Below are 72,089 nucleotides of genomic sequence, written 5' to 3' on the forward strand. Positions count from 1 at the left end.
AACTAGAAAAAAATCCTGAGTGAGGTAGCCCAGACCAGAAAGATAAACATGGCATGTACTCACTTACAAGTGGATATTAACCATTAAATAATTGATAAATAAACTACAATCCATAGACCCAGAAAGGCTAGATACAGACAAAAGTACTAGGAGGGGAATATAAATCTCCCTGAGAGGGGAAAATAGAATAGAGTTCATGGGTAGTCTAGGGGCATCAGAAGGGACAGGAATGGAGAGATCAGGTAGGAGGAGAGATGGGCTTGAGGGATAGAGTGTGGGGAGAGACAGCTAGAATTGAGGGGTTTTGAGTGTTAGTATGGAAACCTAGTGCAGTAGAAACTTCCTAAACTAAAGAAAGGCAATTCGAACGAGGTCTCCAAATAATGAGGGAGACTTGGTCCCAACTGGCCATCTCTTCTCACTAAATGAAGCTTCTAGTTCCAAGACTGGGCTACATTCAATTGAGTTTCTGGCCAAAGGGGTCCCATGGAAGACCCCAAACAACCCAAGGCTGTTACCAAGACAGTACGTTGAATCCACAAACTGACAGCAAGGCCTCATTGCTGAAGACAATTCCCACATAACTCATTGAACTGGAGACATGTAGCTGGTGTCTATATAGAACCTTCACCCCCGTGTTCTAGCATCTTTGGTATAGGAAGTATTCTACAGGCTACCAAATGAGAAATGTATACACCAATCCAGCCACAAAACCTCTGATGAACCATGTTATCCTGCCTGCATGAAATACTAGTGCTCAACAGCGGCACAATGCAGTGCATTGTGGGAGTAATTATCCAATGTATGGTTTGAATATGCGGCATTGCTTGAGTGACCAAGAACCAGGGACTAGATAGCCCAGAGACATAGGATAAAAAATGCTATTGCTCAAAAGGAAAAAAATAACAAAAAACTCTTAAAGATATTTTGCTACACTCATAAATCAATGCCTTCCTTATTCAGCCACCACCAGAGAAGCTTCCCTTTGCAACAGATGGAAACAAATTTACAGAGACACAGCCAGAGGTTTCAAAGAGAGAGAAACCTTGGAACACAGAGATCTAAATGGAATGTCTTTGTCAAAACCCTCTCCTCAGAGCTCAGAGCACCCAGAGGAAGAGGAGGCAGAAAGAGGGTAAGAGTCGGAGGGGATGCAGGACACCAAGAGAACGAGGCTCTGAACCAATTGAGCAAAGCTCATGTGAACTCAGACTGAGGCAGCAGGCACAGGGCCTGCTCGGGTCTGCACCAGGTCCTCTGTGCACATCTTAAAGCTTTCAGTTTAGTGTTCCCATGGATTCCTGAGTGTGCGGATGAGTGGGTCTCTGGTTCTAGTGCCTTCTTTTGGGCTCTACTTTTTCTGTTGACTTGCACTGTATAACATTGAAGTGATGGTTTTTGTTTTATCTTCTATTTAATTCCATCATGTTTGGTTGTTATCACTTAGAAGCCTGTTCTTTTCTAATAAGAGACAGAAAGGCATGTATACTGAGGGGAGGAAAGATGGAGAGGGACTGGGAGGAGGAGAGGTAAGGGGAAACTGTAATCAGAATATATTGTATGAGGAAAGAATCTATTTTTAATAAAAGGGGAAAATAAATAAACAAATGTCTAATAGGAAAAGACAGAACTGATGGATTTGATGCAACTGGAAAACAGCAGATGGATTATTTTGCTCATGGCACTTTCTAAAGTGGAGGAACTGTCTTCTGCTCCTTTGGGACTTTACGTGGACATTGTTGCACTGACTTTAAAGACATCCTGAACATCCTGTCCTGGGAATATCTGTGCTCCTTTTCCTGCTGTGGGAACTCCTTCAGCCAATAGCCTTTAAGATACTGGCGTACTCTGGGCCTGGCCACATGCACTATATAAACAGATGTAGCAATGTGCTCAGCCCTCTTGGCTGCTGGATTTGGTTCTTTTCTCTGCTCATGCAGAACACTGATCTGTGAGTCTACCCCTCAATAGAAACCCTTTATACTCCATTCTGAGCCAGTGTGGGACTATTTTATTGTAATTGTCTACACATCCTCTCTGTTAATCAATCTGTTGTTTACTGCTGGGAGCAGCGGGAGGAACCTGGTTGTGCACTTAGTCCCTTGTGTTCTCTGTGGACATCCTTTGTTCTTCTTTGTCAGGCATTTAATCACGATTTTCACTTGTTAAAAAGGTTTTCCTCTAATAATAAAATAAGAAAGAAAATGGATTTGCTCAGGTTTAGAGCCTTTTAAATGACTCTCCAAAATCCTCCTGAGTAGAATGCTTCTTATGTTCAAGAGTCCCCTCCTGGGACTGTAGCCAGGGTGAAAGGGATGATTCAGGCTAAGCAGCTGGGAATAGACCTAAACCTAGACCTAGTCCTGACTGTGTCCTGAAGGGCGAGCCTGCCCTCTAGTGTCCTGGAAAGGAAGCACAGGTCTCTCTCACCTATAGAGAAGGGCATCCAGGAAGTGGTCAGGATTGAAGGCATCTGGTTGTTCAAAGTACCGTGGGTCATGAAGAGCTGAACTCAGGATGGGGTACACTCAGTGTTCTAGGAGACATTGTGAGAGACAAAGATATTAGCATATGCTGATTCCCATATGCAGATAGTCAGTCCTTAGGGAACCCCAGAATGCTGGGAAACCACAAACAGGCTGAGGGTGATGATTGGGAGAATGTGGCACCAAGGGAAAATAAGATCAAGGTCCACCTTGGTCAGCACTGCCCAAACTGACATGATCCCATTGGTCTTCTGAGTCTCCATCCCTCCCTTCCTTTATTCCTCCCTTGTTCCTCTTTGACACCAGCCACATGTTGTGCCTGACTCTGTTCCCCTTCAGGTCCTTTCTGTAGCACCTGCCTCCCTTGGTGCCACATTCTATGTCTCTCGGAGTCTTTGCTCACTCACAAGGAGAGCAAGACATTGTGGCGCACCCCTCACTGTTTGCTGAAACACCATGCTGCTTTTCCCCCCACTGCTCCTGTCCATCTGCTGTGTCTGTCTGTCACTGGCAGGGTAATGTTCTATTAGTGTGGTGAACTTATCCACCTCTGAGATGTCACAACTAGAATGCTCTCCAGGACAAAGGGGCCAAATAAATTATCAATGAGTTCGTGAATAAGTGAATGTGTGGACCAAGTGAGGTGTCATTTAATAAACACAGATTGACACACACGTATTCATTCCTTCTCTTATCACTAGTCAAAACAAAACACATTGGGTGACTAAATGGACCAAGAAAGACCTGGAACAAGTCCATGAATTCTTAAAATTATTTTGTGTGTGTCAAGTTTTTTTTTTTTTTGACAGATGTTTGTGCCCCAGGCTGGTCTCAAGTTCTCTCCATAGTAAAAGGATGACTTTGAATTCTTGATCCTTTAGCCTCACCTCCCAAATGCTAGGATCATAAGACCTGGAAAATGCCAAAAGTTTATGTCAATTTCTGTATGCACATTTACAAAAGAGGTGGCCTGAACTTTTAGCCCAATTCTGAAAAGTTTGAGCAATAGCTACATCATCAATGGTTTTATTCCAGGAACATTTCACAGACTTGGGACCTGCTGACCTGTATGCTCCAGATCTCGGCCGCTCCTCTCACTGTCTATTCCTGTGCCTGTGAACCTTCTCTGAGCTAACCGTCATCTTTGGTCTCAGTTTATTTTCCAAATGCCTAAGATGGGACACAGATTATTAATTTTTTGAGAATGGATATTTTGAGTGTGAAATGCATCTGGAAGGAAGAAATTTCTTTCCATGTCATCCATGCTAAAAGAAAGGGCAGCGATCCAAATAGAAGGCCTCCCTCAAATGTAAAAGAAACACTTCTAAAGCTTAAATCACCATTAAACCCCACACACTAATAGTGCGAGACTTCAACACTCCACTCTCACCACTGGACAGGTCAGTCTGACAAAAGAATGAACAGAGAAATAAGAGAACTAACAGATGTTATGACTCAAATGGACTTAACAGATATCTATAGAATATTCCATCCAAACAGAAAGGAATATACCTTCTTCTCAGCACCTCATGGAATCTTCTCAAAAATTGACCACATACTCATTAACAAAACAAACATCAACAAATACAAAAAATTGTAATAATCCAATGTACCTTATCAAATCACCATGGTTAAAACTAGAATTCAATAGCAATACTAATTCCAAAAAAAACCCACAAATGTATGGAAATTAAACAATGCTCACCTGAATCATCAATGGGTCAAGGAAGAAATAAAGGGAGACATTAAAGACTCCCTAAAATTCAATGAAAATGACCACACAACATACCCAAACTTATGGAACACAATGAAAGCAGTGTTAAGAGGAAAGTGCATAGAACTAAACAACTACATAAAGAAGCTGGAAAAATCCCACACTAGTGAATTAACAGAACATTTGAAAACTTTAGAACAAAAAGAAGCAAAGTCACCTAAGAGAAATAGATGGCAGGAAATAATTAAATTGAGAGCTGAAATCAACAAAATAGAAACAAAGAAAATAATACAAAGAATCAATGAGACAAAGAGCTGGTTCTTTGGGAAAATCAACAAAATAGACAAACCTTTATCCAAACTAACCAAAAAGCAAGAGAGAATATCCAAATTAACAAAATCAGAAATGAAAAGGGGGACAGAACAACAGACATGGAGGAAGTACAGAGAATCATGAGGTCATATTTCGAAACTTGTATTCCAGAAAATTGGAAATCTTAAAGGAAATGGACAACTTTCTGGATAAATATCACTTACCAAAATTAAATCAAGACCAGATGAGCAAATCAAACAGACCTATAACTGCTGAAGAAATATAAACAGTCATCAAAAGTCTCCCAACCAAAAGAAGTCCAGTCAGATGGTTTCAGGTCAGAATTCCACAAGATTTACTTGTTTTTTTTTTCAAGACAAGGTTTCTCTGTAGCTTTTGGAGCCTGTCCTGGAACTAGCTCTTGTAGATCAGGCTGGTCACAAACTCACAGAGATCTGCCTGCCTCTGCCTCCTGACTGCTGGGATTAAAGGTGTGCGCCACCAGCACCCAGCTTCCTCAAGATTTACAAAGAACACAAGATTTACAAAGAAGAACTAATACCAATACTCCTCAAATTATTCCACACAATAGAAACAGAAGGAAAATTGCCAAACACTTTTTATGAGGCTTCAATTACCTTGATACCCAAACTACAGAAAGACATTACAAAGAAAGAGAATTAAAGACCAATCTCACTCATAAACAATGATGCAAAAATACTAAATAAAATACTGGCAAATTGATCCCAAAAATACATCAGAACCATCATTCACCATGATCAAGTTGGCTTCATCTCAGAGATCCAGGGATGGTTCCACATACGAATATCTATCAACGTAATCCACTATATAAATAAACTGGAAATAAAAACCACTTGAACATCTCATTAGATGTCAAAAAATCTTTTTGACAAAATACCACATCCCTTCATGATAAAGGTCTTGGAGAGAGCAGGTATACAAGATATATACCTAAACATAATTAAGGCAATATACAGCAAGTCAACAGCCAACATCAAACTAAATGGAGAGAAATTCCCAGCAATTCCACTCAAATCAGGAACAAGAAAAGGTTGTCCACTTTCTCCATATCTATTCAATATAGTTATTGAGGTCCTAGCTAGAGCTAAAAGACACCAAAAGGAAATCAAGGGGATACAAATTGGAAAAGAAGTCAAACTCTCACTGTTTGCTGATGATATGACAGTTTACATAAGCCATCCCAAAAGTTCTACTAAGGAATTTCTACAACTCATAAACCCTTTCAGTAATTTAGCAGATACAAGATTAACTCCAAAAAATTCAGTACCCTCTTGTACACAGATGATTAAAAGGCTGGGGAAGAAATGAGGGAATAAACACCCTTTACAGTATCCACAAATAGCATCAAATATCTCAGAGTAACTCTAACCAAACAAGTGGAAGACTTGTATGACAAAAACTTTAAATCTTCGAAGAAAGAAATTGAAGAAGACATCAGAAAGTGGAAAGATCTCCCATGCTCTTGGGTAGGCAGAATTAACATAGTAAAAATGGCTATCTTACCAAAAGCAATCTACAAATTCAATGCAATGCCCATCAAAATCCCAGAAAAATTCTTCACAGTCCTCAAAAGAACAGCATTCAACTTCACATGGAATAGCAAAAAACCAGGGTAGCCAAAACAATCCTGTACAATAAAAGAATTTCTGGAGGCATCACAATCCCTGACTTCAAACTCTATCACAGAGCTACAATACTGAAAACAACCTGGTATTGGCATAAGAACAGACAGGAGGACCAATGGAACTGAATAGAAGACCCGGATATCAGCTGGGCGGTGGTGGCACATGCCTTTAATCCCAGCACTTGGGAAGCAGAGGCAGGCGGATCTCTGTGAGTTCGAGACCAGCCTGGTCTACAAGAGCTAGTTCCAGGACGGGCTCCAAAACCACAGAGAAACCCTGTCTCGAAAAACAAACAAACAAACAAACAAAAAAAAAGAAGACCCGGATATCAATCCACAAATCTTCTAACTCCTGATTTTTGACAAAGAAGCAAAAAATATCAATTGAAAAAAAGAAAGCATATTTAACAAATGGTGCTGGCATAACTGGATATCAACATGTAGAAGAATGAAAATAGACTCATATCTATCACTGTGCACAAAACTCAAATCTAAATGGATCAAAGACCTCAACATAAAGCCAGCCACACTGAACCTTATAGAAGAGAAAGTGGGAAGTACATTTGAACACATTGGCACAGGAGACCACTTCCTAAATATAATCCCAGCAGAAACAATTAATAATTGGGACCTCCTGAAACTGAAAAGCTTCTGTAAAGCAAAGGACATGGTCAACAAGACAAAATGGTAGCCTACAGAATGGGAAAAGATCTTCACTAACCCTACATAAGACAGAGGCCTGATCTCCAAAATATACAAAGAACTCAAGAAATTGGTCCTCAAAAGAACACATAATCCAATAAAAAAAATGGAGTACAGACCTAAACAGAGAACTTTCAACAGAGAAGTTTAAAATGGCAGAAAGAAACTTAAGGAAATATTCAACATCCCTAGTCATCAGAGAAATGCAAATCAAAACAACTCTGAGATTCCATCTTACACATGTAAGAATGGCCAAGATCAAAAACACTGATGACAATTTATGCTGGAGAGGTTGTGGGGAAAAGGGAACACTTCTGCATTGCTGGTGGGAATGCAAGCTGGTACAAACTCCTTTGGATGTCTGTGTGGCGATTTATCAGAAATTAGGAAACAACTTTCCTCAAGACCCAGTAATATCACTTTTGGGTATATATCCAAAGGATGCTCAATTGTGCCACAAGGACATGTGCTCAACTCTGTTCATAGCAGGTTTGTTTGTCATAGCCAGAACCTGGAAATAACCTAAATGCCCCTTAACCAGAGAATAGATAAGGAATATGTGGTACATTTGCACAATGGAGTACTACACAGCAGAAAAAAGTGAAGACATCTTGAATTTTACAGGAAAATGGATAGAGCTAGAAAACATTATTTTGAGTGAGGTAACCCAGACAAAAAAGGACAATTATCACATGTACTCACTAATAGGTGGTTTTTAAACATAAGGCAAAGAAAGCCAGCCTACAAACCACAATCCCAGAGAATTTAGACAACAATGAGGACACTAAGAGAGACTTACATAAATCTAATCTACATGGGAATTAGAAAAAGACAAGATCTCCTGAGTAAATTTGGAGCATTGGGACCTTGGGGGAAGATTGAAGGGGGAAGAGGAGAGGTAGGGAGGGGAGCAGAGAAAATGTAGAGCTCAATAAAAATCAATAAATAAAACTGTTAAAAAATAAAAAAAAGGGCAGCAAAGCAGGAATCTGAGAAAGATGGGGCTGAACTCACTTTGATAGTGAACCCACTCCTGTGACAGATACATTGATTCATCCCTGAGGCAGATCTCAGAAGAATGGAGGAGGCAATAGTAATGGACAAGATGATGATGATTAAAAAAAGACAGGAGAATAAAAGAGGTGGGGGAGGAACATTTAAGGTCTCTTTGCTAGGGACTGAGGATGTGTTTGGTTGGCAGAATGCTTGCCTGGCATGTGTGATGCCCTGAGTTTATTCTTAGCACCCGATTAACAGGATGTGATGTGGTACCACAACCAGCTAAAACACCTGTTTTTAAGATGATGCTGAAATAATACTCCCCATTATAATAGCATCATAACATCGAGTGCTTGTGACCATGTCAGAGGACCATCAGGTGACAACTGAAGTTCAAAATGTTAATCCACCAGGAAGAAACTCTCATGGGTCAATCTTGGACAGGCAAGACCCTGAGACCACAGACCCTGGAACGTCTTTGGTTTCTGCTGTGCCTTTACATGTTTGCTGCTTCTGTCTTTGTCTGGTGTCTGGCATTGTGTGAATGGCTATGGGGAGATCCCACTGCCTACAATGTAGTGTGTTTATCTCATGAAAATATTTCATTTTACTGGGCAGAGTACCAGTACTACACTGTAGATCAAGATTTCAAATTCCCTTTGATTGTTTTCTAAAGATACTTTTAGTTGTGCAAAAACATCTGTCACAGTCATTTTGGCATAATTATGCTGCTGTTTATACAATGTATGTATCTAAAACTTATGTTTACACAAACTCAAAAAATTCTTGTGAGTTCCAGCAAGCTGAATTGAAGGATTCACCTTAAACAGGTCAGAAACACCCCTCTCTCAGTTCCATGGTCCTGACACTTTCCTCCTCATTTACCAAGATCAAAAGAAAAATTTTCTCTTCCTAAGCTTAACCCTGTCCTCTACTCTGCCGGCCCCTCACCAGATCAAAGAGACACCAGACAGTTCCACACCAAAAATCCTGGACAGGACCAAATCAGTCAGATACTCCAGGGTATGACCAGCACCCCAGCTTTCTCAGGTTCCCCAAGACTCTGATGTCCACAAATCAGCAGGAAGCGGTCTCCCGAATTCGTCATCATCATCCCCTTTAACTGCGATGCCTAACTCCTCACCTTTTTATTATAATAAAAAGACAGGAATGTTATAATTATAATTGTGCTGGCCTACTCTATCACCTGGGTGTCCTGTCTCTTGAAGAGACAAGCTCCGCCCATTCCCAATCTCCGATTCCTGCTGAGGAAAGCTGATCTCCTGCAGCCATTCTTCCTCCTTCTCTTTCTCTCTGTTCTTCTGAAGAGACAGCCTCTGCCTTCTCTTCCCCTATACTCTTTCCTGTTTTTCTTTGTCCCTATCTTTCTCTCTTTCTCTTCCATAACCCCCTACTGTTTTACCTCCCAATACCCACAAGATAAACTCTATACCCAAACTGTCTCTGCATGGCATGCCTGTCTGTTTTTTTGCATGCCACAGACTATCTTACCCACAGTGGGACCTGCCAGGGTCACTTGCCCCACAATAAATCATAGCACACCCGTCATGGTTAACCTCTTCTGCATGTCACAGGTTGTCCCATCCTCCACCTTAATGTGACTCACCAGAGAGTGGAAGAATTAACTGCTTGATCTTAGACTGTCCAATCCCACAATTACGAGCTGGATAAGCTTTAATTTATAAAGAACGTAGCCTCTGGACTTTTGTGGCAGCAACAGAAAACAAAGACACGAGGAGACTTTCTCTTGCCTGCTTGGTTGAATCACTTCAGTTCTTACCATCTTTGGCTCACACAAAGCCAGTTCATCCCCATGACCTAAAGATTAAATGCCTGCCTCTCCCCTGTCACACTGTGACCTCATCCACCTGGCTCCACTCTTTCCCTAGCACCAGCTGCTGCTCAGGAATGGCTTCTTTTCCATACCTGTCATCATCCTAGAAAGTCTTCGTGATTTGTTCAAGTCCTGTCTCTTATGTAAGTCTGTTTGAACACTCAACCAATCTTAAAATTCTTATTGCTTTGCTTGTGTCCAATATCACTCAGGTCAAGTAACTTGCCTAATTAATTTTTATGAGTTTATCTACAAACAGACTCTCATCTCCTGAGGGTAGAAGAGAAAGCCACTACCAAACCATGCTTAACTGTTGTTGGAGAAGGGAGTTTGTTGGTTCCTGGCCACCCAGAACCTAAATAACCACACAGAAACTATATTATTTAAATCACTGCTTGGCCCATTAGCTATAACTTCTTATTGGCTAACTCTTATATCTTAATTTAACCCATCTCCATTAATCTGTGTATTGCCACATGGCTGTGGCTTACCAGGTAAAGTTCCCAGTGTCTGTCTCTGGTGGCTCCATGGTTTCTCTCTAACTCTGTCCTTCTTTCCCCCAGCATACAGCCTAGCTTTCCCTGCCTAGTTCTGTTCTTTCCCGCCATAGGCTCAAAGCAGTTTTTTGTTCAGTAACCAATAAAAGCAACACATAGACCTCCTACACCACCTGAGACCCAAGGAAGGCAGCTCAGCTCCCTGACATTGCCACATACATTTGATTGTGAATTTGAACAATTCTTTAAAGAGTCCCTTAGAGGGTAGGAATTCTCTGCCCAGTGCACATGGCCAACCCCTGGGTACCTTGTTTGCAGATGACATGATGACTGTCCTTACAGGGAAAAGATGCAGCATGTTGTACTATGATGACATGATGTCACCAACCCTCACTGTGAGTCTCTGGGCAGTTAAGACTGTTGAGGGAGGTGCCATTTTCTTCAGTGATGTAGCTGTTTATAAGGTACTCACATTACAGTAAATAGCCCCAACATCTATACTAACTCAAGCAACCAAATTATCTCCAAGTAGAAAGGGCCTTCAGACACAGTTAAGTGGAGAAAAAAAATAAGAAAGGAAGGAATTAGATTTTAAAGGAGTAAAAATTAATCTCAGCACTCAGAAAGAAAAGGCAGTTGGATCTCTATGAGTTTGAGGCCATCTACAGAGTGAGTTCCAGAACAGCCAGGACTGAGCTGGCCTCTAACATTTTGGAACAAAGAAGCACCAAATAGGAAAATTGTAAGCCCTTGGCCCACACCTTGATACCCAGATATTTTTTGCACTCTAAGCTCAGTGCCCCACATGATTCCAACACAGCGAGGACACACCTGTTGATCTGAGCACCATTCATCACCAATCAGCACCTCACCTTTCACTCAGCAACCTTCCCACCTGAACCTAAGACCTGGAAGGAGTCCCTTGCTTGTCCTACTGAGTGATCTCCAGGAGCAAACTTGTGGCTAATCCCATAGGGCACAGACCCTGTGCATGTCTCACCCGCATGAAAGAATTGAGGAGGCCTCCTCTGTCCATCTGCAGGAGGTTCCCCAAGAGGGGCAGGGGTCGGGGTCCTGGAGGGAGTTGACCAACAGCCTTTGGGTGGCCCCTGATCCACAGTAGCAAGAAGCCCACAAGAAGAGCAAGGAGGAGCAGGACTCTTTCCATTCTGTTTCTTTCCCATTTTTTGCAATGTAGTTTTAATGGAGGCCATTTAAAAAAAAAAACAACAAAAAAAAAAACAAAGACTTGAAGAGTTCACCACTCCGGGCCACGGATCCTGCAGTCTCCCAGCGGTGCACCTTAGCTCAGCCACTTGTTTTGTTGTTTTGTTATGAAAAAAAAAAGAGTCTCACTATGTAGTGCAGGCTGGCTTTGAACTCTTGGCCCTCCTGCCTCTGCCTCCCAACTGTCAGGATTACAGATTTGTGCCACCACATCAAGCTATTTGTTTAGGTCTCACTTTATAGCTCAGAACGGCCTTTAATTTCCGAAGTAGACGGGTTTGTAAGCTAACGTCATCAGGCCTGGCTATGTTATTGTTTTGGGTTTTTTTTAATGCTATGATTGAAATCTGGTGAGCATTTGAACTTGTAGCTTGTCTTAACTGGGAACCTAAATTTTTTTCCAAGATACTTCTTGTTCTTTCTTTACTTTTCTTTAAAATCTTGGATTTATATTTAGAGTTCTTGAACCCTCCCACTAAAAAAGAGGATTTCCATAATTCTGATATTCTAAGACTATATGAAGTTTTTCAAAATTTGGGTATTAATTTAAAAATCAAGTTGATTTAAATTTATACTTGATTGACTATATCACATTCAAAACGCATTCAGTGGATGGTCTCTTTGTTTGTCTTAGACGAGGTCTCCCTCTATATCCCAGGCTGATGCAGTTCTAATCCACTGTGTGGCCTAAGATAAATGTTCTTAACACCCATGTACTTCTGTTTGTAGGTGAACATAATATATCTCCCCCAAAGTGTGAGGACTGTGACAGTTTCTGTATGAAATGTACTTCATGGCTCCCACTGGGAATCCTGAGTTCAAATAATGACCCAAGTCCAGTGCCAGATCACCCCGCTTGACAGAACCAAGGTAATCCTTATTACACAGGGAGAAACAGGGTCGTAGAGGAATGAAGTATGAAAATATCACAATGAAATCCATTATTTTGTACACTGCAAAAGTTGGTGAAAAGTTGAAGAGGAGCTGGGGAAATAGTTCAATAGGGAATATACCTGCCTTACAAGCACAAGGATCCCCAGCACCTATGTAAAGCTAGGCATGGACATAGAGCACATACATGGAACCCCAGCATTTGGAGGGTGGAGCAGGTAGAGACTGGTCTCATTGGCCAATTAATTAAGCTATTTAATTAACTAATTAATTAAAGTGATTAATAAAGTGGAGAACAACTGAGGAATGCTGTGGGAGCTCCTTCCGCTCCTTCAGCCAATAGCCTTTAAGATACCAGCCCACTTGGGTGTGATCTCTTTGGCTTGAAAAAGCAGCAGCCATGTGCACTCTCTCTCTTGCTTCAGACTCTGCTTGCAGCTGCTAGACTCTTTTCCTGGCCGTGCATAGGGCTGTTGTCTAGGGCGGTGATCTGTAAGTTTTTCCCTTTAAATAAATAACCCTTTTATTAATCATAATTCCAAACTGGTGTGGGATTGTTTTGTGACTTACTCCTTTAGAGGAAGATACTAACATCACTGTCTGGCCTCTGCACATAAGCAGTAGCACATTCACACCACACACACACACACACACACACACACACACACACACACACGCACAACATACACAACAATTTTTAAAGAGGAAAAATAAAGCATTTTGTAAATGTTTAATAGTGTATGCAGACTGGCCACAAAGGAAATGGTGGTGTAAGTCATGTGTATGTATATTTACTTTGTAAGTCTAGGGACAGAAGACCCACAGCAGAAATTCAGAACATTTGATGTTCATGGTGGCGACTTTAGGGAAACAGATGTAGCACTAACTAAGCACATAAAAGTGTATGAGCCAGTGGTGGGGCACATGCCTTTAATCCCAGCATGCAGAAGGCAGGGCCAGGTGGATCTTAGTGAATTCCAGGCCAACCTGAGCTGCAAAGTGAGTTCCAGGACAGTCAGGGCTACATAGTGAGACCATGTCTCAAAACCAGTGAAAGTAAAATTGTGCAATTCTCATACTGTGGATTAGCATCATCAATGACACATCTATAAAGTCACTAGATAGTCCTCAGGCTGTGGCTGCTAGCTTCCAAATTGTCTCTGAATGCCCTGAAGCCAGAGGTATCCTGGAGAAAAAAGTATGAAGTGACTATAACCACAGCGCAGTCCTGCACCTGAGGCTCAGATATCATTGTGGAAGAGAAGGGGAAACAGGAGAGGACTTCCAGCTGCTCTGCATTACTATTTGACAACCCTGAGAGAGGCACCCAACCTGTCAAATGAGGCAGCTGGGAAAGAAACGCAAATGGCACAAAGAGTTGCCATGGTGAACCAAGTGGAGGAGCAGATGGTGGCAGGCAATGTACCTATAATCAAACTTTTTAGTTTGTATCATGATAATAGACACTGTTGTGTATAAGTCTAAAAGCAGCAGGCAATGATGGTCGGCTGGGTGGTTGATCAAAGTGGCAGCATCAACCAGAAGGCAGGGGTGGAGAACTCTGCCCCATGAAGCTTCTGGGGAAGGTGAGTGGAAATGTTTGGAAGCCCTTTGGACAGTTCGAGTGTCAGTTTCTCTGCCACTGCACAGGTGGGAACATACTTACCTGATTGTAAACTAGTTTTCCTCCATCTCCTACTAGACTCGCCAATTCTGATTGGTTCCATTTTTTTTACTTTATTTGCATACATATACATCCAGCCAATCAGGGTCCAGAGAGCCCTATAAATTTGGGTTAGGTGAAGTGTGAAGGGGTAAAGTCATTGAATGGTCAGAGGAGGAGGATTCTGCACCCCACATCCTGGCCAGAACCTGACTCTTGGGTAGGTTCCTGTCTCCTGGCTGAGGGTTGAACTTCCAGAGACATTACTGAGAAGGAACAGTGTGGTGAAGATTCACAGAGACAGAGAAATTCGAGGATTGCTGCCCTGATGCTTCTGTCTCAAGCATGGAGACAGTTCCATATCCCACCACTCCAACCTGTGGGACTCAACCTGTGGCCACAGGCAACTGGACATATTCCTGCCTCTGCCTCTAAGACTCCATCCTTTGGCTGAAGATCCATTCCCAAGACTGGCTCCAGCCCTTGAAACCTGCCCAGGGACAGAAGACCGGGAGTTCAGAGATAGGATGCTCACAGTGTCTCATGGTGTGTGTCCTGCCACCATGAAGTCTTGATGTTTACTTTCTCATTTAAATGGTTGTTCCCATGATGTAAATAAAGTTTCCTTGTTGTCCAGTCATTGTCTTTTCAGTCCATCCTTAGGAAGAGAATTGACCACCTCACAACCTACAAAAAACAATCTCACATTTTATTTTTTTACACTTTTATTTTTTTAAAAAAGTAGACAAGCTATCTTTTTTTTTCATTTTACATACCAATGCCAATTCCCACTCTCCCCTCCTCCCATTCTCTCCAACTTCTCCCCCACCCCACCCCCATCTAATCCTTAGAGAGGTTAAGGCACACTGCTTTGAGGAAGGTCCAAGGCTCTCTCTACTATATCTAGGCTGGGCAAGGTATCCATCCAATGAGAATGGGTTCCCAAAAAGTCAGTACCAGCAGGAGGAATAAATCTTGGTGCCACTGCCAGTGTCCCCACAGTCTGCTCCAGCCATACAACTGTCACCCACTTTCACAGGATCTAGTTTGGTCCTGTGCTGGTTCCTTCCCTGTCTGGCTGGAATTGGTGAGTTCCCATTAGCTCAGGTAAGATGTTTCAGTGGGTGTCTCCATCATGATCTTGACTTCTTTGCTCATAGTCTCACTCCTCCCACTCTTCTGCAGGAATTTGGGAGCTCTGCCCAGTGCTTTGTTGTGGAGCTCTGCCTCCATTTCCAACAGCTGCTGGATGAAGTTCTATGGTGACATTTAAGATAATCACCAATCTGATTACAGGGCATGGCCAGTTCAGGAACCCCCTCCACTATTGCTTAGGGTCTTAGCTTAGGGTCATCCTTGTGGATTCCAGGAAATTTCACTAGTATCAGGTTTCTTGATAGTCCCATAATGGCTCCTTCAATCATCAAAATATCTTTTTCCTTGCTCTGTCTATGTCCTCCCATCTCCACTATCCTGTTCCCTCAAGTTCTTTTTCCTCCTCCCCTCCTCCTCCCCTTCTGCCTTCCCTTCTTCCCACATCCCCATGCTCCCAACTTTTTCAGGTCTTATCTTTTCCCCCTTCCCAGGGGAATCTATATATGTTTATCTTAGGCTTCACCTGTTACTTAGCTTCTCTAGGGTCATGGACTATTAGTTTATGAGCGAGCACATACCATTTTCATCTTTCTGAGTTACCTCACTTATGATGTTTTTGTTTTTAGTTCCATCCATTTCCATGCAAATTTCATGATGTCGTTTTTTACCGCTGAGTAGTACTCCACTGTGTAAATGTTCCACATTTTCTTTATCTATTCTTCAGTTGAGGGGCATCTATGTTTTTACCAGTTTTTGGCTATTACAAATAATGCTGCTATGAACATAGTTGAACAAATGTCCTTGTAGTATGATTGAGCATCCTTTGAGTATATGCCCAAGAGTAGTAAGGCTGGGTCCTGAGGTAGGCTGATTCCCAATTTTCTGAGAAAGAACCATACTGATTTTCAGAGTAGTTCTGAAAGTTTGCATTGCCACTAGAAATGGAGGAGTGTTCCCTTACTTACTCCACATCCTCTCCAAAATAAGCTATTATTGGTGTTTTTGGTCTTAGACAATTCGACTGCTGTTAAGATTGTATCTCAGAGCCATTTTTGATTTGCATTTCCCTGATGGCTAAGGATGTTAATTATTTCCTTAAGTGTCTTTAGGTCATTTGAAATTCTTTTGTTGAGAATTCTCTGTTTAGATCTGTACCCCATATTTTTATTGTTTTTATTGAACTATATATTTTTCTCCATTCCCCTCCCTTCTTTTCCCCCCTGACTTTTATCCTCTTCCATGGTCCCAATGCTCCCAATTTACTCAGGAGAGCTTGTCTTTTTCTACCTAACATGTAGATTGGATCCAGGTATGTCTCTCTTAGGGTCCTCATTATTGTCTAGGTTCTCTGGGATTGTGATTTGTAGGCTGGTTTTCTTGGTTTTATGCCTAAAAACCACTTATGAGTGAGTAATATAATAATTGTCTTTCTGTGTACCCCATTTTTCAATTGGATTATTTGGAATTTTCATGTCTAATTTCTTGAATTATTTATATATTTTGGAGATCAGTCTTCTGTCTGATGTAGGGTTGGTGAAGATCTTTTCCCATTTTGTAGGCTGCCTTTTTGTCTTATTGTCTGTGTCCTTTGCTTTACAGAAACTTCTCAGTTTCAGGAGATTCCATTTATTTACTGTTGTTCTCAGTGTCTGTGCTTCTTGTGTTATATTTAGGATGTGGTCTCCTGTGCCCATGCATTGAAAGCTACTTCCCACTTTCTCTTCTATCAGGCTCAATGTGATCAGATTTATATTGAGGTATTTAATCCATTTGGGCTTGAGTTTTGTGCATGGGGATAGATATGGATCTATTTGCATTCTTCTACATGTTGATATCCAGTTATGCCAGCACCATTTGTTGAAGATGCTTTTTTTTCCCATTGTATAATCTTAGCTTCTTTGTAAAAAATCAGGTGTTCATAGGTGTGTGGATTAATATCCAGGTCTTTGATTCAATTCCATTGGTCAACCTGTCTGTTTTTATGCCAATATCAAATTTTAGCTCCATAGTAGAGCTTGATGTCAGGGATGGTGATGCCTCCAGAAGTTCCCTTATTATGCAATATTGTTTTGACTATCTTGGGTTTTTATTTTTCCATATGAAGTTGAGTATTGTTATTTCAAGGTTTATGAATAATTGTGTTGAGATTTTGATGGAGATTGCTTTGAATCTATGGATTGCTTTTGGTAGGATTGTCATTTTTATTATTTTGATTTTACCTCTCCATGAGCATAGGGAGATCTTTCCATTATCTATCTGTTATCACTTTCAATTTCTTTCTTTAAAAACTTAAAGTTCTTATCAAGCAGCTCTTTCCCTTCTTTGGTTAGTGTTACCCTAAGATACTTTATGCTATTTGTGGCTATTGTGAAGAGTGATGTTTCTCTGATTTCTTTCTCAGCTTCTTTATCCTTTGTATATAGGGGGGCTACTGATTCTTTTGAGTTGATCTTGTATCCTCCCACATCACTGAAGGTATTTATCTGCTATAGGACACTTATGCATACTGTCATATATCATCTGCAAATAATTAAAGTTTGACTTTTTCCTTTCCAATTTGTATTCCCTTGATCTCCTTCTGTTGTCTTATTGCTCTAGCCAGAACTTTAAGAACTATGTTGAATAGACATATGAAAGGAGTGGACAGCCTTGGCTTGTTCCTGATTTTAATGGAATAACTTTGAGTTTCTCTCCATTTAATTTGATGTTGCCTTTGCTTGCTGTATATTATTTTTATTTTGATTAGATATGTTCCTTGTATTCCTCATCTCTCCAAGACCTTTATCATGAAGGGGTGTTGGATTTTGTCAAATGCTTTTTCATCATCTTATGAGTTGATCATATGTTTTTTTTTCTTTAAGTTTATTTATATGGTGGATTACATTGTTAGATTTTTGTATGATGAACCATCCCTGCATCTCTGGGATGAAGCTGACTTGATTACGTTGGATAATTTTTTTGTTATTACTTCTTTTTATTATTATTATTACTTTTTATTGAAGAAAAAAGTTTCCACCTCCTCCCAGCCTCCCATTTCCCTCCCCCTCCTCCCACTCTTCCCCCCTCCCCCCACTCCTCTCCCTCTCCAGTCTGAAGAGCAGTCAGGGTTCCCTGCACTGTGGAAAGTCCAAAGTCCTCCCCCCTCCATCCTGGTCTAGGAAGGTGAACATCCAAACTGGTTAGGCTCCCACAAAGCCAGAACATGAAGTAGGATCAAGACCCAGTGCCATTGTCCTTGGTTTCTCAGCAGCCCTCATTGTCCGCCATATTCAGAGGGTCCGGTTTTATCCCACGCTTTTTTAGTCACAGTCCAGCTGGCCTTGGTGGGCTCCCAATAGATCAGCCCCACTGTCTCTGTGGGTGGGTGCACCCCTTGTGGTCCTGACTTCTTTGCTCATGTTCTCCCTCCTTCTGCTCCTGATTGGGACATTGGGAGCTCAGTCTGGTGCTCCAGTGTGGGTCTCTGTCTCTATCTCCACCCATCGCCAGATGAAGGTTCTATGGTGATATGCAAGATATTCATCAGTATGGCTATAGGATAGGGTCATTTCAGGTTCCCTAGCAGAAAACGCAGGCTTGGGGGGGATCGTGTGCAAGAAAGACAGCCCTGCAGAAGGAGCTGGGGGAGGGGGGTTTGTGCTCTCTTCCGGGACAATCCACGCCTGGATAGCACACACTCACCCGTCCAGATGGAACTCCTCAGTACCTAAACAGGGCCGCCTGGTAGCCCGATGATCCAGGGACAAAAAAAAGCCAATTGTCTATATTCTGTCAATTATGTTTTAAATAAATGCTGATTGGCCAGTAGCCAGGCAGGAAGTATAGGCAGGACAACCAGACAGGAAGTAGAGGCAGGTCAATGAGAACAGGAGAATTCTGGGAAGGAGGAATCCCATTCCTCTCCAGTTTTGTCCCAACTGTAGAAGAAGGAAGATGTGATTGCCCTGCTGAAAAAGGTACAGAGCCATGTGGCTAACATAGATAAGAATAATGGGTTAATATAAGTTATAAGAGTTAATAAGAAGCCTGAGCTAATGGCCAATCAGTTTATCATTAATACAGACCTCTGTGTGATTTCTTTGGGTCTAAATGGCTGTGAGACCTGGTGGGAGGACAGAAACCAGGCAGGACAGAAAAACCAGTCAACAGGGAGCCACTGAGGTCTCTCTTGTCCTGCTGTCTTGGTCTATTCTCTTGGTCTGCTCTTTTGGTTTGCTCACTTGCTCTGCTGTCTTGGCTCACTCTGTACAGTCACAGCCTGTGTTTCAGAGTTCCTTTCTTGGTCCTCTCTGTGTAGTTGCAGCATGTGCTTCAGAGTTTCCCTGAGATCATGGCAACTAGGAGGGTTTGGGAGGGGAGTGAGTCTTTTAGATTACAGGGTCTGAGTGATGGGATGGAGTGTTTTAGCAGCCTACATGCAGCTTGCCTGCTGGCTGACCATAGAAGCTAAGGCAGGTGGTATGAAGGGCTCAGAGAGTGGGATGCCCCCACTGGGTGAGTGATCTCTGACCTTTTGATCCTCTCTGTGTAGTAACAGTCCACGTTTCAGAGTTCCTCTGAGGTTGAGGGGGATAGGAGGGTTTAGGATGGGGTGGGACTTGTAGCTTACAGGGTGTTATGGATCCAACTTTACATTTTAAACAGAGAGTTTGGAAGGCATAGCTTTATCAAAGCATATAAATTGGTAGTTCATTCTAAACAATTCTATCATCACCAGACTTGGTGTCATTGAATGATGCAGGAAAGTTGGTAGAAACATGATCAATGCTGGACTTTGTTTCTGAGATGAGAGGTCTCTTTTATATCACACTGGTCTTGAATTTGAATTGATGCCAAAAATGACCTTGAACTGATCCTCAACTGATCCTCCTGCCTCCACCTGCTGGAATGACAGGTGGTCACCAGCACCAAGTCTATGATGAGCTCGGTATTGAACCTGGGCTTCACACTTGCTGAGCAAGCACTCTACCAACGGAGCTACAGCCCTTTCCTTAAACCTCGTTTTTAAGTAATCAGTAAATGTCTACATGAACAAACTTATCAAATTACAGGACACATCTCAAATTACAGCAAACTCCACTTCCCAAATGCAGAAATTGAAGGTATATGCACAGCACACAGCAACAATGTCATTTAAGGGACTATAGGGTTTTTATTTTACCTCACAGACTCCATTTGCCATTATTTTTATGGATAATGTCACTAGTGTCAAATCTGAATGTCTTCCCTACACCCAACTGCAAATGGTGAACACTTCTAGAGGTTTTATATTTACACTTTTATTTCAGTTTGTGATGCATTGTGAGTCAATGTTTGCATATAGTAAAAATGTGTATTGGTCAATATTCCTTCTTTGGCATAGTCATATCCAATCTATCAGCAATATTGGTTAAAAGTGTGATTTCTCCTCCAGATTGCTTTTGTAACTGTTAAAAATTATTTTAATGTATGTGCAGGTCAGTGTGTTTCATTGAAGTGAAGATTTGAGCCAGGGTGTTCAGAACATCTTGACAAAAACATGATGCAGATTAAAACCAGACATCTCATGGCCTCAGTGCGAAAAGAGGAAGAAGAGACTGGGGTCTCACTGCTCACTCACAGTGGGCAACAACAAACATGAGGCCCACCCACTGAACCCACCTCTTAAAGGTCCCATAACCTACAAATAGGACTGCACTGGGGACAAAGACTTTCATAGACAGGCTGTGTAGCTATTTCCTTTTATTTGAAACATTCTCTCCTGGAAAGGGAAAGAAAGCTCAGGAAACTATAGAAAGACAAAAGGCTCAAAAAGCTCAAAAAGTTACAAAACTCTGAAGGTTCGAAGCAATAAGCAACACTGATGGGGAGGGAGGTACTCTCCGGTGTAGCTGCCTGCAAGTTGTGCATGGAGTACCAAGGAGGTAGCTTAGATGAGCCATTGCCAATGCTTGGGTAGGCTTAGGGTGTTATGGCTGCTTTTAGGTTACTTGTGCTCCTTTGAGCAACCTCCAATAAAGTCATTAGTTCCCCCAAGCTACAAAAGGTTAAAACAATGTTCGTGTGGTGCCAATAGACCTCTGTTCATGACTCCCTAGGGGAAGGCTCACAACAAAGGGGGCAATTCCAGAATACACTATAACCATCAGGAAGCAGTGTCCACTGCAGATTCTTGTAGGCATCTCCCAGCACAGGGATGAGTTTCCTTCATCCCTCGTTCATTGTAAAACTTATTGGGTCTCTGGTGTAGTTATAATGAGCAATGTGTGTAGTGGGAATCTAGTAGAGTCACTGTGTCAAAACATTAGAATGTAACAGTTGTTTGTCAATGCATCTAGTAACAATAGAATATAATAGTTGGAGGTACTTAGACCCTGAAAAAAAAGTCATAGTAGAGAACAGTGATTGTTTTCTTGATTTATAGAGTTGTTTTTCTAAGGGGTTTTCCATCTGTTGCATGACTTTGGTCGCAACACTATCTTGGCACACCTGGAGCATCTTGGATTATTGGATACCACAAACAGTACACAATAAGGACAAAAGTTGCATGGGTTTGATGGTTTCAGAAAACATACAGAATAGATCAAGAGGGCTTTGATATGAGAAACCTGTTTTACCCCCCCCCCCAAAAAAAAAACAACCTTTGTGTAACAATCAATAAATATGCTTTCAAATGGTGGTTCAATGCTCTGCCCATCAGAGCCTGAACCTCCCCAAATCTCATTCTGGAGTGACTTGCCTTCTTTAAACATCCCACGCAATACAGAATACTTGACAAATATATTCTTGGAAATTGCTTTTACCTGCAACGTAACATTTTAATTTGTGTCTAATGATTACAGACATTGTTGGGTATAAGTCTAAAAGCGATTCATTTGTCCTGAATGTTCCTTTTTCCCCCTTTTAACTTACCCTGTCTTCTTTTGGTGTTGGGGACCAGCCTCAGCAAAAACACCTCTTGCTGTGGGGGTGTGGGGATTTAAAAATATACGTAAAGAATATGAAGACAAATGAAAAATAATAAGACAGAAATCATGGAATAGTACCAGGAGGACATTCCAGTGAATACTGTCATTGCTCATGTTTAATTTTCTATATGCTTTTATACCCCAGTACAAAAGAGGGAAGAAGTCAACAGAAGACTTCTTTAAAATGATACAAAGGACAACTCAAACAGCGTATAGTGTTAATACTTTGAGACTTAGCACTCTATTGTTAAGGCAGAGAAGTCATTCTAGAGCAAGTATTTTGAAAGCAACCACTCCCCAGGTAACTTCATATTGCAAAAGAAGGAGCAGAAGTATGCTTGCATAGTCTGACCATCTGTCAGAATGGAATGGATCTACTTGCATGGGCCATTGTAATGTCAATAGAACCAAGTAACAACATCCTGAGTCGGGACATGTAGCTACACTTGTTGTCAATGATTTTGAGCAACCTCCAAACTCTCTGGCCATCAGACAAGGTGGAAATAAGCTTACATTTTTGGGCCTCTAAAATTCTTCCCTTTTTAACTTTAATAAAGCCTGTTCTTCTGCAACAGGACATATATTCGTGTGTGCCTTAGGTGAACACTTTCCTGTTTCCCAGACTTACCCATCTTTGTTCCCTGCATTCCAATTATGCATATCCATGTCTTAGGTGCCTGGGGGGGAAAAGGATCAGACCTACCTTTGACTGCCAATCTCTGTAAGCAAAGGGAGAAAGTACATCTGAACTCTGTATCTCTGAGCCATGTTTTTGTCAAGAGAGCTCATCTGCAATTAGATAATGCTTTGTGAATATGCATGCTCCTATGGCTATAGTATCTGCTAACTATAGGAGTGGAGGATCACCAGGATTGGGAATGCCCTTTTCAATTGCTCTAGAGTGTTTCTTAATAATTTTCAGCTGTATCAAAACCTAAATTTCTTATCAAATATGTCAGATCTATTGCAAATGTCAAGCTTTTTTTTAACATCTTATAGTGAATTAAAGCAGTTATGAACATTAACAGGTCAATACCATAATTCTGGAGTGGAAATTAACAATAAACACACAATTTGTCAAATCACAATTCTCTTAAAACCATTCTAATCAAAAGACAAGAAAAGATTTCTCTGATCGGTGAGAGTCCAAATGCACTGCCGCTTTTAAGTAATTGTCCCACTCTCTGAGCACCAGCAACAATCCCTTAGGCTCTCCTCCTCATTTTTGAACAGGGGCATCAGTCACTCTTTGTGAGGATTTTTTCCCCTAAGGGGAAAATTGAGGTCTCAGTTCTAAGGTTCTACATTTCAACAGCAATTTGACTATCATACTGGCAAAATGAGTTCTGTCTCCAAAAGAGAAATACAGTTAAATGTTCAGTCTACATTTCTGGTCTGTCTCCAAGGTAAACAGGACTTACTAGGTCTGAAAGTTTATGCAGCAAGTCCATCAAAAGGCTGGGAATCACTAATAATCACCACAATCTTTTTTCCCTTCTCAGACTGCAGCAAGTTGTGGCAATTCAGAATATTGTTTCAGGTATCCATTTCCTTGGCCTGCAGTATGGTGGTGTGAGGAAGCCAGGATAATGAGTTTGGGAACCTCTTTCAGCTTCTTCTGTGTAGTCATTAGTGGATACAATGTCATTAGGGCTGACATTTCTCTCCTATAGGCATCTAACCAGACATTCTGGAAGCCATCTCGCTTGATTTTCATCCTGTGAAAATACACAGACACACCCTCGGCCACATATTAACACAGGATCAGTTCCTTTCCATAATCCAGTGCAAGGGTCTCTCCACCTTGCTTTAGCAAAGGTCACCTTGGTGCCATCATGCCAAAACTGTCTGCAGCAGATTTGTCATGGACATCCATATTCAAGAATCTTAGCATAAAAAGTCCATGACTCAAGGCATTATGTGATGTTTGAGGATATAATTCTCCTGTTTTTGTTTTTTGAAGTTGTGTTTTCAAGGAGCCATGGGCATGCTCCACAATTCCTTGTCCTTGAGGATTATAAGGTATACCTGTCTTATCTTCCATATTCCATTGGGAACTAAATTGATGAAATGCTTACCAACATATCCAGACTCATTATCCATCTTTATGATTTTTAGGGTTCCTATAAATGATTAAAATTTTAAACAGTGAATTATTATATGTTTAGTGGCTTCCCCAGTTTGTGCAGTGGTTGTCAAGAATCCTGAATATATATCAATTATCATATGCACATATCTTAGTTTTCCAAACTCTGTAATGGGTGTACAACCATTTGCCATAGGGATTTACTCCCAGATGAGGTATAGGTAAATATTGTGAGCATACATCATATTGCTTAACAATTTGGTGAGCAGCTTCTCTTGTTAATCTAAAATGTTTTCTTAAACTTATATTATTTTGATGATGCAGAGCATGTGATCACTGAGCAAGTTCAACCTGAGATAAAGCAATTATTTATCAGCTAAAACATTACCTTCAGCTAATAAACTGGGAAGATTTGAATGTGCTCTGATGTGACCCACAAAGCATTGCAACCTTCTTTGCTGTATGGCACTTTGAATTTTCTTTTATTTATTTGTTTTTTAAATTTTTTTTATTGAGAAAAGGAGAAAAAAAAACAAGTTTCCACCTCCTCCCAGCCTCCCATTTCCCTCCCCCTCCTCCCCCCCTACGCCCCCTCCTCCCACCCTTCTCCCCCTCCCCCCACTCCTTTCCCCCTCCCTCTCCAGTCCAAAGAGCAGTCAGGGTTTTCTGCCCTGTGGTAAGACCTAGGACCTCCCACCTCTGTCCATATCTAGGAAGGTGAACATCCAAACTGGCTGGGCTCCCACAAAGCCATCACATTACGTAGGATCAAACCCCCCTGCCATTGTCCTTTGCGTCTCATCAGCCCTCATTGTTCGCCATGTTCAGAGAGTCCAGTTTTATCCCATGCTTTTTCAGTCACAGTCCAGCCGGTCTTGGTGAGCTCTCAATAGATCAGCTCCACTGTCTCAGTGGGTGGGTGCATCCCTCGTGGTCCCGACTTCTTTGCTCATGTTCTCCCTCCTTCTGCTCCTCATTGGGACTTTGGGAGCTCAGTCCAGTGCTCCAGTGTGGGCCTCTGTCTCTATCTCCATCCATCACCAGATGAAGGTTCTATGATGATATGCAAGATATTCGTCAGCATTGCTCAAGGATAGGGTCATTTCAGGTTCCCTATTCTCAACTGCCCAAGGAACTAACTGGGGACCTCAGCTTGGGCACCTGGGAGCCCCTCTAGGGTCAGGTCTCTTGCCAACCCTAAAGTGGTTCCCTTAACTAAGAATTGTGGTTCCTTTTCTTGAACAGCATCTTAACTTCCTTATTGCTGGTCCTAGGATGGTCTCTAGGACTTGAAGAACATTATATATATATATATATATATATATATATATATATATATATATGCTGACAGTATAGAGATTAAATGCCTTTTTTGCAAAAAGTTGAAACACTAGAGCCTCAGCTCAACTATTTGAATTGGGGCCAGTTCTATTTGTACTACATGCCCATCATCATTAACCATGGATGTAACCCTTCTATTAGAAGAATCATGTGTATAAATTAACATAGCATCATTTAAGGGATCTTTTGCTATAACTTTAGGTAAAATAAAGGAATATAGTTGTGTGAATTGCAGCAACAGATCAGCTGGGAAAAGGTTATTAATCTGGACTTTAAGTTGAGCAAATGCAATTGCCCAAGAATCACTATTTTGAAATAATCAATCAATCTGTTGTTGCCCAAGAATCACTATTTTGAAATAACTGATCAATCTGTTGCTTAGTATAAGGAACATTGATCATAGCTGGTACTTTGCCAAAAATATCTCCTAGATTCCATCCTGCTCTTCTGTGCTAAGCAAGCTACTGTTTCACAATAAGGGTTTAATACCTTAACTGACAAAACGGGAAGATGTTGTCATGAGAGTGGACCATTTTGCCACAATATTGCTTTAGGATTAAGTTTTGTAGGTAATATATATGTTTGCCAAGGCTGATCATAATTAATATAATGTCCTTGCTGTTTTTGTATAGCATACTCTACTTGCATGAGTACCTTCTGGAAGCTTCTGTAACACGTCTAGTGGAATCTGGATCATTGTTCCCTTTAAGGATTTCACTTAGTGACCTAAGGTCTCCTGTAGGATATTTTAAAATGGTCTTAGTCTTGTATGTCTTATTAAAATTTTGTAAGCTATCGTTTTAATTTAAGCCACAAGTCTGCCTAGCTGACAGGCCTAACTTGCTTATTTACTTTTTTAGAGATACCTGTCTGGGCCTGGAGCTACATCTCCCTGAGGTTACTTTTTTGCAACTTGGCTGTCAGGCCAGGCTAGGATGGAAGCTGACACTGGGATATTTGTCAAGGTACAAGCCGTATTTCCTCTGCTGCTTGATTGTCTTGCCTGGGTACTTGGAACCAGAATGCTGGTCCGTCTTTGCCTCCTTTGCCCATTTAGGACACAGGCTATGTTTAGTGGTCCAGACATCGACCAGTTGGCAAATTTAGCTGAGTTACTCTGGTGCCCGCCACTGCAGTGTCTTTGAGACTGCTGTGTGCACAAGCTTAGGCAGGTATTGTCACTCCGATTTTTACTATCCTTGCTTTTTTATTTTAAATCTCGTAATTGCAAAATTAGGAGAATTTCTAATTTTGTTAAAAGCCATAATTTTATCCATTATTGGTTTTCTTGTGTTCATGGGCCAAATAACCTCTCCATATTTCTATCGACCTGCTCTGGGCACAAACTATGGGAAGTATAGCCCTTTAAACTTTCCTGTCTCCTGCCTTTCCTGGTTCCAAGGCACAGCATGGGTCACACTCAGCTGGCCACAGCATGTGTGTGTGAACTCTCAAAATCTCTGCAGTAACCTTGGCCATTGTTGGGCCCAAAGCAGCATTTCCTTCACTTTTCCCACCTGTTCAGCAGCAGCCGAGGCTGCGGCTAGGTGACCACAGCACCACCACTTGCAGAGGCAAACTGAGGCCGTAATTTGGCCTCTCCAAGACCGGAGGCAGCTCGAAGGCACCAGTGAGTATGCTGCCAGCAAGGGGGCGGGAATATAACATTTACCAACTCTAAATATGTCTGCTTTGTTGTTGCTCTACTTCAGCTCCTCTAGCAATCAAATATATCCAAGCTACTGCACAGATAGTTGAATACTATTTCCTTGTTCCCATTTTTACAAATATTTACAATTTTACTCTTGATTTTGTGCCCTGCCTTTCTCTTTCCTTTTTTATTATCTATTTTTTTTATGAGCATTTAGTACTCCCCTCTCAACCTGTGCTGCGATTTTTTTTTTTTTTGCAGGGTCCCTTGTATGTCTGGTCACACTTAAATACATTTTAGTGCTCACTGGTCAGCCCCACATTGTGGCACCATATGTCAGGGACCATCCTTGACAAAAACACTACCTGGCATGGTAGGGGAATGGGGATTTAGAAATATAAGTAAAGGGTCCTCTGTGGGTCTGGGTGTGAATCTGGGACCTCCGAGTGAGTAGGCAGGATCCAGAGATCTCTGCAGGGCCAGGTGTGAGTCTGGGACCTCAGAGGGAGTAGGCCTGAGCCAGGACCTCTGTGGGTCCAGGCGTTGATCTGGGACATCAAAGGGAATAGGCAGGAACCTAGAACCTCTGCAGGTCTGAGCACGAGTCTGGGACCTCTGAGGAAGTAATCCTGAGCCAGGTCCTCTGTGGTTCTGGCCACACCTAAGCCAGGAAACTCTGAGGCAATAGACTGGAGCCAGAGACATTTGCGGCACCAACTCCAAGCCAGGGGCTTCTGCAAGAGAGGATCCAAACCAAGATTTACAGAACCAGGTCAAAGTAGTCCTGAGGCAAAGAACTCCACCTGGGACTAGAGCAGGCCTGAGGCAACAAATTCCACAGAAGTGGGACTGAACCCTCTACCGAGGCCAGAGTGTTCCTGAGAAAGCAAGCTCCACAGGAGTGGGAGCAGATCGAGTCTATGGACATTGCTGGACCAGGATTAAGCCAGTAACCTGGGCCAGAGCAGACCTGAGAGAGTGAACTCCACCAGAAAAGATACAGGGGAGCTACTGCTAAGTGAGTGAGCCAGAGCCAGAGACCCCCCTGAGGGTCTGGACGCGAGTCTGGGACCTTTAAAGGAGTGCACCTAGGCTGGGACCCCTGTGGGTCTGGGCGTGAGTCTGGGACCCCCGAGGAACTAGGCCTCAGCCAGGTACTCTGCAGGTCTGGGCATGAATCTGGGACCTCTAAGGGAGTAGGCAGGATCCAGAGATCTCTGGGGGTCCAGGTGTGAGTCTGGGACCTCAGACAGAGTGGGCCTGAGCCAAGACCTCTGTGGGTTTGGACATTGACTGGGACATCAAAGGGAATAGGCAGGAATCAGAAACCTCTGTGAGTCCAAGCATAGAGTCTGGAACCTCTCTGAGGTAGTAATCCTGAGCCAGATCCTCTGCAGTTCTGGGCGCACCTGAGCTTGGGAGCTCCAAGGAAGTAGACCAGAGTAAAAGACGTTTTCAGGATCAACTCCAAGCCAGGGACCTCTGCAGGAGCCGATCCAGACAGAATTTACAGAACCAGGTCAAAGATAGTAACCTAGGTTAGAGCAAGCCTGAGACAGCAAACTACCAGGGAGTGGAGCAAAACTCAGGAGCATGGAGTGGCCTCCAGGAACACAAAGAAACAATGGGGTAACTAGAACCATGGCACTGACTGTGCCATGAGGAACAACAATCTGAGCCTTGGATTAACTGGCACCTAGAAGATTATTCAACAGAATCTCAGACAGCCCCAACCACACCTATTAGAGGAAAAGATGAGTAGAAATGATAAGACCCTACAACATCAAGCCCTGAACAACAAAATATAGATGAATCAGAAGAAAATGACCTGAAAAATAACTTCAGGAAAATGTTTGAAACTCTTAAAGAGGAAATGAGAAATTCCCTCAAAGAAATGGAGGAAACAACAAACAAAAAATTGGAAGACATCAACAAATCCCTTAAATAAAACCAAGAAAAAGCAATCAAACCTATGAAAGAAACTATTCAAGACTTGAAAACTGAACCAGAGACAAAAAAACCCCACAAACTGAGAGAATTATAGAAAAAGAAATCATGAGAAAATGATCAGGAACCACAAATGTAAGCATGTATAGCAGAATACAAGAGATGGAAGAGTGCTACAAGATACAATAGAGGAAACAGACTCATCATTCAAAGAAAACATTAAATCTAACGAAAGCTAACTCAAAATATCCAAGAAATATGGGACATCATGAAAAGACCAAACCTAAGAATAATAGGTATAGAAGGAGAAGAAGTTCAACTCAAAAGCACAGAAAATATATTTAACAAAATCATTGAAGAAAACTTTCCCAACCTAAAGAAAGATATGCCTATGAAGATACAAGAAGCTTACAGAACACCAAATAGACTGAATCAAAAAATAGTACCCTCACCACATAATAATCAAAACACTAAACATATAGAGTAAAGAAAGAATACTAAGAGCTGCAAAGGAAAAAGGCTGAGTAACATATAAAGGTAGACCTATCAAAATTACACCTGACTTTTCATTGGAGACGATGAAAGCTGGAAGGTCATGGTCAAACATTATGCAGACATTAAGGAAACATGGATGCCAGCCCAGACTACTATACCCAGGAACTTTCAATCTCCATAGAAGGTCAAAACAAGATGTATCATGACAGAACCAGATTTAATCAATGCCTAGCCACAAACCCAGCCCTACACAAAATACTATGAAAAAACCTCCAGCCCATGGAAATTGGCTACATCAACAAAAACACAGACAATTGATGGTCTCATAGCATCAAATCCCAAAGAAGGGAAAAACACACAAATTAACATCACCAAAAATGAAATCTAAATTAACAGGAGATAGCAATCCCTGTTCATTATTATCCCTTAATGTAAATGCACTCATATCACCTATTAAGAGGTACAAGTTAACAGATTGGATATGGAAACAGAACCCATCCTTCATCTGCATTCAAGAAACACACACCAATCTCAAAGACATCGTCTCAGAGTAAAAGTTTGGGAAAAAATATTCCAATCAAATGGACCTAAGAAACAAGCAGGTGTAGCTATCCTAATATCTAACAAAATAAACCTCAAACTAAAATTAATCAAAAGAGACAAAGAAAGACATTTCATAATAGTCACAGGAAACATCCATCAAGAGGAAATCTAATACTAAACATCTATGCCCCAAATACAAGGGCACCCTCATACACAAAAAAACCCCAAAACACTTCTAAAGCTTAAATCATACATTAAACCCCACACACTTGTTGATGTGGGAGACTTCAACACTCCACTCTCACCACTGGACAGGTCAGTCAGACAAAAAATAAACAGAGAAATAAGGGAAATAACAAATGTTATGACTCAAATGGACTTAACAGACATCTATAGAATATTCCATTCAATCATAAAAGAATATGCCTTCTTTTCAGCACCTCATGGAACCTTCTCAAAAATTGACCCCATACTTGGTAACAAAAAACCTCAACAGAAACAAAAATAATTGTATTAACCCCATGTATCTTATCATATCACCATGGTTTAAAACTAGAAATCAACAGCGATACTAATTCCAGAAACCCATAAACCCATGGAAATTAAACAGTTCTCACATGAATTATCAATGATAAAGGAAGAAATAAAGGGAGAAATGAAAGACTTCCTAAAATTCAATGAAAATGACCATACAACATACCCAAATTTATGGGACACAATGAAAGTAGTGTTAAGAGGAAAATTCATAGCACTAAATGCCTACATATAGAAGCTGGAAATATCCCACACTAGTGACTTAACAGAACATTTGAAAACTTTAGAACAAAAAGAAGTAAACTCACATAAGAGAACTAGACTGCAGGAAATAATCAAATTGAGAGCTGAAATCAACAAAATAGAAACAACAACAAAAAACAAAGAATCAGTGGGACACAGAGTTAGTTCTTCGAGAAAATCAACAAAACAGACAAACCTTTATCTAAACTAACTAAAAGCCAGAGAAAGAATATCCAAATTAACAAAATCAGAAATGAAAAAAGGGACATAACAACAGACATGGAGGAAATACAGAGAATCATCAGGTCATATTTCAAAAACCTGTATTCCACTAAATTGGAAAACTTAAAGGAAATAGACAACTTTCTGGATAAATATCACTTACCAAAATTAAACCAAGACCAGAATAACAAATCAAGCAGACCTATAACTGCCGAAGGAATAGAAACAGTCATCAAAACTCTCCCAACCAAGAAAAGCCCAGGACCAGATGGTTTCAGGTCAGAATTCTATAAGATCTTCAATGAAGAACTAATAACAATACTCCTCAAATTATTCCACACAATAGAAACAGAAGGAATATTGCCAAACTCTTTTTTTAATTTATTTATTTATTAAGGATTTCTGCCTCCTCCCCGCAACCGCTTCCCATTTCCCTCCCCCTCCCCCGGTCAAGTCCCCCTCCCTCATCTGCTCGAAGAGCAATCAGGGTTCCCTGACCTGTGGGAAGCCCAAGGACCACCCACCTCTATCCAGGTCTCGTGAGGTGAGCATCCAAAGAAAGACAAACTCTTTTTTTATGAGACTACAATTACCCTGATACCCAAACCACAGAAAGACATTACAAAGAAAGAAAGTTACAGACCAATCTCACTCATGAACATTGATGCAAAAATACTAAGTAGAATACTGGCAAATCAAATCCAAGAACGCATCAGAACCATCATCCACCATGATCAAGTTGGCTTCATCTAGGAGATGCAGAGATGGTTCAACATATGAAAATCTGTCAACATAATCCACCATATAAACAAACTGAAAAGTAAAAAACACATGATCATCTCATTAGATCTGAAAAAGCTTTTGACAAAATACAACATTCCTTCATGATAAAGGTCTTGGAGAGAGCAGGAATGAAAGGAACATATCTAAACATAATAAAGGCAATATACAGCCATCCAACAATCAAAATCAAACTCCCAGTGATCACACTGAAATCAGGAGCAAGACAAGGTTGTCCACTCTCTCCATATCTATTCAATATAGTTCTTGAGGTCCTAGCTAGAGCAATAAGACACAAAAATGAGATCGAAGGAATACAAATCGGAGAAGTCAAACTCTCACTGTTTGCTGATGATATGATAGTTTACATAACTGATCTCAAAAATTCTACCGCAGAACTTCTACAACTCATAAACTTAGTAATATAGAAGGATAAGGATACAGCACCATTTGTTAAATATGCCTTTTTTTAAAATTTGATATTTTTTGATTTTTTTTTGTCAAAAATAAGGCATTTGATGGTGTGTGGATTAATATCTGGATATTCGATTTGGTTCATTGGTCCTTCTGTCTGTTTTTATACCAATACCAGGCTGTTTTCAGTACTGTAGCTCTGTAGTAGAGTTTGAAGTCAAGGATTGTGATGCCTCCAGAAGTTCTTTTATTGTACAGGATTGTTTTGGCTATCCTGGGTTTTCTGCTTTTTCTATATGAAGTTGGGTACTGTTCTTTTAAGGTCTGTGAAGAATTTTTCTGGGATTTTGATGGGCATTGCATTGAATCTGTAGATTGCTTTTGGTAAGATTGCCATTGTTACTATGTTAATTCTAACTACCCAAGAGCATGGGAGATCTTTCCACTTTTTGGTGTCTTCTTCAATTTCTTTCTTCAAAGATTTAAAGTTCTTGTCATACAAGTCTTCCATTTGTTTGATTAGAGTTACTCTGAGATATTTGATGCTATTTGTTTCTCTGATTTCTTTCCCAGCCCTTTAATCATCTGTGTACATGAGGTCTGTTTGAAAATGTTTTCCAGCAAAGGAAGAAGCCATTGTCCAGAGAGAGACAGCCCTTGAGCTGGAAACACCCCAGGCCCAGCCTGGCAAGATTCAGGAGAAGACAGAACGCCATGGTCCTGCCTTGGCATGCTGTACATTCCCCTGTTGTTCTTGAAGGGTTGGCTGCTCTATTTGTTGTCCTGTTTCTGTTGTTGGTGGGGGAGGGTGTGCCAGGAATCTCCCTTGACAAAGCTCCTGGTAACTCTCCCTAGGCTACAGGGACTTTGGTGAGACAAATGGAAATTTAGTTTCTCAGAGGTGATTTGAAAGCTGGCTTTTGTTTGGCCAATGGTTACTCAGAGACATCTTCCTAGTTGATGATGTTAAATAAATGACCTTTTCATAAGCACCTGCTTGTCTCAGCAGTGCGGTGTGTAGAAGCTCATTTTCAGGGGACACCACTCAAAGTGTGGCTCCCAGACAATTCTGTCAGAAGGTGGCAAGACAACAAACACAGATGACTTAGAGAACTGGTAACAATTTGCACACTTTGGGGAGAAGAATTTACTGTGGTCATCTGAGGCGAGTGACAGAGATTAGATAAACAAGTTTGGGCTGCACATTGGTTGGGCAAGTTTAAAGAGTGACTTATTGTGTCACTTTATCAAGTGGTTAATTTACTTACTGGTTATTCTTCCACTGTATTTATTAAACACCTGACATCAGCCACCCGCTCTTCAGGTTTTCACAGTGGAGCAGGGAACAAGTCAACAGGTTGTCCCTTCACAGGCCTGTCATGAATATGATGAAGTTTGCAGCAAGAAGCCCTTCTGAGAAAACCTTAGTTAACAGATAATCAAGAGGTTGCATGTAAGAGCAGCCAGGAGGTCAGGGGACTGGACACTATCATGGCTGCTCTTGAGGGCTAACTTGACTGTACCAGGTATCAACTAAAACCCAGGCTGCTGGCATCCTGTGAGGGATTTTCTATTAAATTATTAGAAGCAGGAAGAACCACCCTAAATCTGAAGCACATCTTCTGCTGGCAGAACACATGAGAGAAGGTGTTGCATTTTTGCTGAGGAAAATCATAATAAAAGCCCTTGGATGATGTGACCTTGTCTGCAAAACACAGGGACCCAGAATTACTGTGTGAAATAAAAGACACCAGACACCAAAGATCACAGTTATGTGCTTCTGCTTACATGAACTACACACATTAGGCAAGTCCACAGACACAGAATTCAGACCCTATGCAGAGTCCATTTATTGCAGCCTGGAGGACCAGCCTCCAGACAGTACAGGGTTCGAAGGGATGTTCACAGCTAAGATTTTTCTGCCTGAGGGTTAGGGAAAAAAGAAACTCAGACTCTCTCCTGATGATTTACTTTTTAAAAATTCTCTTTTCATGTTGTTCTTTCTAATTCTCTCTCTCTCTCTCTCTCTCTCTCTCTCTCTCTCTCTCTCTCTCTCTCTCCACCACTTATATGCCCCCACCAAAATTTTCAGGGAATGCAAGAGTCACAAAGGGCTTTAATTTTCTTTCTCTGAGGCAGGGGAAAAGCAATTCAAACTAGCTCACAACTGTGTAAACATTTTGAACTAACACCTGTAATTAGAAGTTGTAAAATCCAGAATCTCTTTGGGTCTCAGAGGTGCCTGGAGTGTCATAAATTCTCTAGTTCAGGCTCAAGTTAACATTCCAGAAATACCTAGCTTCAGCTCCAGTCCACACTACCAGGATACTATGGCACTATGTTGCTTTAAATCTCAAAATGTACTTTCTACCCTGTGTGTGACCTCAGATCATAAAAGGAAACCTGTAGTTCCCTTTAGGGGGGGCTACAGAGCCAAATTACTCTCTCTGTTCCTGACTAGTCAGAATTTTTTCCCCAAATCGTGCCACCGAACAAAGTTGCTTCTGTTTTTAGACTTTGTGTTCTACTCCCTGGTATTTGTGCAGTCCCAGGACCCAACACTTATATACATAAGAAACAGTCAGCTGAACTTGAGTCCTCATGGTGCACACTCATATCAGCAATAGGATGTCAGGAGCGGGTGCAATGATGTAATCACCTGACAGTCGGCAATGATTGGGCTGTTTAGTATTTTGACTCTATCCTAAATGAATCAGCACCTTGCCTATGTGAATGTTAGATTGGTTTTCTGGGGTAGTTTACCTTTAAAAGACCATTAGCAAGGCATCTGGTCCAATCTAAAGTTATTTTGAAGCTTTGTTTCAACTAATGGTGCACACCAAAACCTGTGATAGATTTCTCAGCGTTAAGATTCAAGGAATTTGAGACAGCTGGCTCATTGTTTTTCTTAACTTGAGCTGTGATCTGCAGCAATTCCTTAGGGGGAGCTCATAGGCACAGACTGTGTATTACTTCCTTGTGCTCATTTTTATTTCACAAAATTCTTAATAAGCTAACATTGCTTTAATTAAACAGTACAGTTAGGGAGGAATCATCTTGACAATTCACAGAGTAAAATGCCCAGTAGAACAGGCTGTTTTCATGAGAGAAACACACTATGTTACAAGTAGCAGGATCTCCCCACATCTACTCACACCAAGCCAGATACCAGGGAAAGATTGTAGCAGCAAATATGTGAAGGCAAAGTGGAATTGAAAGATATTGCAGAGTCTGTGTTCTCATAGTCTTACATAAAACAAGATTTACCCATCAGAACGTTTTCCTCCTGTTGAAATGACACCTTGAACTTCACCTGCTGATCCTCTGACATGGCCAGCATCCATTACATTAGATGATGGAGCACCAGAAGTCTCTACATGGAAACTGTGGTTGCTGGGTGCAATAGGGAACTGACTCACCATGAGATATGACCTTCTGAAGTCTCTTGGTTCACACATCAAGAAAGACAGTGATTGACTTCCCCAGTGCCTTTCTCAGGGCAGAAGAACACACCTCAGAGCTTTGCAGAAGCTGCAGTAATGTTGAAGGATGTGAGAAGTGACCTACGGCCTGGTTGGCAGCAGGTCTCACAGAGGAAGAAAGATGGGGCCATTCTCAACAGGAGTGGGGACACCTGGCCACCTCAGCCCAGTCAGCGGGCCACGAAGCTGATCTGATATGTTGGAGCTACGTTGGTCAAGCCACTCTCCTTGGGCCTGAGATCAATGTCCTTAGGAGCCACGGGACTGGACACAGAGAAGTTCTGGAGGATGGTGGTGAAGAAAAGGAACAATTCGTTGCGGGCAATGCCTTCGCCAAGACAAATGCGCTTTCCTGTGGGCACAGAGAATGAGCCATGTGAGCCCCAGGTGAGTATACAAACTTCAGACTGTCCCTTCCCTAAACCCAAACAACTCTGTCCATTGCAATGGAGAAGAAAGAGTTTGACCCTTAATCTGCAATTCAAGTGAGAATGGAAGGCAGCCTGCCATCAATCTTGAGGACATGAGTTCACCCTTTGGACCCACATGTTGCAAGGAAAGAACAAACTCCCACAGTCTGTCCTCTGTCAAAAACATATATACACCCTCCACAGTGCACATGTATATGCATGCCAACATATATGCAATAATTCAATCATAAAATGCAAGCCAAATTGTTGGTGGATGTCTCCTGGTCATTTCTTACAGATTTCTAGGTTTTGCTTATTATCAGAGTCCTTTGTTTCAGAATTTTAAGAACACAAGAGAGTAGGAACAAATGTGCATGTGTAAACATGTGTATTGTAACATCTTTAATGTTCCCTCCTTTATCACATGGGGAGATTGGTCCCCATCTTATTGGCTGCCCTGAAGGTGAAGGTGCTGTTTACAGAGACTCTTAGACCAACAACTGAATGGCATTAAGGGCCCTAGATGAGCCAGTCATGGGGGCACATGCCTGCAAGTGCACTTGGAGGATTACAACATGAAGATGATGTACCTACCAAGAGCTCTCTGTCTGTCCCCTGCCTCTGTCCTCGTCTGTCATCTCCAGTCCTTTCTCTCTCTCTGTCTCTCTCTCCCTCCTGTTTCTCTCTTTCTCTTTCTCAGTCCCCCTTGCCCCCTTGCTTCTTCAGCTTAAGATCGATCAACTTCAACTAGTTACAGAATACAATTTTTCTTATAATTGAGAATGAGCAGGGGACATGATTAGGGGTCTATGGCACCCAACAAATTCTCAGAGGTGTAAGGAGCCCTTGTTTGTTTGTTTCCTCCAGCATGAAGCAGCACAGAGCAAGGGAGCCTGAAAGCCCAGGCAAAGGCTTCACCACCGTCCTGTACCTCAGTGATTCTTAATATGCAGTTGGCTGCCTCAGGCCTTCAGGTGGAAGAGGGATTTCCCAGTAACCACTGTGTCCTCCAGTTCTTGGGAAATCAGTCCTGTGTAGGAGTAAGCACCCTACCTACCTGCTTAGACCCCACCTTTTCAGAATTTAGGTGGCACAAGCTTAGAAATTCATGGAGCAGTCTCTGAGATGGTTCTCCTAGAACTGGTTTTGAGACCCAGGTTTTTCCAGAGCTGCTTTTCACATCTTATCTCACTGTCTACACAAAATCCCCATACCTGTGCTGGGTATTTAGGACACAATTTATGTCTCTTGGGCGCTAACACATTTTGTCTATCTCCCTCTCTTTACTTTTTTCTTTCTGCCAATGGTAGCCTACCTGACCTGTGTCTGTACCTATCACTACTATTTGTCTTTTGATCCATTCCATCCACTTGTGTCTTTCTAAAATCCCTAGATTGCATCTCAGCCCCTCCTGTTTTTCTGTCTAAGGACAGCTTGTCATGTCTTCTTCTGTGTCTTCCCTTCTGCTTCTTGGTCTCTTTCTAGTTATGCCTTTCTCCCCCTCCCTTCTCTCTCCCCTTCCTCTCTTCCTGACTTACATCATCACCTCTGGTTCTTCACCCTTCTTCTTCTCTCTCATGTCCATGCTCTGATTGCTACCACACATCTCCTCCTATTGTAGATTCCTTGTGTGTCTGTGCCTCTCTTTATTGGAATCTGTCTTGCTATTCTTACCTCTCTATTGTTGATTTGTCTCAGTCCCTTTTCTTCACATCCCTGCCTTTCCACACTAGGGACAGTCATATGAACAATTCAGGAGCAGGGTGAGCCCAGGGACACTGAAGTCTCTTGGCACTCAGGACTAGACATTTCCTAGAGGAGACATGGCTCAGCAGGAGAACACTTGCTTTAAATCCCTGTGAGAGGATGAGGACAAACATGATCATCAGGAAAGCATTTCTAGAATGCACAAGGAGGAGTCTGGAGATGTGGGCTCTTTGGAAGAGAACTTGCTTATCATAGTGACCTACACATCTCGGCTCCATACTTTGCATGAGGTTGGGGGGACAACTAAAGACTAAGGAATTGTTTCTAGAATCTCTCTCTCCCTCTCTCTCTCTCTCTCTCTCTCTCTCTCTCTCTCTCTCTCTCTCCAAAACATAAGAAACCAGAACACAAAGTTTCCATGTTTACATCCCATAGAGTCCATTCAACTGAATTAACCTAGATATCATCTTATTATGTAACAAACTAAATAAACACTACAGGCAATTGAACTACACACTAGAGAGATTATATTCTTCCAGTGAAAAACACATCTCAGTCAATCACAGCAGTTGAGCTGCTCCAGGCTGCCAACTACCTCAGCATGGCTAAGTAAGGCAAAGGAAGATCTGGAACCCATCAAGCTGCGTGTTCATGCTCAGCTCCCTCTGGTCTACAGACACCGTGTGCTGACACTGCTGGGTGCTATAACTGAACTTTCTCTGGTTCAGGAGTTTGTCCATCATGAATGGGTTCTTAAAAAAATAAATGCTAGTAATTATGATCTCTCTTACAGTTTAACAAGCCAATGAGTATTTAATACAAACAGACAGGTGTGTTAGGACATGCCTCATTTCCCCAGTGCTCACAGATAAATCCCTCCCTAGCCCCAAGACCTTACAAGCTCATGGCAGTTCATAGATGATGTCATTTGTTCTTGTTGTTGTTCCCTAAGAAAAACAATTCGCACTCTCTCTGCTAACCCACACTCCACTCCTGCCCTGGGTCCAGGTGGACTGACTGCAGATCTTCATCTCTCCCTCTGTTCCCCAAGACCCACACCCCAGTCCTCACCTCACCTCTGCAACAGAACCCTTGCTGCAGCCTTCCCTACCCACACTCCCCATCTCTTTGGATTTCCCTGATCTTCCCCAGGATGCACCATTACTAAGCCAAAGTCCACTCTGACCAGGGAAGCAGGTAGTCTGACAGAGAATCCATGCCTCTCCTTCTGATTCTCCAGATCCACCCTTACTGCCCCATCTCACCTCCAGCTCTGCAGCAGAATGCCTGGTGTGCTCTCCCTTGCCTCCCTGATCCCATCCCCAGTTAATCACAGAGATCTTCTCCTCCAATCCTCCTTTTCCCAACTCATCCCATTATCCCAGCCTCCATCACCAGCAGGAATTCCTGGGACACACCAGCTGGGCAGGATAGGGAAACAGGTCCACAGAAAGCTTCCTATGACAACACACAGCCATCATGCTCACCTAAACCCCAGAAACCAAGAAACCAAACATCCACCTAACAAAGACAAACCCAGATATCGGCACCTAGACCTATAATCACTGCCAAACAAGATTCCTGGATGCCAGCATAAAAACACAATCAGTCACAGCCAGGAAAATGTGTCTCCACTAGAGCTCAGTAATCCTGTCTACAAAGGTATAAGAATCTTATAGAACACCAAGTAGATTGTATCAGAAAAGAAAGACCCATTAACACATAAATGCACAGAACAGGGAAAGATTATTAAAAGTTTCAAAACAAAAAGACCAAGCAACATGTAAAGGCAAACCTATTAGAATTATACCTGACTTCTCAATTGAGACTCTGAAAGCCAAAAGGGCCCAGACAGATGTACTGCAGATACAAAAAACCCACAGATATAAGCCTTGACAATAATATCAAGCAAACTTTTTAATCACCATAGATAGAGAAAATAAGGTATTTGATGATAAAATCAAATTTAAATAATATTTATAAAAAATCTAGCCCTAAATAAGATGCTCAAAGAAAAGGTCCAATGTGAAAATATTATCTGGATACAGGAAAGCACAGGGAATAAAATAATCCAAACCAGAAAAATCAAAGTAGGAAAACACACACCCTGCATCACCACCACCAATATCAACAACAATAATAGCACCAACTAAATAACAGAAATCAACAGTCATAGCCCATTGATTGATATCTCTCAACATTAACGGTCTCAAGTTCCAAAATTAAAAAAAATTAACATAATGGATGAAAGAGTGGATTCACTCATTGACTGCAGCCAAGAAAATCGTGTTAACATCAAAGACAAATATTACCTTGGGGTAAATGGGTTAAAACAAGGTGTTCCAAGGAAATGGACTTAAGAATTGTACCGGTGTGGTCATTTTAATATCCAACAAATTAGATTTAAATCTCATCAGAAGACACAGGGATGCACACTACATACTCATCAGAGGAAACATCCACCAAGAGCACATTTAAATTCTTAACATCTATGCCCCAAACACAAGGACACTAAAGTTTGTAAAAAGAAACACTACTCCAGCTTAAATCACACATTGACTCTCACACACTGACAGTGGGAGACATAAGCATTACACACTCATCAATAGACAGGTCATTCAGAAAAAAACTAAACAGAGAAATGCTGGAGCTAACTGATGTTATAAAGGGCCACACTTTAGGAAGGGTGAGAACCACTACTCTAAAGAAAAAAAGAAAAGAAAAGAAAAGAAGTCACACCCAAAAGTGCAGATGGCAAGAAATAATCGAACTCAGGGTTGAATTCAATAAAATAGAAGCAAAGAGAGCAATACAAACAATAAAAGGAAAGATGAATTGATTCTTAGAAAAAAATCAATAAGGTTGACAAACCTTTATCCAAATTAAAAGGTGGAGAGAGACTGACCAAATTAACAAAATCAGAATGAAAAGCTGATACATAAGAGACCCTGAGGAGATGAGAGAATTTAAAGGACATACTTAAAAAAACTTGTATTCCACCAAATTGGAAAATCTAAAAGAAATGGATACTTTTCTTGATAGGCACTACTTACCAAAGTTAAATCAAGATCAAATAAGGAATTTTAACAGACCTATAATCCCTAGAGAAATGGAAACAGTCACTGAAATTCTCCCAATGTACCCTGCCCCCAAATCCCGGAAAAAAAAAAAAGAAAGCCTAGGGACAGAGAGTTTCAACAGAAGGATGAATAAAATGTGTTACATTTATACAATGGAGTATTATTTGGATGTTTTTTTTTAAAAAAAAAACAGCATCATGAAAATTTAGGCAAAGGGATGGAACTAGAAGAGAATCCTGAGCCCAGACCCAAAAACATAAACATGGCATGTATTCACTTATAGGTGAATATTAGTCATTAAATAAATGATAACCACGACCCAGAACATTAGATACAGACAAAAGTACTAGGAGGGGAATATAAATCTCCCTGGGAGGGGAAAATAGAACAGAGTTCATGGGTATACTAGGGGCATCAGAGGGGACAAGAATGGGACGTTTAGGTGGGAGGAGAGCTGGGCTTGAGGGATAGAGTGTGGGCAGAGACAGTTAGAATTGAGGGGCATTGGGTGCTGGTATGGAAACCTAGTGCAGTAGAAACTTCCTGAACTACAGGAAGGTGAGCCTCATGAATTCTCCAAATAATGAGGGAGGCACAGTCCCACCTGCTCAGATCTTGTCATTAAATGAAGCTTCTAATTCTTTGATTAGGTAACATTCAATTGGGTTTCTGGCCAACCCCAAACAACCCAAGGCTGTTGTCAAGACAATAGGTTGGCTCCACAAACTGACAGCAAGGCTTCATCACTGAAGACAATTCCCACACAACTCACTGGACTGGAGACATGTAGCTGGTGTCTATATAGAACCTTCACACCCGTGATTTAGCATCTTTGGTATAGGAAGTATTCTACAGGCTACCAAATGAGAAATGTATACACCAACCCACCCACAAAACCTTTGATGAACCATGCTATCCTGCTTGTACGAAATATCAGGGCTCAACAGTGGCACAATCCAGTGCATTGTGGGAGTAATTATCCAATGTATGGTTTGAATATGCGGCATTGCTTGAGTGAGCAGGAACCAGGGACTAGGAGAAAAATGCTACAGCTCAAAAAGAAAAATAAAAGTAAGAACAAAATGACCCCTGAAGATATTCTGCTACACTCATAGATCAGAGTCCTCCTTATTCATCCATCACCAGAGAAGCTTCCTCCTGCAGCATATGAAAACAAATTCAGAGACACAGCCAGACGTTTCACAGGGAGAGAAACCTTGGAACACAGAACTCTAAATGGAATGTCTTTGTCAAAACCCTCCCCTCAGAGCTCAGAGAACCAGAGGAAGAGGAGGCAGAAAGAAGGTAAGAGATGGAGGGGATGGAGGACACCAAGAGCACAAGGCTCTGAACCAACCGAGCAAAGCTCATATGAACTCAGACTGAGGCAGCAGGCACAGGGCCTGCTCGGGTCTGCACCAGGTCCTCTGTGCACATCTTATAGCTTTCAGTTTAGTGTTTCCATGGATTCCTGAGTGTGTGAATGAGTGGGTCTCTGCTTCTAGTGCCTTCTCTTGGGCTCTACTCCTTCTGTTGGTTTGCACTGTACAGCTTCTATGTGATGGTTTTTTGTTTTATCTTTTACTTTATTTCAGCATGTTTGGTTGCTATTGCTTAGAAGCCTGTTTTTTTTCTAATGAGAGACAGAAAGGGGATGGATCCTGGAGGGAGGGAAGGTGGAGAGGGAAGGAGAAACTGTAATCAGCATATATGGTATGAGGAAAGAATCTATTTTTAATAAAAGGGGAAAATAAGTAAACAAATGTCTAATAGGAAAAGACAGAACTGATGGATTTGATGCAACTGGAAAACAATGTGGACGAACTGTCTTCTGCTCTTTTGAGGATTTTACGTGGGCATTGCTGCACTGACTTTGAAGACATCCTGAACGTCCTGACCTGGGAATATCTGTGCTCCCTTCCTCTCTATTAATTAATCTGTTGTTTATTGCTGGGAGCAGCGAGAGGAACCTGGTTGTGCACTTAGCCCATTGTGTTCTCTGTGAACATCCTTTGTTCTCCTCTGTCAGGCATTTAATCACAATTAAAGATAAGTGTTGTCACTCGTTTAAAAAGGTTTTTCTCTCATAATAAAGTAAAAAAAAATGAATTTGTTTAGATTTAGAGGTTTTTAAATGCCTCTCCCAAATCCTCCTGAGTAGGATGCAACTTTAGGTTAAGGGACAGTAGCCAGGACAAATGGTTTCCCAGGTAGAATAGATTGAGTAAACCCGGAACTAGTCCTTACTGTATCCTGGAGGGTGAGCCTGCCCTCTAGTGTAGGGAAAAGGAAACACAGGTCCGTCTCACCTATAGAGAAGGGCATAAATGCTTCAGTTTTCTTCAGAGCCCCACTGGCATCCAGGAAGTGGTCAGGATTGAAGGCATCTGGTTGTTCAAAGTACCGTGGGTCATGAAGAGCTGCACTCAGGATGGGGTACACTTCAGTGTTCTAGGAGACATTGTGAGAGACAAAGATATTAGCATACGCTGATTCCCATGTGCAGGCAGTTAGTCTTAGGGAATCCCAGAATGCTGGGAAACCACAAACAGGCTGAGGGTGGTGGATAATCATTGCATAGAGATGTGGAATCACAGCTGGTCTCACCTTGGGGAGCAGGTACCCTCGGAACAAAGTGTCTTTGGTGACTTTGTGCGGTACTCCAGTGGGGATAATATCTGCAAATCGCTGGATCTCTCGAATAACAGCCTCAGTGTAAGGCATTTTGTTGCGGTCATCAAGGGTTGGTGGGCGGTGTGAGCCGATCACCTGATCGATCTCCTTTTGGACTTTCTCTGTACAGAAAAGGGAGACAACAGACAACGCTCGCCCTTCTCACGGAGGCAAATGCACAGTGACCCTGTTTTCTGTGAGTCAACAGCTTAGGAACAGTGCAGAGCCAGGAGACTCTGCTGAGAAAGACACACTGCACTCTGGGACACGCACACCTGCGCCTTTCTCCAGCCACACTGAGGGCTATGTTAGAGACTCTCTCCAAAGCTCCAACCTTGCTCATAAGAGAGGAAAGGAAAACCCACCGCAAAGGGCTCTTTTTGTCTATCAGTCTGAGTGAGGGATGGAGGGGAAGATGGTAAGAATTTCCCCCAATTGTAATGTAATGTTATAACTTGTGTTTCTGCATAACACACAGACACCCCCCCACACACACACATACACAAACATACAGAGAGAAAGACAGACAGACAGATTTCTTGCTTGCAATTTATATTTAAAAAGCCAGAGTTCTGGAGAGATGTCTTAGTGGTTAAGAGCACTTGCCGCTCTTGGAGAGGACCCGGGTTCAATTTCCAGCACCCTCATGGCAGTTCACACTGTCTGTGACTCTGGGTCCAGGGGATCCAAACCCTCATACAGAAATATATGCAGACAAAACAGCAATGAACACTAGTAAATAAAGTTTAAAAATACAGGCCAACAATATAAGGCTTTATACTCAGGAATAAAAGGAAAGTAAATTAATCTGTGTATGAACAGAATATGAACACATTGGTGAATATGATGACCAATGAAAGGGCTCAGTCAGCAAATGCATTGGTTTCCATCCTGACAGCCTGACTTTGACATCAGAACACATGGGAATGTGCAGGAGAGACCCAACTGCACAAAGTTGTCCTCCCACCTCCACACATGAGCCATGCAGACAAACTCACAACAACATCACATCAATTTCAAATTCTTTGGATCTGAGTGTGTAAGTCAGCCAAGTGATCGATGGGTTGGTTAATAAAGGAAAGATTGCTGATTGAGTGAAATGAACAAAGAAAAACTGGATGTCCATATTCCACTTCTCACTCACTGTATTAATTAATTAACAAGTCAAAAAAATGGTGCATACACAAATGAATCAGTGAACATAACTAACCAATAATGAAGTGATGTTAGGTTTACCAAAGGAATAGATGAATGAATAAATGAGCAAATATAGGAATAAACAAGTAGGTGTATTGAATGATAAACAAATCACAGATAAATGAATGCATTATTAAATACATACATGAAGGAGTGGATTGACACGTGAAGGGTGAATTCAAAGGCCAGTGGACGGATTAAGGAATGAGCAGATTTGTGTATGAATGATCCAACGAATCAAAGACAGCCAGCCCACTCAAGCAGCCGTGATATAGAATAAAAATTACCCATTTTCTCTAGTTCTTCTCCCTCTCCCCTTCTTTCCAACTATTCCCCTTCTAGCCTCCTTTCTCCCCCCACCCTCATGCTCCAAATTTTGTCAGGCATACTTGTCTATTTCCCCATTCCAGGTGGATTTATGCATATTTTTCTTAGGGTTCACCTTGTTACTTAGCTTCCCTAGGGATAGGGACTTTAGGCTCGTTATCCTTTGTTTTACAGCTAGTATTCACCTGTAAGTGAGTACATACCATGTTCATTTTTCTGGGTCTGGGTTACCTCACTCAGGATGTTTTTTTTTCTAGTTTCATCCATTTGCATGCAAATTTCAAGATGTCATTTTTTTTTTTTACCACTGAATAGTACTCCAATGTGTAAATGTGCCACGTTTTCTTTATCCATTCTTTGATTGAGGGGCACCTAGGTTGTTTCCAGTTTCTGGATATTACAAACAATGCTGCTATTAACATAGTTTGAAATAATGTTCTTGTAGTATGATTGGGAATCTTTTGGGTATATGTCCAAGAATGGTATTGCTGGGTCCTGAGGTAGGTTGATTCCCAATTTTCTGAGAAACTGTCATACTGATTTCCAGAGTGGTTGTACAAGTTTGCATTCCCACCAGCAATGGATGAGTGTTCCCCTTACTCTACATCCTCTCCAGCATAAGCTGTCATTAGTATTTTTGATCTTAGCCATTCTGACTGTTGCAATATCATATCAAGATTGAGGAAGGACAGAGATGAGGGCAAGGAAAGAGATATTTTGTGTGAGGGAGCTATTATGGAGTTAGCAAGAAACTTGGCACTAGAGAAATTCCCATGAACCCACAAAGACGACCTCAGCTAAGATCCTAATCAATAGAGGAGAGGGTGCTCAAACTGGACTTGCCCTATAGTCAGATTGATGAATATCTTAAATATCACCATAGAACCTCATCAAGCAACTTATGGAAACAGAGGCAGAGACCCGCAGCAGATCACTGGACTGAGCTCCCAAAGTTCAGTTGAAGATTGGGAGGAGTGAGAATATGAGCAAAGAGGTCAAGACAATGATGGGAACACCCACTGATGCTGTTTACCTGGGTTAATGGGAGCTCACCAACTCCAGTCAAACAAGGAAGGGGCCAGCATAGGATCAAACTAGTCCCTCTGAATATGGGTGACAGTTGTATGGCTGGGGAAGACAGACGGGTCACTGGCAGTGACACCAGGAGTTATCCATACTGTTTGGGTGGGCTTTTAGGGGATCTATTCTCTTTGAATGGATACCTTGCTCAACCTAGATATAGTAGGGAGGGCTTTGGATCTTCTCCAAAGCAATGTGCCTTACCCTCTCTGAGGAATGGATGGAGGGGTGGAGAGGTGATAAGTAGAGGTGAGGGGAGGAGGTGAGGGAGAGGGAACTGGGATTGGTATGCTAAATGAAAAGGATAGTTTGTTTTATTTAAAGATTAAATTAAATTAAAAAAATAAAAATTGCAAAGTGATTAATCCAAATAAATGAATGAAATATATTCCCTTAGGTGAAGCAGAGAAGAAAGAACCAAGGATTAATAATGTATGGATAGAGAGAAGATGGGCAGAGGATTACATAAGTGGGTGAGTAGGTGTGTATGGAAAAATGAATGTATGGATGGGTAGATAATGGATGGGTAAATGAATAGAATGGGTAAATGGATGAAGAGGAGTATGGACAGAAAGAAGAGTGAATGGATGGATGTAAAGACAGAAGGAAAGAAGGAGGGAAGGAAGGATGGGTAGGTAGATGTATGGATGGAAGGATCAACCTTCAAGTTATAGCAGAAAACAATGGAAATGGACCAGCTGAGCGTTCATTCGCACACCTCCCACAGCACTGCCTTAGGTTAGAAGTAGACCAAAGCCTTCAGAGCTCCAGATGTAAGAGGCCCATGTCTCTCTTATCCTCACAAACCTCTGCAGAAAAAAAGGAAGCCAGAAGATTCCCCAACTGGCTGTTTGTGGCTCACCTGCAACATGGGGGTATTTGAGCAGGAGCAGGAAGCCAAAGCGGAGCGTAGTACTGCTGGTCTCAGTGCCAGCAAGGAAGAGAGACAGCACGGAGATCATGAGGTTCTGGTGATGGAACTCCGTGTGTTGGTTGGACTTCTCCTGGTTCCAGATGGGAGAGAGAAGGGAGGGTCAGGGTGCCTGGAGCCTTGCAGGGAGATTCACACACATCCTGGGAACTGTCCTTCTGTTTCACTATCTGGACCACATGGCATTTTCCAGTCCTTGACAATGTCACTTGGTCTCTTCTCTGTCTTCTCTCTCTACTGTGCTCTCTTGTAATTTAGCACGGTTTGTCTCCCAGGCTCTTTCTTTCTCTGAGGTCTTTCCTGCCTTTTGTCCCTCACTCTGTGTTTCTTCCCCACCCTTCTTTCTCCATATCACATTTTCTCCTCCTTTTATTTTCATCATTTTCCAGACACTTCTGCATCTCTTCTACTCCATTTCCTGTCTCTCCTCTCCATTCTCTTCCCCCTTTTCCTCTGTTCACATCCTCAGCCTTCACTCTCAGCCATCCCCTCTCATTCACACAGGATTTAACCTTCTCCATGTGTATAAGGTAGGTATCAATGAAGTCTCTTGGATTGTTGGGGTCCAAGGTTTCCCTGTGCTTCTCCACACTGTGGCCAATGTAGTAGAGGATTTCCTGCAGGTTTTTGTAGATTTGTCTGTGGGTACCAGGAAAGTACTTCAGGAAGCCAGAGAAGAGCTCAAACACCTGTAAGAAAAAAGGGCTGAGGAGGTCAACTGGAACTAGCAGGTCTCAGGAAGTGGGCAGTGCTCCTAGGTACACAGATGTCACAAAAGAACACACACACTTCCCACACATGTGTGCCATACATACCCATGCCTTGAACTGTATCTTCAAATCAGTCTCTAGCCTTCATTTTACATTCTCTGTATTTCTCTTTTTCTCTGCTCTCTCTCCCAATCCCCCTTGTTTTGTCTTAATTTGTTTTAAATTGTGGGGTATTGTGTTTTGAATACATTAATGCCAGACAGACTTTAAATTCAACATGTAGCCTAGGACTGTCCCAGATTTCTAATGCTCCAGCCTCCACCACCAAAATTCTGATATTTTATGTATTGTACACCACCAAGTCCTGGAGATGAACTCAGGGGCTCGTGCATAAAATATGATCTTCTCTGTCCTTTAAGATACAGCTGCATCCCCCACCTCATCATTTTCTTATGTTGGGATGATTCGATATTTCTGCATTAAGATCTCTCCACCCTGATTAACATTCCTCTCTTCCTCTGTTTCTCCCTCCATCCCTCCAGGAGGCTAAGTTTCCTTGCTTCTCAATGTTGTCTCTGCCTTTCTTCCATCCCTAAGACACTGCCTTCTTCACCCACAGAGCAGCCTCTTCTTTCCTCTGCCTTGGATGCTCCTCTCTTCCCACCTACTGACCTGGCTGGAAAATGAGCTGATGAGCGAGAAGGTCCGATAGATCACATCCAGTAGGTGCAGGAACTGGCGGTCTTTGTAGTCAAAGCGCTCCCCAAAGACAATGGAGCAGATGATGTTGGCTGTGATGCTCTGGAAGAGGTAAGTAGGATCCAGGGGAGCTCCTGGAGGGTGAGGATGCAGAACAGGAGACAGGGATATAGAACTAGGGAAATATTTGGCTTCAGTTCCATCTCTGTAAAGCTGTCCCTACCACTCACTACTCAACGAACATTTGCTCATATGAAGCACGTAAGAGTCTGGACCCTTCACTCAGAGATGCACACATACTTTTATTTATCTCCCCTCAGTACTGTACAGAATATGGGATGCTATTCATATACACAGAAGGGGAGACACCTTCACAAAGCAACTCAGCTAATCATGACTGGAATTAGGATTCTAGGAACAAGTCATAGAGTGAGTGCAGTCAGTCTGCACCTGTACTATCCTGGCTCTGAACTGACCGCTAACTCCCACGGGCAGAAATGGTGCACAGAAGGGTTCACGGATAGCTGTGTGAATTTACAAACCGTGCACACTTCATGCCCATCTGCAAGTCTTCCTCCATTCCCTCTCTGACTTACTGCATTCCTTCTGTGACCTCCTACATCCCTTCTCTGACTTCCTCCATTCCTTCTCTGATTTCATCTCTCCCTTCTCTGACTCCCTCCATTCCTACTCTGACTTCTTCCATCCCTTCTGTGACTTTCCTCATCCCTTCTCTGACTTCTTCCATCTTTCCTGTCACTTCTGAGCTCTGTGGTGTTCCAGAAGCCATAAGCCCCTGCTGCCTACTGCCTTGGTGTGGCAGGTTCAGTCTTGGACCCTGGTTGTTGGAGGGCTACTGTCAGTCCAAAATTATTGGGGCACTGTTGTCCCTCACCCAAGGATGGCTTGTCTGTGGTCTTTGATCCTATGTGGATCCTTCCTTGGGGCTCAACAGCTTCACTCTCAGCCTTGGAGCTCACTTCTCTCCCTCTGGGTCCCTCCATCACTGACTTTCTCCCATCATTTTCTCAGCCTCTGCAACTTTCTTACCTCCTGACACCTCGCTGAACACTCAGATATCTTAAGAAAGGTCAATAAAAGATGGCAAATACCCAGTGTAAAGAAATGGAGGTGCAAGCATGGTTGTGTACCAATGTGACCTTGGTATAAAGAACCTTAAAGTGCCCAGAGGTCCTCTGAGTTCTATCCAATGAGCCTCTGTGTTCACTGTTGTTCACCAGGACAATCACATGGAAGAAAACACAATTCCCTACTTAGACCACATCTGCAGGCCCTCCTGCTCACTCCCCTTTCATTGAGATAACATCTATGTTTGTCTTTGATAAGACCATGGGCAGAGGAGGGAGCAATGACAAAGGTTAAGACAAAGTGGCATTGAACTCTATGTGCAATAGAAGAGGAACTTGGAAATCTCACCCTCTTGTCTCTACCTCTGGAGTGCTGGGATTACACACATGAAGGACACTGTATATGGTGCTGTAAGCTCTTCACAACTCAGCCACAGCCACATCAAAGGCAGGACCTCACATTGGAGACAGGGCTGGCCTTGAGCTCATGGCCATCTTTCCTCACCTTCTGAGTTCTGAGAGGATGTGTGTTCACCAAAATTATCCAATTGATGAAGAAAATTAACTCACAGAGTGATTTTCTGAAGGGAAGTGACCACCATGGGCAGTATGTTCTTGGAAACAAAATACCTCACATTTCTTTCCTGTCCTTGTGAATCTCTTTCCACTTCTGTCTGTATCTCATCCCCAAACTCACTCTGTCTCTGTGTATCTCTCCCTCTCTGTGTGTGCATGTGTGTGTGTGTGTGTGTGCATGCATGCCTGTCTGTCTGCCTGTCTGTTTCTCTACCCTTGTATGTCTCTTTCTCTTTCTTAGGCTCTGCACTCAGGTCCCTGTGTCACCATCTTCTTTCTTCCCATTCTCTGGAACTCACCCTGGGATTTCTGCAGCTCCTCCACCAGATATTGGGCCTCCTCTTGAATCCGCTCCTCTATACTTCGCTTGCCCATCCCAAAATCTTTCATGGTGGCCAGAGAGAATCGCCGAAGTGTCTTCCAGCGTTCCCCATTAGAAAAGATCATACCTAGGAATGGAGCGGAAGCATTGATGGGTTACAAGGGAAGTTCAAAGACCCTGAGTTTTTCCCCACATATTTGGCTCCACCTCTCACACAACTTCCTGGATGACATCCTCCACTCCTTCCTGTCCCATATCTCACCATGTCCTTGTACAGTTGGGTCAAACACAGCAATTGTCCCCCGGCCAGAGAAAGCCTCAGCTTGGTCCACCAGAGCTTCCCTTATGGCCTCTGTCCCACACAGCATGACCACAGGCCTCGGTCCCAGGTGCACTGTGAACACGTCTCCATATTTTTTTTGAAGCTGCCAAGCATAAGGGTACAAGGGTTGTGGTTAGTTGGTGCAGACGTTGTTGTTACACTGTGAAAACACTTAGACACAGACTGGTAAACAGGAACCCTTCTGCTGGCCACCCTTTCTCTCCTGAGGACCTAAGAGGTGAAGGTTAATTCTCCAGACAGACAGGGTCTGCACTGATTGGTTGGATTTTCTAATCAGTACACCAGCACTGTAGAGTAGGGAGACACGGAAACACTTGTTTATAATTCTGGAACAAGAGAAGTAGAGACCAGAGAATCAGTAGTCATCCTTGTCTGCACATCCAGTTTGAAGCCAGTCTCGCCTGCACATGACCCTACCTCAAAAATAATAGATACAGATGTGGATGCAGATGTGCATTAGTTCCGTGCCCATACTTTTCAGATGAACCATGCTTCCTGTGGTCCAGCTTCAGCCTGTCCAAGGCCTCCTGACAACATTCATAGAGAACAGTCCTGACCCACCCACTGGTTTACATGGGAAGGAAAGTGATAGTCACCTAGTAGTGGTCCTGAATGTGAGTCATGACTGCAGTTTGGACAGTTAGGGAAATACCCAACCATGCAACCATCAGGGCATCTACAGGGAATTGGTGTCAGAAACATGACAACCTCCCAGTGCTCAGAGCCCTTGAGGACCATCATGTGGGGTTTGCAAATAACCCTCCCTCTTTTGTAACTTTTACTCTCTCTAGATTGCACTGCAGCTAATAGAAATGAAAAGCTATGAAAATGGTCAGTGTCCAGTGTTGTTTAGAGGACATGCTAAGATAAAGCTCTGCATATGTTTGATGTGATGTATTTATGTTTTTGGATGGGGTCACATCATCGAATCTTATGCAACGATGTACTTACAAACCTCAGACCAGATCAATGGTGTAAGTGAAACTTGCCAACTTAATGCTACATATAAGCCAGTTTTGTTTCCATCTTCTGCATCTAAATGATGTTAAAACACAGATGCAGTTGATGGTGTATCGGGATAGTGGGAGGTAGTGACTACAAGGGGCTGAGACAGGGACCAGTCATGATGTTAAACATCAGTCGTAAGAAAGTGCTCATTTAAAAAATTCATGGAGGTGGGCTTCTTGAGAGGTGACTCAGTGTCCAACAACATCTTAACTCAAAACTTAATAGTTGGAACAGGAGAGGTAGCTCAGTGGCTAAGAGCACTGCTGTTGTTGCAGAGGCCCTGAGTTTTGTCTTACCTCCCATGTCAGATAGCTAAAAACTGCCATGAATGCCAGCTTTTTGGGATTTGATGACCTCTTTGGTTTCTTCAGATACCAGATATGCATAAGGACCATTCACAAACACATTCACACAAACACGAATATGATGAAGATGATGATAATGAAGATAGATAAATTGATAGACAGATAATACACGGATATAAAGATATTAGATAGATACATAGATAGATTGGCAAATAAATAGCGGATGCACAGATAGATGATACAGATCATTTGCTAACATTGTAATTTGGGCTCATCAGATAAGACTACTTGCTACAGAGTTGTGATGACCAGGATTTGGATCTCATCACCAATATAACAAGCTGAGGTATTCATACATACCTATGACTCCCGAGGAATGAGTTAGAATGTGAAGATAGAAGGATTCCCTGGGCTTGTTGACTTCCAGATTCAGTTCCAGGGAAGCCTGACTGGAGGAAATGGACAGATTGACAGAGGAGGACACCTGGCACCCTCCTCTGGTCTTTGCCTCCATGAACAGGTTTGTGTCCCCAATTAGCAATATACTCACACAGACAAGACAGACATGGTCATAAATAAGAGTGGTTTAAAAGTTATTGTTAAGGTTTCTTTAAAATGCTGTGCACTTCCCTCTGCAAGCCCCTTCCTGGTTCCCTACTTCTGCTCTTACATCCACAAGAATGGTTTCACTACAACCCAAATCACTGCATTCAGTGAAACACACCTTACTTAATACCCTGAACCTTCCTCAAGCACCTCACTGTACCCTTGCTGCTGAAAATAAAACCAGACTCTCTATCATGATCATACCTCTGTACCTGAACTTATCCCATCTGTCGTGGTGCCTCATTAAATCTTGTTTATGGGTGTTAGGACTTGAAGGGGAACAGGGTCAGGGAGCGACATGGAGCTGGTGTCAAAGAGGAACAAGGGAGAAATGGGGAAGCAGAGGACTGATTTATTTTTAGGATGAGGCTGAAAAAAATGTTCACCCAATATAATAGCATCATTACATAGAGTGCTGGTGGCCATGTAAGAGGTCAGGTAGCAATTGAAGCCCACGGTATCAGCTCAGTGGGGAGAAACTCTCTCATGGGTCAAGTTGGACAGGTAAGACCCTGAGATCACAGACTCATGAGCATGTTTTGTTTTTGCTGTGCCTTTTCATGCTTGTTGCTTGTCTTTTTCTGTTATCTGGCACTGTGTGAATGACTGTGGGGAGATCCCCACTGTTTGTGAAGTTGTGTGTTTATATCATAAAAACATTCCATTCTACTGGGCAATTCTTATCTGTGAGTTGTCAACCCTAAACTGTACTATCTAATTGATATAACAATGATAACTTATTCGCAGTGTTGAAGAAAAGTAAATATAAGGAAATGTGACAGAGCTAGGGCCTATGTGTGGCAGCATTCCTGCTGGGCTACACCTGGTCCAGCTCCAGAGTGATAGTACCTAGCTTTATCCATCTTTTATTAGCAAATAACCTTTTTTCTTTTAACTCTTGTTGCCCTTTGTCTGAGAGTTTCCCATGGGTACAAAGCCTATGAAAAACATGGTTAGAAGGGAACCCTGAAAACTGTGGTTCGTCCTGAATCAGGTAATTTCTTTTGCATCATCTCTTTAGAGGCCCAGTCAGGATGTTTTGAGGATATGGACATGTACTTGCTAGGTGAAAATTGGAGAACAATAAAGGAGCCCTGGGCAAAGGGAAAACAGTCATTCCTGAAGGCTGAGTCCTGAAGGCTGAGTCCTTAATGTTGAGTATTGATGGATCAGTCTTGTAGGTTCTCTAGAGAGACTGACCCGCCCTGTAGCCAAGAAAGGCTAAATTCATTCTTAAGGCATCTCTGAGTCTTCATTTCACAGACCCATGGGAACCCACACCCCTGAGCTGTGACATCCACAACACCTATGAGTTTCACTTATGTAGCTGTATAGATCATAGCTCAAGCTAATGATAAAGAGAAACAATAAATTCCCAGGAGCCAGGCTGGCTCAAATTTCTTCAATTTGATGCTAAAAGACACAGTCACAAGTTTATGTGTGCACCATTAACCAAAACAAAACTTTTTTTTTTTTTAAATTTTTCGAGACAGGGTTTCTCCGTAGCTTTTTGGTTCCTGTCCTGGAACTAGCTCTTGTAGACCAGGCTGGCCTCGAACTCACAGAGATCTGCCTGCCTCTGCCTCCCGAGTGCTGGGATTAAAAGCATGCACCACCACCGCCCAGCCAAAATAAAACTTTAAAACTATTTCAGGTTAAATTGTATGTTTTGATAACAGCCTTAAGATGAAAAGCCCCAGAAAACAATATAATGTTCAGAAAAACACAGAGCTGAGTTGCAGATTCACAAGGTTAGGGTAAAAAACACAAGGCAGCCCAACTGCTGCTGGCTGACACACTTTCCTGGCTAGGGCTGATTGGTAATCAAAAGTTATGGTTAACTCCTTATACTCATTCCTGCCCTATATGTCCTGATATAAGAAACTATTGATGGGTGGATATGTACCCTAAAGATTTAAAGTACAGCTGACTGGTTTTCACACATAAAAGTTTAGATTTGTGATTCCTTTAAGATTTCTTATAAAATTGTCCCTCAAGATAAATAATAGAACAATTGCTGTTTTTCTTTGTAATCACAACGTGTAGCCTGCAAACAAAAGAGTTGGCTGAGATAAAATACTTTCTGCTTGCTCCTGTTCTGTTAATCTAACAAGTTACTTGATGTAAATGTAAGTGGGATACTGGGATGACTTTGTTTTCAATTGTGTAAAGGTGATAAAAAAACATGGTTTTACCTGTATTTCTTATAATCATTCAATTGAAATATAGAATGTAACCACATTGTGATTCCTGTACTGCCTGAGAAGTTTGTTGGGTTATATAAGCCATAGGAAAAGGTATACAGTAGACAGAAGACAAGAAGAATAGAGAATAAAGAAGGAAACCATTGAGAGAGTGTGTCTTTCTCCCTAGCTCCCTTGGGTAGATAAATCTTAGGTCATGCCAATGCCATTGTTTCTTTTGGAGCCCTATGCTTTGGGAGACAGGTTCCCCAAGCAGCAATAATAGAGTTGATTCATTAAAGAAAAATGATGTAGGTGGGTCTTCTATCTATCTGTTGTTTCATTGGTTAATTAATAAAGAAAACTGCTTGGCCTGATAGGTCAGAACATAGGTGGGTGGAGTAGACAGAACAAAATGCTGAGAAGAAGGGAAGTAAGGCAGACACAATGAAGCTCTGACCCAAGGTGGATGTAGGCTAGAATCTTCCTGGTAAGCCACCACCTTGTGGTGCTACACAGATTACTAAATATGGGTTAAAGCAAGATGTGAGAATTAGCCAATAAGAGGCTGAAACTAATGGGTCAGCCAGTGTTTAAATGAATAAAATTTGTGTGTTGTTATTTGGGGGCATAAGCTAGCTGGTGACCGGGAGTTGGGTGATGGGAAGCGGCCCTCCTCATCACTACAAAAAATTAAAGCATTATTTTGACACTATAGTATGCTGGCGATTTCTAATCCTGTTAGTAGCTTTGATGGTCCAGCTCCTTTCTATCTCTACTACTGGCCAAAAGAATGTTGTCATTAAGACTCAGTCTCTGTAACAAACACACCATGATTAAAGCCCACAAAACCATCTTACATCAACACAGATGCCTAGAAGAGATCTCAGCTTTTTGAGCCACCAGAGAATTTTTCAAGAAACATTCCAGAAGGCTTGCCAGTTGCACATGGGTTTGGACCTTATGGAACTGACACAGCCTTTAGCAGCTGTATTTGAGTCAGGCTCCTGGCTCATCCACAACACACTTAAGAGAGCCAAGCTGGTTGTGTCTGGGTTTCACCACAGGATATCACCACCACTTCATATCCAAAGGCATCTGTCTAGACCAGCTGCTCTTTCCTCTTGCCTGTTCCATGTGCAATGCCTTCATTGATGCTCTGCTGTTGATTTAGTCCCCAATATGGTTGTGTTGAGAAGTGTCAGAACCCTTGGGAGCTGAAATCTAGTGAGAGGCACTGGGTCTTTGGGGGCAGATCCATAGAATAGGTTAATGCTGGTCTCACAGAGAGGACTGGATTCTCAGAGAATGGATTACAATACAAGGCCATTCTACATGATCAGCCTCTTCTGCATGTTACAGGCTTTCCTGCATTGTGACACATAAGACGTTTTCTCACTAGAGGCTGGAAGAATGGATTGTTTGATCTTACACTGTCACACTGCACAAGTTTGAGTAGGATAAGCCTTTAATTTATAAAGAATTTAACCTCTCTAATTTTTTGTAGAAACAGAAAAGAGATGAAGACATGAGAGATTTTTTTTCTCTTGCCTGCTTAGTTGAATCACTTCAGTTCTTACCATCTTTGGCTCACACCACGCCAGTTCATTGCTATGACCTGAAGATTCAGTGCCAGCTTCTTTCCTGTCACACCATGATCTCCCCCATCTGGTTCTACTCTTTTCCTAATACCAGCTGCTGCTCAGGAATGGCTTCTTTTCCATACCTGTCATCCTTCTAGAAAGTTTTTGTGGTTTGTTCAAGTCCTGTCTCTTACGTAATTCTGTCTGAACACTCAACCAATCTTAAAATTCCTATTGATGTGGGATTCCCTTATGAATGCTGTTAATACCATTGGTTAATAAAATAACTGTCTGAAACCCATAGTAAAATAGAACAGATCTAGGTGGGGAAAACTAAAACCGAACACTGGGAGGAAGAAGGCAGAGTTAGGGAGAAGCCATGGAGCCTCTGGAGACAGACGCTCGGAACTTTAGCTGGGAAGCCACAGCCTCATGGGGATACCCAGATTACTAGAAATGGGTTAAACTAAGATGGAACAGTTAGACAATAAGAAGTTATACCTAATGGGCCAAGCAGTAATTTAATTAATACAGTTTCTGTGTGATTATTTTGGGGCTGAGCAGCCAGGAACCAACAAGCAGCTTTTTCCTACACCTTATTGTTTTGCTTGTATCCAATATCACCCAAATGAGCAGATAACTTGTGTAGTTGAATTTTATGAGTTTATTATACATCTACAAACAGAGTCTTATCTCCTGACAGTTAGAAAGTCAGTTCAGCTCCAAGACTTCCAAGTCCATTGAATTGTGGATTTGAACAGTTCTTTAAGGAGTTCTGTAAAGTTTAGAAATTCCCTTCCTAGAGCACATTACCAACCTCTGGGAACCTTGTTTGCAGGACATGATGACTATCCCTACAGGAAAAGATGCAGCATGTCATGCTATCATGACAGGATGTCACCAGCCCTCCCTGTGAGTCTCTGGGCAGTTAAGTATGCTGGGGGAAGTGCCACTTTCTTCAGTGATGTAGCTGTTCATAAGTTGCTCACCTTCAACTCAATTGCCCCCACATCCATACTCACTCAGGCAACCATAGTTACCTCCAAGTAAGAAGGGCCTTCAGACACAGAGAAGAGGAGAGGAAAATGAGAAATGAAGGAATTAGACTTTCAAGGAATAAAAAATAATTCCAGCACTGAGAAGGCAGAGGTCGGTGGATCTTGATGAGTTTGAGTCTCTCTACAGAGTGAGTGAGTGACAGGACAGCCAGGACACTTTCACAGAGAAACCCTGTCTCAAAAAAAAACAGGAAAAAAGAAAAGGAAAATAACAACAACAAGGCAAACCAACTAACCAACCAAACAAACAAAAAGAATAAAAAATAAATATGATTTTATTTGACCTTTCCAATATATAAGGAACACATTTTTAAAACACTTGTGACCAGGTTTACCACACATCTTTAAATCCAGCATGTGAGATGTTAACTCAGAAGGATCATTAGCCTGAGAAACAAGAATGATCTTCTCTCTCTCTCAAAAAAAAAAAAGCCAAATGAATACACCATTTGTCCAGGTGGGTGATGAATTAAAATCTAAGGGGTAGCAGGAGTTGAGATTGCTGTCACTAAATCAGATCTCTAAACAGGAACTGGAGCCAAACAGGTGCTAAGTGATTATTAATAAAGAAGTGTTAATTGAACATAAAATCTCAATTGTGAAGACTACTAGAGATGGTTTCAGGGTCGGCTCCTTAGGTGGTCCTTGTGTTTATAACTGATAAACACTCCCTACCTACCCCACCTCCTGACCTGCCTCTCATCCCCTTTGTTCCTGAATACATCAGACAAATCTCTTATCTGTGGGTGCCTGTGACACTTTTCTTTCTCTTTTGAAACAAAGAAATATCAGATAGGAAAACTGTAAGACTTTGGTGCATGCCATGACACCCCAACACCATTCACACTCCAAGCACAGTGTCTCACAGTGTCCCACAGTGAGGACACACCTGTCAACCTGAGGACCATCCACCACCAACCAGCAACTCACCTTTCACTCAGCAATCTTCCCACCAGAACCTACTGCCTGGAAGGAGTTCCTTCTTCACCCCAAATGAGTAATCTTCAGGAGCAAACATGGGGCTAATCCCATATGGCAAAGGCCATGTGCATGTCTTACCTGAATAAAGGAGTTGAGGAGGCCTCTTCTGTCCATCTGAAGGAGGTTTCCCAAGAGGGGCAGGGGACGGGGTCCTGGTGGAAGGTGGCCACGAGCCTTTGGGTAGCCCCTGATCACGAGTAGTAAGAAGCCCACAAGAAGAGCGAGGAGGAGCAGGACACTGGGCTCCATGGTCCTTGTCTGAGCACTGTCCACTTCACTGCACACTCCAGCAGGACTTTATGCTGAACCTGGATCTCAACCCAGTTGAGCAACTTCAGTTGTTCCCGCCTCCTGTCTCCTCACTGTCCAGGAGTGTGATTACCATACTTCCTGCTTGGGCAGTCAGTGACTTGCTCACTCACTATCTTCTTACCTCCACCCTAACCCTAGAACATCATGAAACAGATACACAGGACAAAGGGCATAGGGAGTAATGTGTCTCAATTTCTGAGGGTGAGTATACATATGCCAGCTCAGTTCTGTTTGTTTATTTTCTCAGACATGGCCCTATGCATGTTTACTGTGTGCTTTATATTTAAAAAGTCATTTCTAATATGAAAATGCAGTTTGATGTTTCTGTGTTAGGGTCTAGATTACTTTCTAACCTACTCTTGCGTATCTGGGAGTGTGTTTGCATATATAATCTTAAATTGAGGAGGCCTATCTGTATGTTCTTAGATTTATATGTAAATGTATTCACATTTAAATAAGAGAAGTGTGTTGCATGATCCTGTGTGTGTGTGTGTGTGTGTGTATGTGTGTGTGTGTGTGTGTGTGTGTGTGTGTCTGTATAGTCCCCGGCCTAAGGCTCCAAAGAGCTGAAGATGAAATTTCTTGAGTCCCCATGGTATCTCTGGCAGGTGATGGCCAAAACTGAGAGAGATAGGAGAAGCAAGAGATGCAGGAGTGGGGAGATTGGGAGCCAGGAGGAGAGAGCCTGAAACCTGGCAAAGGAGCCTCTTGAAGCCCTGGGCAGCTGTGATGGGTAGCTTTATTGTCAACTTGATACAAGCTCGGGTCATTTGAGAGGAAGAAACTTCAGTGGAGAAAACAAGCCCATAAAATCACCCTGTGGTCAATCCTGTAAGGCATTATTTTTAGTTTTGTAAATGGAGACTGCTCATTCATTTTCTGCCCACACAGACTGGAATAATCACACAGAAACTATATTAACTACAGCACTGTTTGGCCAATAGCTTATACATATTCCTAGTTAGCTCTTACATCTTAAATTTACCCATCTCTATTAATCTGTGTATTACCATGATGCTGTGTCCTACCAGTAAGTTTCTGGCATCTCCCCTACTCCGCCTTCTTTCTCCATGCATTCAGTTCATTTTCTCTATCTAGCTCTATTCTCCATGCCATAGGCCAAAATAGCTTAATTATTAATAAAACTTATTTATATTATACAGAGGTGAATCCCACATCATTAACTTTTTCTGTCTAAATACAAAGGAAGGTTTTTAACTTTAACATAATAAAATTACATATAACAAAACATTTATCAAGAAAGAATTACAACTACAATTTTTTGTCTATTTGTAACTGCAAAGTTTCATATCTAATTTATGTTTTATCATAACTAAGAAAAACTGTAACTATCTGCCTTCAACTCCATCAAAGTTCACAGAAGGATATAATATTGTCTAAGTAATCATTAAATGCATTGTAAGCAACTTCTAAAACTCTAGAATTGACAGAGACATCTCGCTGCCTAGAGAGTCATCTAAAGTGCTTCTGTAAGGTTTGAGTATTCATCTTTAGTCTACAGGCCCATAATATCTGGTTGTCTTTTCCATGAAGCAGAAAATTTGAAAGACTATATTGCCTATATTGGCAGTTTGTCAGTCATTTTATTCCGTGTTCTGCGAAATGTCTGACAGGCTCTGTCATGAAGCAGGAACCCTGAAGGACTGTCTCACCATTTTTGGACAAGTTCAGCAGTCATTTTTCTCTGGGTCCTGCATGTCCAATTCATGCAGCATAGCATCAAGCAGTTCAGGCAAGAGCAGTTTCTTGCCCAAATGGCTAGCCTTGCCATATTGAAGGCAAATTCCATAATGAGTTTCTTCAATGACTAATAACCTCCCTGATGTAGTTGGTGCTGCTAGAAGCAGAAATATCTTACTGTTGAGAAAGTCTAAGTTCTTAAAATATTTTAAGTGCCATATTCTGTTGCTGTTTGAAGTGTTGAAGATTATCTATCTAACTGAAATGTATTCTGTATATCTAGTAAATGTAACTAACATGACTATAGGTTTGACTATTATAAATGACTATCTATGAATCTGTAATTTTAAATTACACATTTAACTTTAAATGAGCTGCACAAGCATGATAAGTTAAATAAGAGCAGAAATAAATATACTTAGTCTAATGTAATCAGTCATGAGTTTGTATCAATTGTCCAAGATCCATACTAATGCAAAGTATACATAAAATATACTATATTACCCTTTTTTAAAAAAAGAAATTGACGGTGACTATAAAGTATTTATACCCAACCCCTTTTAAATAAAAACAAGCATTTATAAACAATCATTTTGAGAATCTGGGTGTTGTTTGCTCCAAACTACTTCCTGCTGCTTGTGGGCTAAGTATTTTTAGAGTTCTTGGAGACATTTCAGGGGATCTTTTTCATCAACCCACATTAGCTTGGAAGGAATTCACAGATTCTAATCTTCTGTGGTAACAAAAGCAGAACCTCCTTTTTAAAAATATTGTATCTTTAGACTCAAATTTTGAAGTCAAGATACTTTTAAAATACATATGTTGGTTTAGCATTGCAGCCCCCAGAATCAATTTTTTTTTCAGTTGTTAGCTCATTAGCAGTCAAAAAGATCCAATGAAAACACAATAATATACATAGTTTGGACTCTATGTATATTTTATATCTTTACATGCCTTTTTATTCTCTATTACTTTTTAATATTTATTTTATCATCTTTACTCCTTTAATCTATGACTGTCTGTACTCTTTCTTCTCTCTCTCTCCAAAGCCCATATACATTTATTCAGAGGTCTTTTTCACCTGAATCTGTCTTATTGTGTATCTGTAATCATTTTCTGAACAGGAGAACTTTTTTTGTTCAAATCCTAAGCAGGTGTGGCTAGGACTAATACTAAGGCTTTGCCTGTAGGCTCTCCCAATTCAACAAGGCAGAGGTATGTTTACCACCACTGCAAGCCATTCTTACCACCCCAGTACCATCAAGCAGTTTGTAACAAGCTGCTCACAGACCCCTTTTAAGTGCTGAACCTCCCAACAGAGCCAGAGCCATTTGTGATACTACTAGAAACCAGAAAGCCATTTCTTAAAGAAGGTGGGAATGTTTTTGCTATTTTTTTTGCTGATAATGCTAAGTCAGGAGGCCCTCTCTTCAAGGAGTTGTGCCTCTACTTACCACCACCAAACAGAGTCAATCTAACAATATGCAGCTACCAAGAGGCTCTAATGGACTCCCATTTTTGTTGGTCTAGAAGCCCTTTCTTCATGTTTTCTGAGGCTTTTTATGGATGCATATTGCCAAATATTTGGGTGCCACTTTGTAAATGAAGACTGCTCATTCATTTCTGGGCTACCCAAACCCAAATAATCAAGCAGAAACTATATAAATTGGCCAATAGCTTAGGCATATTGCTAGCTAGTGCCATGATTCTGCTGTTTTTCTCTCTGCATTCAGATTAGTTTTCTCTGCCTAGCTCTATTCTACCATGCTATAGGCCAAAGTAGCTTCTTTATTAATAAAATATATTCACAGATGCAAAGGAGAAGACCACAACATTAGTGATTGATGGGGAGTGACCAGCCACTTATGGTGGTGCTGCCTCTGAGCTGATGATCCTGGGTTCTATAAGAAGGTGGATTAAGCAAGCCATGAAGAGCAAGCCAAAAGCAGCACCTCTCCATGGCCTCTGCATCAGCTTCTGCCTCCAAGTTCCTACCCTGACTTCCCTGGATGATGAACTGAAAGTTGGAATATGATCAAAATAAACACTTTCCTTTTTAAGATGCTTTTTTCCATGCCTTTTCACACATAAAATACATTCATTCCATACCAATAAGCCCCAAGTTTCATTTTGCTGACAATCTTTCACACAACTATTTATGTTGTAGACTTTATTATCTATCATTAATTTGGGAAAATATAAACTGGTAAAAATGTATATAGTTCATGTATATGGATGATGGAAGGTTGTACACATGTCTATGGCTTAGATGAGAATTTATCTTTTCTCTGTCATAACTTGTTCTTATCCTGATATCTACAAAAGAATTGATGACAAATGAAGAAATGACAGGTCATGTTGACTCATCTCCAGAAGAAAATCAGGGAGACATTAAGAAAGAACCACATAAACAAAATTGGCATCTATAGAACCTTTCAAATTACAGAGGCATTATATGTCAAAATTGACTGAAAATGTAGCTCAGTTGGTAGAATGCTTGCCTAGAGTGTACAGAGTTCCAGATTTAATTTTTAGCATTACATTAAATTAGTGTGGTAGCACTAAATTACAGAAGCATTATAGGACAAAATTATCTGAGGATGTGGCTAAGTTGGTAGTCTTTACCCAGAATTCATGAAGTTCTGAGTTTTATCCTCAACATGGCATTAAGTGGTTGTGATGGCACATTTGTACAATCCTGTCACTCTGAAAATGGAACAGGAATTTAATATTATTTTAAATACATAATTATCACATTTTCAGAAATAATGACTTCCCCCAAGTATTTTCTATAAAAGAAATTTCAATTATCCAGAACCCCAAACCATCAACATCATCATGACTCAGTGACTAAGGATGACTCCACACATATGGTCCTCCTGATAGATCAGCAGGTCCTCAGGCTAATCTTGCACCATAATGGATTCCCTCTTTTAGAGACAATGTCTAATATAGATCTTATTGAACTTGGACTCACTTTATATCCAAGGATGACACTGAGCTTTTGGTCCCCCTGCCACCAACTCCCAGTTGCTGGAAATACAAGCTTGAAGCACATGGCCATCTCAAGGAATGCTGAGGATGAAAACCAGGGTTTCATGTAAGCTAGTCAGTCAGAACTCTTCCAACTGTGCTACATCCATTGCCTCCATAATTTCTGTTTTGTTGCTTTGTTTTGTTATGGAAAGAGTCTCACACTGTCTGGCTTTGAACTTCTGGTCTTCCCAGTTCTCAGGATTAGAGCTTTGTGACAACACAACCAGTTATTTGTTCTCAGTCTCACTTTAGCCTCAGAATGGCTTTTCACTTCTGAAGATGCTGGATTTGTAAACTAACATCACCATGCCTGGCCTATATATTGGGTATTTTTTTTAAATGATATACCTGAAATCTGATGAGCATTTGAGCTGGTAGCTTGTCTTAATTGGGAATCTAAATATTCTCCAAAGTTGTTCTTTGTTTTTCTTTTACTTTCCTTAAAAAGTCTTGGATTTATATTTAGAGTTCTTGAATCCTCCCACTAAAAAGGAGGATTTCCATGGCTCTGATGTTCCAAGAATATCTGAGGTTTTCCAATAGTTGGGAAACAATAACATATTGAGTTGATTTAAATTTATACTTGATTAACCATATCACATTTGAAATACTGTCGTAGGAGGCTGCTTGTAGGTTCCCAGTTGCCAAGAACCGGAAAAACCACAGAGAAACTGTATTAATTAAATCACTGCTTGGCCTATTATATCTAGTTTCTTATTGGCTACTTCTTACATCCTAAACTAAGCTGTCTTCACTAATCTGTGTATTACCATATGACTGTGGCTTACTGGCTAGGTTCTGTCATGTCTGTCTCTGGCATTAGCTACATGACTTCTCTTGGTTGCATCTTCTTTCTCCCAGCATTCCTTTTAGTTTTACCTGCCTACTTCTATTCTGCCCTGCACAGGCCCAAGACAGTCCTTTATTAACCAATGGTATTCACAACCTACAGAGGGGAGTCCAATATCAAATACATTTGGATGTTGGACTCTTTGTTTGTTTGTCTTAGACAAGGTCTCCCTCTGTATCCGAGGCTGATGTTCTAATCCACTGTGTGGCCCAAGAAAGAGGTTCTTAACCCAAATGTACTTCTATCAGTAGGTCAAGGCAATATATCTCCCCCAAAATGTGAAGATTATGACAGCTACTGTATGAAATGCAGTTCATGGCTCCCACAGGGAATCCTGCATTAGATTAATGATGCAAGTTCAGAGCCAGATCACCTCACTTGGCAGGACAAAGGTCCCAGGGTCATTCAAGTCTATTGTGGCACATTGCCAAGGTCTGAAAAGTACAGATGCAATACCTGAAATCACCGTGGTTTCCTGACCTTTTTCCTTCCTGAATCATTGAACTGTAACTCTGCTGCCAACATCAGACAGGCATTGGCCGAACTTCACTAAAAAGGATGCTGCTTCCCCTCCCTTACACCATCTCTCTGTCCAGAAAAGAGAAGTGAAGTCTTATTAAGAAAGGGATGTCTAAGGAGAGGCATGGCCACTGTTGCTTCTCATCTTTGTTTTAGGAAAGCTGAGATTCAACATCAGCCATTGTCTATGTAATTTAGCAAGACCCTATGTCCAAATAAATCCTTAAAAGAATAGGTGATACACCATAGTGGAAGAGCAGTTAGTTGCCTGGTACCTTAGTTACTTTTCTATTGCTATCAAGAGGCACCATCCTAATCCACAAGCATGAGACAGAGAGAAGAGCTGACTGGAAATGAGTGGACATTTGAGATCTCAAAGCTCACCTCCACAACACACTTTCTATAAAGGCCACACCTCCTAATCCTTCCCAAACACTGCCACAAACTGAAGACCAAGCATTCAAACATATGAGGCTATGGGATCATTCTCATTCAAATGACCATACCTTGACTCTGGAAATCAACAGTGAGGGGCTGGGGACTCAGTGGTCTGACACTAGTCTGGTATAAATGAGACCAAATTTAATCCTCATTACAGAGGGAGAAGCAGGGTAGTAGAGGAGTGAAGTATGAAAATGTCATAATGAAATCCATTTTTGCATACACTATGAAAGTTAGGGAAAGCTGAAGAGGAGCTGGGTAAATGGTTCAGTCAGAAATGTTCCTGCCTCATAAGGACTTAGTTTGAATCCCCAGCACCCACGTAAGGCTCTAGACATGAACATGGAGCATATATATAGAACCTCAAGATTTGGAGGGTGGAGCAGATAAAGACAGATCCCATTGACTAGTCTTAAATTAATTAATTGATTTAAGTGGTTAATAAAATGGAGAACAACTGAGGAAGTTACTAACATCACTGTCTGATCTCTGCACATAGGCAGTAGCACATTAACCACACACACACACACAGACACACACACACGCAAACATAGAAAACATTTTTTAAAGATGAAAAATAATTAAACGATTTTGTAAATATTTTAATAGTGTACACAGTCTGGCCACAAAGAAATGGTGATATAAGTCATGTGTATGTATCTTTGCTTTGGGGTTTCCCATTTGTAAGCCTTGGGACAGAAGACCCACAGCAGAAATTCAGAACAATGAAACATTAGATGTTCATTATAGCATATTTAGGGAAACAAATGTAGCACTAACTAAGCACATAAAAGTGTACGAGTCAGTGGTGGGGCACAAGCCTTTAATCTCAGCATGCAGAAGGCAGGGCCAGGTGGATCTCGGTGAATTACTGCCCAACATTAGTTGCAAAGTGAGTTCCAAGACAGTCAGGGCTACATAGTGAGACCATGTCTCAAAAAAGGTGAAAGTATAAATTTGTGCATTTTTCATACTGTGGATTAGCATCATACAATGACACATCTAGAAAGTCACTAGATAGTCCCCAGGCTGTGGCTGCTAGCTTCCAGATCTTCTCTGAATGCTTTGAAGCCAGAGGTACCAACACAGCAATACCCTAGAGAAAATACCCTATAACCACAGTACAGTCCTGCACCTGAGGCTCAGAGATCATTGTGGAAGAGAAGGGGAAACAGGAGAGGACTTCCAGCTGCTCTGCATTACTATTTGACAACCCGGAGGGAGGCACCCAACCTGTCAAATGAGGCAGCTGGGAAAGAAACACAAATGGCACAAAGAGTTGCCATGGTGAACCAAGTGGAGGAGCAGATGGCGGCAGGCAATGGTGGTCGGCTGGCTGGGTGGATGATCAAAGTGGCAGCAGCAACCAGAAGGCAGGGGTAGAGAACCCTGCCCCATGCAGCTTCTGGGGAAGATGAGCGGGAACTGATGGAAGCCCTTTGGACAGTTCAAGTACCAGCTTCTCTGCCACTGCACAGGTGGGTACACTCTTACCTGACTGTAAACTAGTTTTCCTCCATCTCCCACTAGATGTTTGAGAGCGCTTCTCTGAATGGTACCATTTTTTACTTTATTTGCAAACATATACATTCAGTCAATCAGAAACCAGATAGCCCTATAAATTTGGGTTAGGCTAAGTCTGGAAGTGTAAAGTCATTGAATGGTCAGAGAAGGAGGATTCTATACCCTACATCCTGGCCAGAGCCTGGCTTTTGGGCAGGTTCCTGGCTCCTGGCTGAGGGCTGAGCTTCTAGATGCTCTATTAAGAAGAAACAGTGTGATGAAGACTCACAGAGACAGACGCGTCAGAGGATTGCTGCTCTGAAGCTTCTGTCTAAGCAGAGAGCCTGCTTGGGATCCCAGGACTTCAGCCTGTGGGACTCGAACTGTGGACATGGTCTTGGAGCACATTCCCGCCTCTGAGATTCTATCCCTTGGCTGAAGATGAGAAATCATTCCCAAGGCTGACTGTAGCCCTTGAGACCTGCCCAGGGACAGAAGACCAGGAGTGCCGAGATATGATGCTCTTAGTGTCTCATGGTGGATGTCCTACAATGGGGTCTCTTTCTCCTTTAAATGCTTGTTCCCATGAGGTAAATAGAGTTCCCTTGTTGTTCAGTCATTGTCTGCTCACTCAATCCTTAGGAAGAAAATTGACCACCTCACCGCCGGCAGAGCTTTATCAGAGCACATAGGTTGTTAGCCTGCTCTAAGCAATTCTATCATCAGCAAACTCGGTGCCATTGGGCGATGCAGGAAAGGCGGTAGAAACATGAGCTGGACTTTGTTTCTGAGATGAGAGGTCTCTTTTGTACCATGCTGGCCTCGAATTTGCTTTGTAGCCAAAAATGGTCATGAACCTATCCCCAACTGATCCTCCTGCCTCCACCTGCTGGAATGACAGGTGGGCACCAGCACCAAGTCTATGATGAGCTCCGTGTTGAACCTGGGCTTCACACTTGCTGAGCAAGCACTCTACCAATGGAGCTACAGCCCCTTCCTTAAACCTCTTTCTTAAATAATCAGTAAGTTGACAAATGTGCATGTGAACAAAGATTCCAAATTACAGGATACATCTCAAATTACAGCAAACTCCACTTCCCAAATGCGAAAATTGAAGTTGTATGTCATGGCGCACAGAAACGATGTCATTTTAGATACCAAAGTCTTTTTTTTTTAATATGTAAAGTTTCATTTACCATTTTTTCATGGATTATCCACCGGTGACAAAACTGAATGTCTTCCCTACACACAACTGCAAATGTTGGACACTTCTAGAAGTTTTGTAGTTTGGACTTCCATTTTGGTTGTGATGCATTGTGAGTCCACGTTTGCATTGGTAACATGCACAAATCAAAGTTCCTTCTTTGGAATAGTCATATCCAATCTATCAGCAATATGTTTCAAAATTTAATTTCTCCTACAGATTGTTTTTTAACTGTTAAAGGTCATTTTAATGTATGTGCTGGTCAATGTCTTTCACTGAAGTGAAGATGTCAAGGATTGAGCCAGGGTGTTCAGAACATCTTAACAAAAGCATTATGTAGATTAAAACCAGCCATCTCATGGCCTCAGTCAGAAAAGAGGAAGAAGAGACTGGGCTCTCACTACTTAATCACAGTGGGCAACAAGAAATATGAAGTCCTCCCTTAAAGGTTCTATCACCTCCTAGTATCACCATACCGGGGACAAAGCCTTTATTAAGCAGGCTGTGTAGCTATTTTCTGTAACTTGAAGCATTCTCTCCTGGAAAGAGGAAAGAAACACAGGAATCAATGAAGACACAAGGCTCAAAAAAGTCAAAAAATTACAAAACTCACAAATACCTCTCTGAAGGATGGAAGCAATAAGCAACGCTGATGGGGAGGGAGGTACTCTCTGGTGTAGCTGCCTGCAAGTTGTGCATGGAGTGCCAAGGAGGTAGCTTAGCTGAGCCATTGCCCATGCTGGGGAGGTTTGGGGATGTTCTGCTGTCTTTCAGTTACATGTGCTCTTCTGAGCTACCCCCCAATAAAGTCATTGGCTCACCAAGCTACAAGGTTAAAAAATGTTGTTCATGTGGTGCCAATAGACATCTGTTCATGATCCCTAGGAGAAGGCTCACAACAAAGAGGATAACTCCAGAATACACTATAGCCAGCAGGAAGCAGTGTCCTCTGCAGAGTCCTATAGGCATCTCCCAGGAGAGGGATGAGTTTCCTCCATTGTTCACCGTAGAACTTATTGGGTCTCCGGTGTAGTTGTAATGAGCAGTATTGTAGTGGGAATCTAGTAGAGTCATTGTGTCTAAACTTTAGAATGTAACAGTTGTTTCTCTTTGTATCTAGAAACAATAGAATGTAATAGTTGGAAGTCCTTAGACCTTTAAAAAACCATAATCTGGAACAGTGATTGCTTTTCATGATTTATAGAGTTGTTTTTCTGAGGGAGTTTTCCATATGTTGCATGACTTTGGTGACAAGACCATCCTGGCACACCTTAGAATCTTGAATTATTGGGTACTGCCTAAAGGACTAAAATTTTAGGAGTCTGAAGGTTTCCTTCAGTGAACACACCGAATACATCAAGAGGGTATTGAAATGATGATTTGTTTTACCTATAAAACAACCTTTGTGTAACACTCAATAAATATGTTTTGAAAAACCGGTTTGACATTTGGTCCATCAGAGACTGGACCTGCTTTCTGCTAAAGAGTCTAAATTGCATTCACCTGCTTTTGATATCCCACTGACTACAGAACACCCATATGCATGGGAACTGCTTGTATCTATAATCTAACATTTTAGTTTGTATCATGATTACAGACATTGTTGGATAAAAGTCTAAAAGCACATTATTTGTCCCTTATATTCTTTTCCCCCCTTTCTCTTATGCTGTCTTATTTTGACTTAAGTATTTCTCATTGTTCTATTTTGTACCTTATTCTACTAACTATATTCCTTATTATGTTGGCAATGTTACTCCTTTAAGGTACAAAGTATAAATTTCCACCTTAACAGATGTCTTTATGGCTCTATTTGGCTTACTAGCTGCTCATTCTTTTCATTAATGCTTTGGCGATCATAGTATACACATTTAACTTATCACAACCGGCATTCTAGTGATGTTGTATCCCACATTACACATGAGAACCCTACTGTAGAAGAGAACATCCTGGATTCTCGGGCTATTCAGTTCATACATTTTACTTACTTCATGCAGAGATAGGGTCAGAAAGAAGGCTCAGAAGTGAAGAGCACTTGCTGATCTCCCAAAGGACCTGCGTTTGATTCCCAGCACCTACTTCATGTCTCACAACTGCTTCTACCTCCAGTCCAGTGGCATGCATGTGGCACACAAATGTACATGCAGGCAACATTCATACATGTATGATTGAAGTTTTTTAAAAACCAACTTCTCCATTCATAAGTGCATCTCTCACCCCTCATCAAAGAAGCTCCTTTTTGCAATAATCTGAGATCATTACAGAAAGACAAAACTAGTTGAGTGTAGAGATCAGCTCACTGTGGGCTACCAGTGGCCAGTAAATAAACTTAAAAAAATAACCAAACAAATTCCCTGAGGTTCCAGGAACATCACAGAAACATTGTAAGAGCAGGAAGACCAGACAGCTGCTTCAAGATAATCTCCTTTAGAAGAAGTGGAGGAAGAAGAAGAGGAGGGAGAGGAAGCGATTTTTAGATTTCATCTTAATCCAGCCAGAATTGTCGAGATTAATAAAGCAGATGAGAGCAGATGATGGCAAGGATCCAGGACATGAGGTAGACTACTCTCGGCTAATGGGAGTGTAAACTGGTACAGCCACTATTGGAATCATTGTGGAGGTTCCTCAACAAGCTGAAAGTGGATCTGCCACAAGACTCCAGCTCCACCACTCTTGGGCATGTCCCCAGGACACAGCATCTTACTACAAAGATACTTGCTGATCCAGGTCTGTTGCTGCTTTATTCATAACAGCTGGAAGTCAGAAATAGCCAAGACGCACATCGAGTGATGAGTGGATAAGGAATATGTGGTTCATATACAGTGGAATTCTAATTGTCTGTAGAGAAACATGAAGCTACAAAATGATCAGGGAAGTATATGGATCCAGAAATGATCATCCAGGGCAAGGTAATGCAGGCCCAGAAAGACATTGCATGTTTTCTCTTCTATGTGGCTTTTACACTTTCAATATGGGTGTCTTGTTTAGAACATCACAGAGGTTAAGTAGCTGGTAAGGGATGGGGTGGGGGATCTTTCAGGGATGGGGACATAGCACATGGTGCCATAAGAAGTAAGTGGGAATTAGAACAAGAGGATTAAATGGGGAAGGGGTGACAGCACAGAGTAGAGGGGGAATGAGAGGAAGGATAACCAACACTGAAGGCCTTTTGAAAAGCCACATAGAGTCCTACTACTGTGGAAGTGTCCTAAGACATATTCATGGGTTAAAGGGGTTTAAATGGCATTGCCATATAAAGAGGAAGACAACATCCAAACAAGCATCATATGCCACCCTTAAAACCGCCAGATCAAGAAGAGGCTACATCTTCTTGCCCTGGCCCATTGGGTCCCATAGACTGTCCCACCCCAAACATCACAGTCTTTTCCCAATGCCGTTCGTTGCCTTTCACAACTTGACAGTAAACCCGTATTGCTGAAGACACCACATTCTTGTGGTGAAGAAGAACATAAAGCAATCTAGCTGGTACTCATCCAGAAGCCTCACCCTGACTTACTAGTGTTCGCAGTGCTAGAAGGTGCTATGCGTGCTACTGGAGGAGAAGAGCAACCATCAGTCTCACCCAGCCATGAGCCCTGTGAGGTACAGTAATGATCCACTTGTGAGATATGCCCACTGGCACAATAGTGGTATGAATGTCAGGGGTAACCAAACACATTTTTTAAAATTTGGATTTAAGGCCAACTTTGCACATGTGCATGCCTGTGTGTGTGTGTGTGTGTGTTATCTTTCTCCTTTACCTCTCTTCTGGAACAACCATAGACACAGATGAGAAAAACAGAGAGAAGGTTCGACTGTGACTTGGGATCCAAAGGAGGATTCAAAACAGGTAGAGAAGACACTAAA

At 41.8% G+C, this 72,089-nt stretch overlaps 1 protein-coding gene across 1 annotated transcript; it reads right to left on the bottom strand.

Annotated features, from left to right (window-relative positions):
* Window positions 1-35,298: 35,298 nt before the first annotated feature.
* LOC121449273 (cytochrome P450 2B1-like) lies at window positions 35,299-59,047 on the bottom strand. Its single transcript, XM_041653575.1, has 9 exons — window positions 58,738-59,047; window positions 50,855-51,017; window positions 50,570-50,719; window positions 48,580-48,740; window positions 47,710-47,886; window positions 47,129-47,270; window positions 43,597-43,784; window positions 43,299-43,440; window positions 35,299-36,144 (listed from the first exon to the last, which is right to left on the bottom strand). Exons 1-9 carry the CDS (start codon window positions 58,906-58,908, stop codon window positions 35,963-35,965), a joined length of 1,476 nt encoding a protein of 491 aa, XP_041509509.1. The 5' UTR covers window positions 58,909-59,047; the 3' UTR covers window positions 35,299-35,962.
* Between the last annotated feature and the right edge of the window lie 13,042 nt (window positions 59,048-72,089).

The sequence above is a fragment of the Microtus oregoni genome, unplaced genomic scaffold (assembly GCF_018167655.1).
Source record: "Microtus oregoni isolate MIOR12 unplaced genomic scaffold, Mior012 000006F_ref0000085, whole genome shotgun sequence".
In the NCBI taxonomy this organism is placed as follows: domain Eukaryota; kingdom Metazoa; phylum Chordata; class Mammalia; order Rodentia; family Cricetidae; genus Microtus; species Microtus oregoni.

Bases quoted from the DNA above. Each gene is read 5' to 3' on its own strand.
- LOC121449273 (XM_041653575.1), bottom strand. From the start codon at position 58,908: ATGGAGCCCAGTGTCCTGCTCCTCCTCGCTCTTCTTGTGGGCTTCTTA. The intron at 48,741-50,569 runs GTGAGTTCCAGA...CTCACCCTCCAG, and splicing joins GGAGCTGCAGAAATCCCAGG to GAGCTCCCCTGGATCCTACT. The intron at 36,145-43,298 runs GTGAGACGGACC...CTGTGCCCACAG, and splicing joins ATTTATGCCCTTCTCTATAG to GAAAGCGCATTTGTCTTGGC.